Genomic DNA, 72,089 nt, shown 5'->3' with positions numbered 1-72,089 from the left:
ATTGCTGCGGGGACTTGCTTCCATTCAGCCACAAGAGCATTGGTGAGGTTGGGCGATTAGGCCTCCTGGCTCGCAGTCGGGGTTCCAATTCATCCCAAATGCCATTGAATGCTGTAGCATTAAGATTTCCCTTCACTGGAACTAAGGGGCCTGAACCATTAAAAAAACATCACTCCAGAGTACATGTTTCCTCTGCTCCAGAGTCCAATGGCGGTGAGTTTTACACCAGTCCAGCCGACACTTGGCATTGCGCATGGTGATCTTAGGCTTGTGTGCGGCTGCTCGGCCACGGAAACCCATTTCATGAAGCTCCCAACGAACAGTTCTTGTGCTGATGTTGCTTCCAGAAGCAGTTTGGAACTCGGTAGTGAGTGTTGCAACTGAGGACAGACGAACGGTCCCGTTCTGTGAGCTTGTGTGGCCTACCACTTCACCGGCTGAGCCGTTGCTGCTCTTATACATTTCCACTTCACAATAACAGCACTTACAGTTGACCGTGGCAGCTCTAGCAGGGCAGACATTTGACTAACTGACTTGTTGGAAAGGTGACATTCCGTGACGGTGCCACGTTGAAAGTCACTGAGCTCTTCAGTAAAGCCATTCTACTGCCGATGTTTGTCTATGGAGATCTCATGGCTGTGTGCTCGATTTAATACACCTGTCAGCAACAGGTGTGGCTGAAATAGCCAAATCCACTAATTTGATGCGGTGTGCATATACTTTTGTGTATATAGTCTGTTTCCCATGCCAATAAAGCATAAAGCCCCTTTGAATTGAATAGAGGGGAGGGGCAGGGGGAGGGGGAGGGGCAGGGGCAGGGGGAGAGGCAGGGGGAGGGGCAGGGGGAGGGGCAGAGGGAGGGGCAGGGGGAGGGGCAGAGGGAGGGGCAGGGGGAGAGGCAGGGGGAGGGGCAGAGGAAGGGGCAGGGGGAGGGGCAGGGGGAGAGGGAGGGGGAGGGGCAGGGGGAGGGGCAGAGGGATAGTAAGGAGTCCAGCGGGTAGAATCAAATAATAAAAAGAAAAAATAGGAAGAAGAAGAGAACTGAGGATTGGGGGAGGAGGGAGGAGGGAGGAGGGAGGAGGGAGGAGGGAGGAGGGAGGAGGGAGGAGGGAGGAGGGAGGAGGGAGGAGGGAGGAGGGAGGAGAAGAACACTGCTTAGAGAGAGTGGGAGGGATGTGAAGGGGAGGGGAGGGGGGAGGATAAGAACACTGCTCAGAGAGAGTGGGAGGGATGTGAAGGGGAGGGGAGGAGGGAGGATAAGAACACTGCTCAGAGAGAGTGGGAGGGATGTGAAGGGGAGGGGAGGAGGGAGGATAAGAACACTGCTCAGAGAGAGTGGGAGGGATGTGAAGGGGAGGGGAGGGGAGGATGGAGGAGAAGAACACTGCTCAGAGAGAGTGGGAGGGATGTGAAGGGGAGGGGAGGAGGGAGGATAAGAACACTGCTCAGAGAGAGTGGGAGGGATGTGAAGGGGAGGGGAGGGGAGGGGAGGATGGAGGAGAAGAACACTGCTCAGAGAGAGTGGGAGGGATGTGAAGGGGAGGGGAGGAGGGAGGATAAGAACACTGCTCAGAGAGAGTGGGACGGATGGGAAGGGGAGGGGAGGGGAGGATGGAGGAGAAGAAAACTGCTCAGAGAGAGTGGGAGGGATGTGAAGGGGAGGGGAGGGGAGGATGGAGGAGAAGAACACTGCTCAGAGAGAGTGGGAGGGATGTGAAGGGGAGGGGAGGAGGGAGGATAAGAACAATGCTCAGAGAGAGTGGGAGGGATGTGAAGGGGAGGGGAGGAGGGAGGATAAGAACACTGCTCAGAGAGAGTGGGAGGGATGTGAAGGGGAGGGGAGGGGAGGATGGAGGAGAAGAACACTGCTCAGAGAGAGTGGGAGGGATGGGAAGGGGAGGGGAGGGGAGGGGAGGATGGAGGAGAAGAACACTGCTCAGAGAGAGTGGGAGGGATGGGAAGGGGAGGGGAGGAGAAGAACACTGCTCAGAGAGAGTGGGAGGGAGGGAAGGGGAGGGGGAGGGAGGGAGGAGAAGAACACTGCTCAGAGAGAGTGGGAGGGAGGGAAGGGGAGGGGAGGGGAGGAGAAGAACACTGCTCAGAAAGAGTGGGTTGGATGGAAAGGGAAGAGAGAGAGAGAGAGTGAGAGAGAGAGAGAGAGAGAGAGAGAGGCTCTGCTCACACCAACCACACGATCAACAACATTGGACACTGTATGGAACACAAAGCCTTCACTATCTTCCTGGAATAGCCCAGGCCTGAGGTCATCTGCCTTTGACCTAAAGAGCAGGAATCTGGACTTCACCAATAAATTGGAAATACAGACATAGTCATCCTACAAGAAACATGGTATAGGGGAGATGGACCCACTGGTTGCCCTCTAGGTTACAGAGAGCTGGTAATCCCATCCACCAAACTACCAGGTGTGAAACAGGGAAGGGACTCAGGGGGTATGCTAATTTGGTATAGAGCAGACCTAACTCACCCCATTAAATTAATCAGAACAAGAACATTTTACATTTGGCTTGAAATTCAAAAGGAAAGGATCTCAGAGAAAAATGTCCTCCTGTGTGCTACCTATATCCCCCCACTAGAATCCCCATACTTTAATGAAGACAGCTTCTCCATCCTGGAGGGGGAAATCAATCATTTCCAAGCGACCTAAATGTAGCGACCTAAATACCAGAACCGGACAATTTGTATTTGTATTTATTATGGATCCCCATTAGTTCCTGTCAAGGCAGCAGCTACTCTTCCTGGGGTTTATTATGGATCCCCATTAGTTCCTGTCAAGGCAGCAGCTACTCTTCCTGGGGTTTATTATGGATCCCCATTAGTTCCTGTCAAGGCAGCAGCTACTCTTCCTGGGGTTTATTATGGATCCCCATTAGTTCCTGTCAAGGCAGCAGCTACTCTTCCTGGGGTTTATTATGGATCCCCATTAGTTCCTGCCAAGGCAGCAGCTACTCTTCCTGGGGTTTATTATGGATCCCCATTAGTTCCTGCCAAGGCAGCAGCTACTCTTCCTGGGGTTTATTATGGATCCCCATTAGTTCCTGTCAAGGCAGCAGCTACTCTTCCTGGGGTTTATTATGGATCCCCATTAGTTCCTGCCAAGGCAGCAGCTACTCTTCCTGGGGTTTATTATGGATCCCCATTAGTTCCTGTCAAGGCAGCAGCTGCTCTTCCTGGGGTTTATTATGGATCCCCATTAGTTCCTGTCAAGGCAACAGCTACTCTTCCTGGAGTTTATTATGGATCCCCATTAGTTCCTGCCAAGGCAGCAGCTGCTCTTCCTGGGGTCCAGCAAAATTAAGGCAAAAAACATTACAAGAACCTGACACCCTTAGCACATGGGGACTAACAGCACCCAGGGGGACTAACAGCACCCAGGGGGACTAACAGCACCCAGGGGGACTAACAGCACCCAGGGGGACTAACAGCACCCATGGGGACTAACAGCACCCAGGGGACTAACAGCACCCAGGGGGACTAACAGCACCCAGGGGGATTAACAGCACCCAGGGGGATTAACAGCACACATGGGGACTAACAGCACCCAGGGGGATTAACAGCACCCAGGGGGACTAACAGCACACATGGGGACTAACAGCACCCAGGGGGATTAACAGCACCCAGGGGGACTAACAGCACACAGGGGGATTAACAGCACACAGGGGGATTAACAGCACACAGGGGGACTAACAGCACACAGGGGGACTAACAGCACACAGGGGGGACTAACAGCACACAGGGGGACTAACAGCACCCAGGGGGACTAACAGCACCCAGGGGGACTAACAGCATACAGGGGGGATTAACAGCACCCAGGGGGACTAACAGCACACAGGGGGACACCTACCTGGAGGTGACAGCATTCCCTCCCCAATATTTCCAAGCGACCTAAATGTAGCGACCTAAATACCAGAACCGGACAATTTGTATTTGTATTTATTATGGATCCCCATTAGTTCCTGTCAAGGCAGCAGCTGCTCTTCCTGGGGTTTATTATGGATCCCCATTAGTTCCTGTCAAGGCAGCAGCTACTCTTCCTGGGGTTTATTATGGATCCCCATTAGTTCCTGCCAAGGCAGCAGCTACTCTTCCTGGGGTTTATTATGGATCCCCATTAGTTCCTGTCAAGGCAGCAGCTGCTCTTCCTGGGGTTTATTATGGATCCCCATTAGTTCCTGTCAAGGCAACAGCTACTCTTCCTGGAGTTTATTATGGATCCCCATTAGTTCCTGCCAAGGCAGCAGCTGCTCTTCCTGGGGTCCAGCAAAATTAAGGCAAAAAACATTACAAGAACCTGACACCCTTAGCACATGGGGACTAACAGCACCCAGGGGGACTAACAGCACCCAGGGGGACTAACAGCACCCAGGGGGACTAACAGCACCCAGGGGGACTAACAGCACCCATGGGGACTAACAGCACCCAGGGGGACTAACAGCACCCAGGGGGACTAACAGCACCCAGGGGGATTAACAGCACCCAGGGGGATTAACAGCACACATGGGGACTAACAGCACCCAGGGGGATTAACAGCACCCAGGGGGACTAACAGCACACATGGGGACTAACAGCACCCAGGGGGATTAACAGCACCCAGGGCGACTAACAGCACACAGGGGGATTAACAGCACACAGGGGGATTAACAGCACACAGGGGGACTAACAGCACACAGGGGGACTAACAGCACACAGGGGGACTAACAGCACACAGGGGGACTAACAGCACCCAGGGGGACTAACAGCACCCAGGGGGACTAACAGCATACAGGGGTGATTAACAGCACCCAGGGGGACTAACAGCACACAGGGGGACACCTACCTGGAGGTGACAGCATTCCCTCCCCAATATTTCCAAGCGACCTAAATGTAGCGACCTAAATACCAGAACCGGACAATTTGTATTTGTATTTATTATGGATCCCCATTAGTTCCTGTCAAGGCAGCAGCTACTCTTCCTGGGGTTTATTATGGATCCCCATTAGTTCCTGTCAAGGCAGCAGCTACTCTTCCTGGGGTTTATTATGGATCCCCATTAGTTCCTGTCAAGGCAGCAGCTACTCTTCCTGGGGTTTATTATGGATCCCCATTAGTTCCTGCCAAGGCAGCAGCTACTCTTCCTGGGGTTTATTATGGATCCCCATTAGTTCCTGCCAAGGCAGCAGCTACTCTTCCTGGGGTTTATTATGGATCCCCATTAGTTCCTGTCAAGGCAGCAGCTGCTCTTCCTGGGGTTTATTATGGATCCCCATTAGTTCCTGTCAAGGCAGCAGCTACTCTTCCTGGGGTTTATTATGGATCCCCATTAGTTCCTGCCAAGGCAGCAGCTACTCTTCCTGGGGTTTATTATGGATCCCCATTAGTTCCTGTCAAGGCAGCAGCTACTCTTCCTGGGGTTTATTATGGATCCCCATTAGTTCCTGCCAAGGCAGCAGCTACTCTTCCTGGGGTTTATTATGGATCCCCATTAGTTCCTGCCAAGGCAGCAGCTACTCTTCCTGGGGTTTATTATGGATCCCCATTAGTTCCTGTCAAGGCAGCAGCTACTCTTCCTGGGGTTTATTATGGATCCCCATTAGTTCCTGCCAAGGCAGCAGCTACTCTTCCTGGGGTTTATTATGGATCCCCATTAGTTCCTGCCAAGGCAGCAGCTACTCTTCCTGGGGTTTATTATGGATCCCCATTAGTTCCTGTCAAGGCAGCAGCTGCTCTTCCTGGGGTTTATTATGGATCCCCATTAGTTCCTGTCAAGGCAGCAGCTACTCTTCCTGGGGTTTATTATGGATTCCCATTAGTTCCTGCCAAGGCAGCAGCTACTCTTCCTGGGGTTTATTATGGATCCCCATTAGTTCCTGTCAAGGCAGCAGCTGCTCTTCCTGGGGTTTATTATGGATCCCCATTAGTTCCTGTCAAGGCAACAGCTACTCTTCCTGGAGTTTATTATGGATCCCCATTAGTTCCTGCCAAGGCAGCAGCTGCTCTTCCTGGGGTCCAGCAAAATTAAGGCAAAAAACATTACAAGAACCTGACACCCTTAGCACATGGGGACTAACAGCACCCAGGGGGACTAACAGCACCCAGGGGGACTAACAGCACCCAGGGGGACTAACAGCACCCAGGGAGACTAACAGCACCCAGGGGGACTAACAGCACCCAGGGGGACTAACAGCACCCAGGGGGATTAACAGCACCCAGGGGGATTAACAGCACACATGGGGACTAACAGCACCCAGGGGGATTAACAGCACCCAGGGGGACTAACAGCACACATGGGGACTAACAGCACCCAGGGGGATTAACAGCACCCAGGGGGACTAACAGCACACAGGGGGATTAACAGCACACAGGGGGATTAACAGCACACAGGGGGACTAACAGCACACAGGGGGACTAACAGCACACAGGGGGGACTAACAGCACACAGGGGGACTAACAGCACCCAGGGGGACTAACAGCACCCAGGGGGACTAACAGCATACAGGGGGGATTAACAGCACCCAGGGGGACTAACAGCACACAGGGGGACACCTACCTGGAGGTGACAGCATTCCCTCCCCAATATGCCCCCCTAGGCACAACTATGACAACGTAACCAACAAAAACGGGTCACAACTCCTGCAGCTCTGTCGCACACCAGGTATGTACATCGTCAATGGTAGGCTTCGAGGGGATTCCTATTGTAGGTAGACCTATAGCTCATCTCTTGGCAGTAGTACTGTAGACTACTTTACCACTGACCTCTACCCAGTCTCTCAGAGCGTTCACAGTCAGCCCACTGACAACCCTATCAGATTACAGAAGAATTACTCAATCACGAGGCATCAAAGCCAAAGAATAATATTAAGAAATATTAAGAGTAATATTAAGAAATGCTATAGATGGAGGTAATGTAGTGTGGAAACCTACCAAAAAACAATGAAATACTGTTTAGACAACTTCCTGGACAAAACGTTCCACTGTAATAGCGAAGGTGTAAACTTGGCAGTAGAAAATCTCAACAGTAAATTTGACGTCTGAACTTCCCTATCAAATCTAAAAATGTCAAACAGAAAACCTAAGAAAATGAATAACAATGACAAATGGTTTGATGAAGAATGCAAAAACCTAAGAAAGAAATTGTTGAAACCTATACAGCCAAAAACACAGAGACCCAAAAAACCTGAGCCTTTACTATGAGCCTTTACCCAGAAAACCTGAGCTTTTACTATGAGCCTTTACCCAGAAAACCTGAGCTTTTACTATGAGCCTTTACCCAGAAAACCTGAGCTTTTACTATGAGCCTTTACCCAGAAAACCTGAGCTTTTACTATGAGCCTTTACCCAGAAAACCTGAGCTTTTACTATGAGCCTTTACCCAGAAAACCTGAGCTTTTACTATGAGCCTTTACCCAGAAAACCTGAGCTTTTACTATGAGCCTTTACCCAGAAAACCTGAGCTTTTACTATGAGCCTTTACCCAGAAAACCTGAGCCTTTACTATGGTGAATCGCTAAAATACAGAAATACACCACAGAAAAGAAGGAACAGCATGTCAGATATCAGCTCAGTGTAATTGAAGAATCCATAGACTCTGACCACTTCTAGGAAAATTGGGAAACACTAAACAAACAACACGAATCGAGTTATCGATTCAAAACCGACATGGGTGGATAAACCACTTCTCCAAACTGTTTGTCTACAACAAAGGACAAAGGACAAACGGCAAAAGCATATATACATGATCAAATATTAGAATCAACTGTTAAAGACTACCTGAACCCACTGGATTCTCCAATTACATTGAATGAACTACAGGACAAAATAAAAACCCTCCAACCCAAAAAGGCCTGTGGTGTTGATGGTATCCTCAATGAAATGATCAAATATACAGACCATAAATTCCAATTGGCTATACTAAAACTCTTTAACATCATCCTTAGCTCTGGCATCTTCCCCAATATTTGATCACCACAATCCACAAAAGTGGAGACAAATTTGACCCCAATAACTACCGTGGGATATGCGTCAACAGCAACCTTGTTAATGATAATGCAGAGGATCTTTCCAACAGACTCGTACATTTCTTCAGTGAAAACAACATACTGAGCAAATGTCAAATGGGCTTTTTACCAAATTACCATACAACAGACCATGTATTCACCCTGCACACCCTAATTGACAAACAAACAAACCAAAAAAAGGCAAAGTCTTCTCATGCTTTATTGATTTCAAAAAAGCCTTTGATTTAATTTGGCATGAGGGTCTGCTATACAAACTGATGGAAAGTAGTGTTGGGGGAAATACATACAACATTATAAAATCCATGTACACAAACAACAAGTGTGCAGTTAAAATTGGCAAAAAAATACACACATTTCTTTCCACAAGGCCGTGGGGTGGGACAGGGATGCAGCTTAAGCCCCACCCTCTTCAACATATATATCAACGAATTGGGGAGGGCACTAGAACAGTCTGCAGCACCTGGCCTCACCCTACTAGAATCTGAAGTCAAATGTGTACTGTTTGCTGATGTGCAAATGTAACCAGTGTGAAATGGCTAGCTAGTTATAGCGGGGTGCGCACTAATAGCATTTCAATCGGTGATGTCACTTGCTCTGAGACCTTGAAGTAGTTGTTTCCCTTGCTCTGAGATGGGTAACGGTGCTTTCCCTTGCTCTGAGATGGGTAACGGTGCAGATGGGTAACGGTGCTTTCCCTTGCTCTGAGATGGGTAACGGTGCTTTCCCTTGCTCTGAGATGGGTAACGGTGCTTTCCCTTGCTCTGAGATGGGTAACGGTGCTTTCCCTTGCTCTGAGATGGGTAACGGTGCTTTCCCTTGCTCTGAGATGGGTAACGATGGGTAACGGTGCTTCGAGGGTGACTGTTTTTGATGTGTGCAGAGAGTACCTGGTTCAAGCCCAGGTACAGCAGGGACGGAAGCAACGCTGTAACATTGATGCTGTTGACCCGGATCACTGGTTGCTGTGGAAAAGGAGGAGGTTTAAAGGGGGGGTGAGTGTAACCAGTGTGAAATAGCTAGCTAGTTAGCGGGGTGCGTGCTAAAAGTGTTTCAATCGGTGACGTCACTCGCTCTGAGACCTTGAAGTAGTTGTTTCCCTTGCTCCGCAAGGGCCGTGGCTTTTGTGGAGAGATAGGCAGCGATGCTTCGAGGGTGTCAGTAGTTGATGTGTGCAGAGTGTCCTTGGTTCGAGCCCAGGTAGGGGCGAGGAGAGGGACGGAAGCAATACTGTCACACAAAGAGTGTGCAAAGAGTGTACAAAGCTGTCATCAACACAGGGTGGCTACTTTGAAGAATATAAATTATAAAATCTATTTTGATTTGTTTAACACTTTTTTTGGTTACTGCATGACTCCATATGTGTTATTTCATAGTTTTGATGTCTTCACTATTATTCTACGATGTAGAAAATAGTAAAAAATAAAGTAAAACCCTGGAATGAGTAGTAGTGTCCAAACTTTTGACTGGTACCGTATATTGGAAGAATTTGAAATATTTTCAAATAATTTTTTATATAAATAGCCTACTTTTTAAAAGTATTTTCAAATACCTTGGTTAAATGCATCGGAGTGTATTTGAGTCCGTTTATTTGAGTATTTTCATATACATGCCAATGCAAGTGTATTTCCATTAACATTCCAATATTAAACTACTTCAAATGTAGCTGAATATTTCCGTCCAAATGTACAGTATCTGAAAGTAATTGTGATATTTGAAATAGTATTTTAACCCAGGTCTGGTGTGTGTGTGTGTGTGTGTGTGTGTGTGTGTGTGTGTGTGTGTGTGTGTGTGCGTGTGCGTGTGGTGTGTGTGTGTGCGCGCGTGCGTGCGTGTGTGTGTGGTGTGTGTGTGTGTGTGTGTGTGTGTGTGTGTGTGTGTGTGTGTGTGTGTGTGTGTGTGTGTGTGTGTGTGTGTGTGTGTGTGCGTGCGTGCATGTGTGTGTGTGGTGTGTGTGTGTGTGTGTGTGTGTGTGTGTGGTGTGTGCGTGCGGTCACCAGCGACAGAGTGAAGCATTGACCTGGATTCAGGACGAAGCGCCCTGACACTGTGTTATGCTGTGTAACATTGTGTATTGTTGTGCAATAAGGCTGTGTAATGTTGTGTAACTTTGTGTAATGTTGCCAGCCCCCTCACCGTGTCTCTCTCTGTTTCTCACTCACACACACACACACACACACACACACACACACACACACACACACACACACACACACACACACACACACACACACACACACACACACACACGTCTCTCCAACGGTCTGTGTGTCTTGTGAAATATTTTCTTTAGCCAATGATGAGGCCACTAGTTGTGTCAGGGACAGACAAACAGACAGACTCCCACACACACACACACACAGTGGAGGGGGAGAGGGGAGGGGTGAAAAAGGGGAGTTGGGAGGGGTGGGGTGAGCAGGTGGGAGATGGGAGGGGTGAGGGAGTGAGAGGGGAGGGACATGAGGAATAGGGGGAGGGGAGGAACATGAGGAATATGGGGATGGTGTGTATGTGTGATGTAACACTGGGGTCAGTTCCATTTCAATTCAGGAAAATCCAATAATTTAATTTAAGAATTTCAATGAATTCCTTAAACTAACTTAATTTAAAAATGGAATTGACCCAGAAAGAGAGAGAAAGAGAGAGAGAAAGAAAGAAAGATGATCAAAATCCAGAAAAGATACATTCAATTCTATACCCACCTAAAAGGAAGCGATTCCCAAACATTCCATAACAAAGCCATCACCTACAGAGAGATGAACCTGGAGAAGAGTCCCCTAAGCAAGCTGGTCCTGAGGCTCTGTTCACAAACACAAACAGACCCCACTGAGCCCCAGGACAGCAACACAATTACACCCAACCAAACCATGAGAAAACAACAAGATAATTACTTGACACATTGGAAAGAAGTAACAAAAAGACAGAGCAAACTAGAATGATATTTGGCCCTAAACAGAGAGTACACAGTGGCAGAATACCTGACCACTGTGACTGACCCAAACTTAAGGAAAGCTTTGACTATGTACAGACACCGCCATAGGCAGACCTGGCTCTCAAGAGAAGACAGGCTATGTGCACACTGCCCACAAAATGAGGTGGAAACTAAGCTGCACTTCCTAACCTCCTGCCAAATGTATGACCATATTAGAGATACATATTTCCCTCAGATTATACAGATCCACAAAGAATTCGAAAACAAAACCCACTTTTGATAAACTCCCATATCTACTGGGTGAAATTCCACAGTGTGACATCACAGCAGCAAGATTTGTGACCTGCAACTAGTGAAAAATAAACACCATTGTAAATACAACCTATATTTATGCTTATTTATTTCCCCTTTTGTACTTTAACTATTTGCACATCATTACAACACTGGATATAGAAAATATGACATTCGAAATGGAACACCTGTTCATTTTTATTGTTTATTTCACTTTTGTTTATTATCTACTCCACTTGCTTTGGCCATGTGTTAACATATGTTTCCCATGCCAATAAAGCCCCTTGAATTGAATTGAAAGAGAGAGAGAGAGAGGGAGAGAGGAGGTGATAGGTATTGTTCCCTCATCATCTATGGGTCAGTTATACAGTATAAATGTTCAGTAGGATTGTATCTGAATACATTAAAATATCTTATAAGGTCTCATTTGGACTCACTTTCCAAGTGTCTTTAAACATTAAAATACAATTTATAATACCATTCACATTCTCGCACTGTTACAAACAGGCATAATACACTATTATATTGACCAGATAAATACTCGAACAATATTGAAAATAAGATTCCTTCGTCTACCATAGTCCTGCACAACCGTCCAATGTATTCTATTTAAATGGTTCTAAAGAATGTATATATTGAAAGGTTTCTGGTTTGCTCAGATAAATTATTCAATTTCTTTATTGTTTTGAATTGAAATGTTATTTTGCCTATTTCTCTTTTCCGTCTGGATAACACACAGATGGTGGACAATCTATTCCTAGTGTTGACTGAATGTCTGTCTCTTACCAACTGAATACTGTTCTGTCTAGATAACACATAGATGGTGGACAATATATTCCTAGTGTTGACTGAATGTCTGTCTCTTACCAACTGAATACTGTTGTGATTAGATAACACATAGATGGTGGACAATATATTCCTAGTATTTACTGCATGTCTGTCTCTTACCAACTGAATACTGTTCTGTCTAGATAACACATAGATGGTGGACAATATATTCCTAGTGTTGACTGCATGTCTGTCTCTTACCAACTGAATACTGTTCTGTCTAGATAACACATAGATGGTGGACAATATATTCCTAGTGTTGACTGCATGTCTGTCTCTTACCAACTGAATACTGTTGTGATTAGATAACACATAGATGGTGGACAATCTATTCCTAGTATTTACTGCATGTCTGTCTCTTACCAACTGAATACTGTTGTGAATGGAGTTTGGCATGTTAAGCATGTTGTTTTCAATGATCTTGTTGATTGATGACCATCCAAGAGCATTGAGCATGACTGCAACAGAAGAACCATATCTCCACCGTAAAACAATCCTTGCTGCATTGTTCCTCACAGAGCAGTAGTTCACCCGACTCCCCATTAATACCTGGGATGTTTGCTTAAGAATCTTTCCCTGTAAATATTTAGGTAAATATGTGAAAGTAAAATTTTGAGCACATGTAGTAATTATTTCAACTGAATACAAAAAGGACATGTTCAGGCTTACTCACACCTGCTCAGAAAACACACACACACACAGTAAATTAATCCACATGTACTAATAACAAGCCTTATCTTACAGGAGTGTATTTACTGTGTAGGTTCATACATGCAGAGACAAGATGGCACCGACAAGATGGCACCGATAGATATGGCAGCTCTGCTTCTAGCAACTTTGCAGTATTTTTTTTGTGTGTGTGTGTGTGTGTGTGTGTGTGTGTGTGTGTGTGTGTGTGTGTTATTTCTTACATTATTATCCCAGAAGGTTTTTGATGTTAATTAAATACATCCGGAAATCACTTTTGGACATCAGAGTGTCGGAAACTTACAAGCATTACGACCAGGAATACCAATTTCCCAAATTGGATCCTTTGTTCATACCCCCCAGAGCAATTTAACTTATTCCAGAGGCTGCGCCAAAATATCCCAGGCGGAGAAGAGGTATTCGGAGTGGATTCCTAGTCGACTCAGGAGGCGTGCATACCATCCACAGCTTCTGAGTATATTACTAGCTAATGTTCAGTCTCTGGATAATAAAGTAGACGAGCTCAGAGCGAGGATCTCCTTCCAAATGAAATGAAATCAAATTGATTTATAAAGCCCTTCTTACATCAGCTGATGTCACAAAGTGCTGTACAGAAACTCCAAACCCCAAACAGCAAGCAATGCAGGTGTAGAAGCACGATGGCTAGGAAAAACTCCCTAGAAATGCCAGAACCTAGGAAGAAACCTAGAGAGGAACCAGGCTATGAGGGGTGGCCAGTCCACTCCTGCTGTCTCTAGAGAGTTGAAAACAGCAGGTCTGGGACAGGTAGCATGTCCGGTGAACAGATCAGGGTTCCATAGCCGCAGGCAGAACAGTTGAAACTGGAGCAGCACGGACAGGTGGACTGGGGACAGCAAGGAGTCATCAGGCCAGGTAGTCCTGAGGCATGGTCCTAGGGCTCAGGTCCTTCCAGAGAGACATCAGGGATTGTAACATATTCTGTTTCACGGAAACATAGCTCTCTCGGGATATAGTGTCCCGTCCATACAGCCAGCTGGGTTCTCAGTACATCACGTAGACAGGTATAAAGAACTCTGGGAAGAAGAAAGGCGGGGATATATGTATCATGATTAACTACTCATGGTGTGATTGTGATAATGTACAGAAACTCAAGTCCTTTTTTTCACCCGACCTAGAATACCTCACAATCAAATGCAGACAGTGTATATCCCCCTCAAGCCGATACCACGACAGCCCTCAAAGAACTACACTGGACTGTATGCAAACTGGAAACCACATACCCTGATGTCGCATTTATTGTAGCTGGGGATTTTAACAAAGCAAATTTGAGAACAACGCTACCGAAGTTCTACCAACACATTGACTGTAATACCCAAACCAGAAACCGTGGATAGATGGCAGCATTCGTGCAAAACTGAAAGTGCGAACCATCTCATTTAACCATCATTTAACCTCTGCATTTCTACCTCAATTACCCCGTACCCCTGCATTTCTACCTCAATTACCCCGTACCCCTGCATTTCTACCTCAATTACCCCGTACCCCTGCATTTCTACCTCAATTACCCCGTACCCCTGCATATCAACCTCAATTAACTCGTACCCTGCATATCTACCTCAATTACCCCCGTACCCCTGCATATCTACCTCAATTACCTCGTGCCCCTGCATATCTACCTCAATTACCTCGTACCCCTGCATATCGACTCAGTACTCATATCCCATGTATATAGTTATATATACACACACACACACACACGTAGTTATATATACACACACACGCACATATAGTTATACTCATTATATATTTATTATTACAAGTTTGACTTTTCTATTACTTCTCTATTTTCTTTCTCTCTGCGTTGTTGAGAAGCATTTCCCTGCTAGTCCACACCTGTTGTTTACGATACATGTGACAAATTAATTGTAATTGATGATTTGAAATCAAATAACCAATCTGAAGGTTCTTGTTGAAATAGAATAGATCAAAGATCAATTATGCAAAGGATCAAACATGACACTTGATTCTGAATGACTTGAACATTATCGGGCAGCTCCTAAACTTAAAGAAAATGATTTGTATACTTCCCGGAGGAACAGCTCTCACCACATCTTGTGGCATTTTTTATTGCTTACTTACACAACAGAAACAGTTGTTTTTGCTGACACAGTATTACCCAACCCCCCCAACAAACGACTGGTCAGCAGCAGCCTCTGGAGCACTGCAGCACTACGTGACTTAGGAGATATTGATTCTCACTCCTGCTAGATTTTCTCTTCAGATCTTTGATTATAACGGGCAACCCTTCAGTTCAACCCTTTTAGATGTACATTATTTTGGATACCCTGTCCCACTTTGAATTGGATGTGGGACAGAAGTGCTTTTCAAAGGATCCACTCTAGTGTCAGGTTATACTCAGAAAGATCATGAGGACACGCCCTTAGAATCAGTGTTTGGACTGTTAGCACAGTTTACATTCTCACACACACACACACACACACACACACACACACACACACACACACACACACACACACACCACACACACACACACACACACACACACACACACACACACACACACACACACACACACACAGCAGAGTGCTTTAGTGAGTGAGTAACTTCAGAGGTCGTGACTCCTGGTTTTCTGGTCCAAATTCTACTGAATGCAGCCCATTAGCTTAACTGTCTGCCGTGCCTACAGGAAGTTCACACCCTTATACTTTTTCAACACGTTGTTGTGTTACAGACTGCATTTAAAATGGATTACATTTAGATTTTATGTCCCTGATCTATACACAATTACCCCACAATATCAAAGTGGAATTTTGTTTGTAGAATTTATTTTTATTAATAAAAAATGAAAAGCTTAAATGTCTTAAGTCAATAAGTATTCTAGGCCTCCAATCAGAGACAACGATAAACAGCTGCCTCTGATTGAGAACCAATCTAGGCAACCATAGACATAAACACCTAGACTAGAAAACCCCTAAACATACAAAAACCCTAGGTCACATACACATGTTTACCAGATGTTATTGTGGGTGTAGCGAACTGCAAAACAAAACAAAACAGAACTTTTACAGATGGATCCCCTTCCACTACCCGTGGTGGTGGAATAGACTGTACCTAGAGGAGGCTGCAGCAGCACCCTGGAAAGATGTTTGCCCCTTCCACTACCCGTGGTGGTGGAATAGACTGTACCTAGAGGAGGCTGCAGCAGCACCCTGGAAAGATGTTTGCCCCTTCCACTACCCGTGGTGGTGGAATAGACTGTACCTAGAGGAGGCTGCAGCAGCACCCTGGAAAGATGTTTGCCCCTTCCACTACCCGTGGTGGTGGAATAGACTGTACCTAGAGGAGGCTGCAGCAGCACCCTGGAAAGATGTTTGTGGTGCACTCACTCATAACCCTTCCTACTGTTGTAATAAATGAATGGATGGTCTTCAAGCTTGATAAAGTAACACATACATTACTCTCCTCAATGTAACCTATACATTCATTCTTTGTAACAATTATATCTTCCATTGCTTTAAACTAGCAGCTAGCTCATATCCATCCTTGTGTTTTTCCTTATCTTTTTCCTCGAAGCAATTAGTGAATTACCCAGTCTATATTAAAGATCATAATTAATTGATTAGTTTGAATCAATTGTGTTGAGGCTTGGCTGGAGAAAAACATGGCCTAAGACCCAGTTTATGCTAGCTGCATCGTTTGTTTACTTAGCATTTATACAAGGCAGAAACATTGTTATCTTGCTGAATTTTTTTTATAGAATGACAGTTTCAGTGAGAAGCATAGCAACATCAAGGCGACTTTTGTAACAATTGATCCCGTTTTCCCAAAAACCAAGCCCACCCATTAGCCTCTGAGTCTACCTTTTACATTTGACATGTTAGTCACTTAGCAGACGCTCTTATCCAGAGCGACTTAGGTAGTGAGCGCAGACATTTTAATATAACGTTTAATTTTCAGTATCCTAATGTTATTTTTGTTTTGTGTTTTCTGATTATTTCAGTACATGCACACAACAAGGTCTTCCACTGAGCCACCATCTCAAAAAGGAAATGGATCTGAAGTGGGTTTGATTTAGTTTTTAGTTTGAATTATTTCACTTTTGTTAACTCTCTTTTAAAATTCCAATGTTGAAAGTGTGTGTCTCTAACCCGTCTCTCCCTGCAGGTGTGTGTCTCCAACCCGTCTCTCCCTACAGGTGTGTGTCTCTAACCCGTCTCTCCCTACAGGTGTGTGTCTCTAACCCGTCTCTCCCTACAGGTGTGTGTCTCTAACCCGTCTCTCCCTACAGGTGTGTGTCTCTAACCCGTCTCTCCCTACGGGTGTGTGTCTCTAACCCGTCTCTCCCTACGGGTGTGTGTCTCTAACCCGTCTCTCCCTACGGGTGTGTGTCTCTAACCCGTCTCTCCCTACGGGTGTGTGTCTCTAACCCGTCTCTCCCTACGGGTGTGTGTCTCTAACCCGTCTCTCCCTACGGGTGTGTGTCTCTAACCCGTCTCTCCCTACGGGTGTGTGTCTCTAACCCGTCTCTCCCTACGGGTGTGTGTCTCTAACCCGTCTCTCCCTACGGGTGTGTGTCTCTAACCCGTCTCTCCCTACGGGTGTGTGTCTCTAACCCGTCTCTCCCTACGGGTGTGTGTCTCTAACCTGTCTCTCCCTACGGGTGTGTGTCTCTAACCCGTCTCTCCCTACGGGTGTGTGTCTCTAACCCGTCTCTCCCTACGGGTGTGTGTCTCTAACCCGTCTCTCCCTACGGGTGTGTGTCTCTAACCCGTCTCTCCCTACGGGTGTGTGTCTCTAACCCGTCTCTCCCTACGGGTGCGGGGTGTGTGTGGTTTTTTCCGTGGCGAAGCGGTGTTCCTGGCGTTGGGAAAGTCTCGCCCTGAGCTCCGGAGCGTAAAGGAGGAGCTGTTCCCAAAACATTCCCGTTACTGCGACGATGCGCTCCGGGCCTGGGAGAGGAAGTTACGTCCTTCACCTGATGGAGCTGCCAAGGCCGACAGCGGATACAGCGAGGGGACGGACACACCGACAAACAGCGATACACTTACACAAGGACGCAACCTGGACAGACACACACATCGCAAAGCAGACACACACAGGCTTAAACACCCAAACACACTGACACACCCCAATACACACCCAAACACACTGACACACCCCAATACACACCCAAACAGGCACTCCACACACAACAACCCAACCAGACTGTCCATACACCCTACTCACACACACCTTGACACGGATGCACACACACATACACACCCTAACACACATTCTAAACGAAACTCCACACACCCCTCTCACCCCCCCCAATCATCTTCAGAGGGTCAGAGTGAAAAGCGGAACTAGAGAGAGACTATCCTCACCGATAGGTCCACTTACCCAGGAAGAGGAGATAGACACACCCCCTCCCCCACGCAGCAGGAACTGTAAGCTCTCTGATCGACCCAATCAGAGAGCAGGGAGGGCTCCACTTCCTCCCGTAACCAGGAAGCAAACAGGAAACAGACTAAATGACCAGAAAGTAGAGAAAATGCACATCGGTCCTGCCCGATGCCACACTGGATCAATCTGTAGGATTGAGGAGGAGTCCCTCAGCCAATCAGAACATTGCTCCTCAGATTCTAAACAGGAAAAGGCGGGGACTAAACAGGAAATGATTTTTGACCTTCCGTCTGACAATAGTGATGTCACTCTGTCGGATATTGAGCGTTACTATGACATCGGCCGCACGGTCGGAGACGGAAACTTTGCTGTTGTGCGCGAGTGTCGTCGGCGCAACAACGGGGAAGCCTTCGCCATAAAGATTGTGGAGCGCTCAAAGCTGATTGGTCGAGAGCACATGATGCAGAACGAGCTGAGCATTCTGGGTAGCTTGTCACATCCCCGCGTGGTGCGCCTCTTCACACACCACCACACACACACACATTCCTATCTTGTCATGGAGATGATTACCGGGGGCGACCTGTTCGAGGCGATTGCAGAGCGTGGGAAGTTTCCGGAAGAGGAGGCGGGGCAGATGGTGTGTGATGTCAGTGAAGCTCTGAGATACATTCACAGCAAGACCATAGTACACAGAGACCTGAAACCTGAAAACCTACTGGTGAGGCAGTGTGTGTGTGTGTGTGTGTGTGTGTGTGTGTGTGTGTGTGTGTGTGTGTGTGTGTGTGTGTGTGTGTGTGTGTGTGTGAATAGGTAAATCAATAGTTGGAGTACAGTAGTGATGGTATCTCTCTCTGTCTTCCAGGTGGAGTACAGTAGTGATGGTATCTCTCTCTGTCTTCCAGGTGGAGTACAGTAGTGATGGTATCTCTTTCTGTCTTCCAGGTGGAGTACAGTAGTGATGGTATCTCTCTCTGTCTTCCAGGTGGAGTACAGTAATGATGGTATCTCTCTCTCTGTCTTCCAGGTGGAGTACAGTAGTGATGATATCTCTCTCTATCTTCCAGGTGGAGTACAGTAGTGATGATATCTCTCTCTGTCTTCCAGGTGGAGTACAGTAGTGATGGTATCTCTTTCTGTCTTCCAGGTGGAGTACAGTAATGATGGTATCTCTCTCTGTCTTCCAGGTGGAGTACAGTAATGATGGTATCTCTCTCTGTCTTCCAGGTGGAGTACAGTAATGATGGTATCTCTCTCTGTCTTCCAGGTGGAGTACAGTAGTGATGGTATCTCTCTCTCTGTCTTCCAGGTGGAGTACAGTAGTGATGGTATCTCTCTCTGTCTTCCAGGTGGAGTACATTAGTGATGGTATCTCTCTCTCTGTCTTCCAGGTGGAGTACAGTAGTGATGGTATCTCTCTGTCTTCCAGGTGGAGTACAGTAGTGATGGTATCTCTCTCTGTCTTCCAGGTGGAGTACAGTAGTGATGGTATCTCTCTCTGTCTTCCAGGTGGAGTACAGTAGTGATGGTATCTCTCTCTCTTCCAGGTGGAGTACAGTAGTGATGGTATCTCTCTCTCTTCCAGGTGGAGTACAGTAGTGATGGTATCTCTCTCTGTCTTCCAGGTGGAGTACAGTAGTGATGGTATCTCTCTCTGTCTTCCAGGTGGAGTACAGTAGTGATGGTATCTCTCTCTGTCTTCCAGGTGGAGTACAGTAGTGATGGTATCTCTCTCTGTCTTCCAAGTGGAGTACAGTAGTGATGGTATCTCTCTCTGTCTTCCATGTGGAGTACAGTAGTGATGGTATCTCTCTCTGTCTTCCAGGTAGAGTACAGTAGTGTCGTGTCTTTGCTATGCCGGATTAAGTGATATGACATGCTATTCTATAAAATAATTTATATCTAATTAATATTACCTGATTGAGCTAATCATGTAAATGTAATTAACTAGAAAATCGGGGCACCACAAAATAATGTTTATAGAGCTGTTATCTTCCGAATAAACTCTTAAAGACCTAGTAATCTTTTACATCAATAGCAGTCAATTCTTAATCATCACCTTATTCAGTCTCATCTGAAGTCGGGGGGAATTCTTGGTTATCTTCACAAACCCTGGCTAACAAGTTGAATCAGCAATATAACATTTGGTTTAATTATTTATTTACTAAATACCTAAACAATCTCACAGAATTACACATACACAGAATGGGTCATACATTGATTACTAATTATGTCATAAAAGAAAAGGTCCCTAGCGGACTGAACAGATATGACGGCTGGTTACACAAAGAAAGGGGGTTGGGTTTTGAATGAAAGAGCGGGAAGACTGAGGAACAAAGGAATAAGGGTCTCTGATCAGACCTTGTGAAGCTATGCTATTGTAAATACAGACTCTTATGCATTCTAAATAACCGCCCATTTGGAAAAGAAAAATGCAAGAAATATTTACACTGAGCGGTGCTTCAATAGGTTGGTCGTAGACGGAGGGCCGTGTTGCCCAACAGAGATCTCCCTTGTCCTTTGAAGAATATGTCTTGTGGTAGAACAGATACGTTGTCGTACCGTCGTGTGTTTGGTAGAAGAGATACTTTGTCCGTCCTTTCCTAGCCCACGTTTACAGCTGCTGCTGCTCACTCAACGGCTAGGAGGTATCACTTCATTAGTGAATAAGAGTTCAAAGTTCATACCAAGTTGCCATACTTTAAGCTCACGCTGAAGTTGGCTTAGTTCTGTAGTTTGATATTAGCCCTTTTAACGTATGGACCGTCGTCCTCACGTCCTCGGGAACACAAATGTTACATTTTCGTAAAGGGCTTATATAGTGGTGGAGAGAAGGGTGTGTTTCAATGTCTGTTCACTTGGGCGGGGGCCACTGAATTGAGCCTAGTTTACTTATGAAAACCAATTCTCTCATTTAGAAGCTAAAATTACATTTCTCCTTTTCACAAATAGTTTCATAATTAAACATTTAAACTGCACAACAATTCCATGTGAATCTGATAACTATAATGTGTAGACTTTCCAAGATACAGTTTGTCATCCTATCATCAGTAATAATGTCTCAGATGACAACTGATCTGACTTCATATTCTTTAAGTACCAACGCATATTTTCAACTGGTTGGATTACCGAAATATGGTTCTGGTCCCCACCCCTTTGATGTCACCAGACTCTCTATGTTAACAAAGGAGTTTCCAAGAGTCTCTCTGTAGACTAGAGAGAGAGAGGAAAGGGGAAAAGGTATTTATGGGGGTCATAAACCTCACCAACAGGCCAACGTCATGACAGTAGTGATGGTACCTCTCTCTCTCTCTCTCTCTCTCTTCCAGGTGGAGTACAGTAGTGATGGTATCTCTCTCTCTCTCTCCCAGGTGGAGTACAGTAGTGATGGTACCTCTCTCTCTCTCTCTCTTCCAGGTGGAGTACAGTAGTGATGGTATCTCTATCTCTCGCTCTCTCTCTCTCTCTCTTCCAGGTGGAGTACAGTAGTGATGGTATCTCTCTCTCTCTCTCCCAGGTGGAGTACAGTAGTGATGGTATCTCTCTCTCTCTCTCTCTCTCTCTCTCTCTCTCTCTCTCTCTCTCTCTGTCAGAGTACAGTGATGATGGTATGTCTCTCTCTCTCTCTCTCTGGTAGAGTACAGTGGTGATGGTATGTCTCTCTCTCTCTCTCTCTCTCTCTCTCTCTCTCTGGCAGAGTACAGTGGTGATGGTATGTTTCTCTCTCTCTCTCTCTCTCTCTCTCTGGTAGAGTACAGTGGTGATGGTATGTCTTTCTCTCTCTCTCTCTCTTCAAGGTGGAGTACAGTAATGATAGGGTCAGTAGGTTGAAGCTGGGTGATTTTGGTCTAGCCATGGTTGTAACAGAACCCATCTTCACTGTGTGTGGAACACCCACCTATGTCGCCCCGGAGATCCTCTCAGAGACAGGTGACTACATCTGTCCCTTTATACTTTATCTATCACTTTATTTCTCTCTCTTATCAATTACTTACCTCTGTCTATCACTCTATCACTTTATTTCTTTTTCTATCAATTACTTACCTCTATCACAATCTTTGTCTCTGTTCACCTCTCTCTTTCTCATCATCCCTCTACCTCTCTCTCTGCAGGGTATGGTCTGCCGGTAGACCTGTGGGCGTTGGGGGTGATAGTCCACATCCTGCTCTGTGGGTTCCCTCCGTTCCGGAGAAGGGACGGAGACCAAGAGGAGCTGTTCCAGATGATCAGAGAGGGACACCTCACATTCCTGGCCCCTTACTGGGATCACATATCTGACGGTGAGTCACACACATATGTATAGACATAAGCACGCACTTACACACACGTACAGTACCAGTCAAAAGTTTGGACATGCCTACTCATTCAAGGGTTTTTCTTTATTTTTTAAACTATTTTCTACATTGTAGAATAATAACGAAGAGATAAACTATGAAATAACACATAGGGACTGATGTAGAAACCAACAAAGTGTTCAACAAATCTAAATATATTTTATATTTGAGATTCTTTAAAGTAGCCACCCTTTGCCATGATGACAGCTTTGCACACTCTTGGCATTCTCTCAACCAGCTTCATGAGGTAGTCACCTGGAATGCATTTCAATTAACACGTGTTAACAGTTAATTTGTGGAATTTCTTTCCTTCTTAATACGTTTGAGACAATCAGTTGTGTTGTGACAAGGTAGGGGTGGTATACACAAGAGCCCTATTTGGTAAAATACCAAGTCCATATTATGGCAAGAACAGCTCAAATAAGCAAAGAGAAACGACAGTCCATCATTAATTTAAGACATGAAGGTCAGTCAATACGGAAAATGTCAACAACTTTTAAAGTTTCTTCAAGTGCAGTCGCAAAAACTATCAAGCACTATGATGAAGCTGGCTCTCATGAGGACAGCCTCAGGAAAGGTCCTCATGCTGCACTCTAAAGTTTATTAGAGTTACCAGCCTCAGAAATTGCAGCCCAAATAAATGCTTCACAGAGTTCAAGTAACAGACACATCTCAACATCAACTGTCCAGAGGAGACTATGTGAATCAAGCCTTCATGGTCGAATTGCATCAATAAGAAGAAGAGACTTGCTCGGGCCAAGAAACACGAGCAGTGGACATTAGACCGGTGGAAATCTGTCCTTTGGTCTGATGAGTCCAAGTTTGAGATTTTTGGTTCCAACCGCTGTGTCTTTGTGAGACGCAGAGTAGGTGAATGGATGATCTCAGCATGTGTGGTTCCCACCATGAAGCATGGAGGAGGAGGTGTGATGGTGTGGGGGTGCTTTGCTGGTGACACTGTCTGTTATTTATTTAGAATTCAATGCACACTTAACCAACATGGCTACCACAGCATTCTGCAGTGATACGCCATCCCATCTGGTTTGCTCTTATTGCGACTATCATTTGTTTTTCAACAGGACAATGACCCAACACACCTCCCGGCTTTGTAAGGGCTATTTGATCAAGAAGGAGAGTGATGGAGTACTGCATCAGATGACCTGGCCTCCACAATCACCCAACCTCAACCCAATTGAGATGGTTTGGGATGAGTTAGACCGCAGAGTGAAGGAAAAGCAGCCAACAAGTGCTCAGCATATGTGGGAACTCCTGCAAGAGAGAATGCCAAGAATGTGCAAAGCTGTCATCAAGGCAAAGGGTGGCTACTTTGAAGAATCTAAAATCTAAAATATATTTTGATTTGTTCAACACTTTTATGGTTACTTTATTTCATAGTTTTGACCTCTTCGTTATTATTCTACAATGTAGAAAATAGTACAAATAAAGAAAAACCCTTGAATGAGTAGGTGTGTCCACACTTTTGACTGGTACTGTATATACACACATACACACTTAAGCTTGTAGACACATTTAGACACACATGCTCACACATATTTGACCCTCTCTGACCGTGTATGTGTGTCTGTGTCTGTGTGTGTGTGTCTGTGCGTATATGTGTGTGTAGCAGCACAAGGCCTGGTGAAAGCCTTGCTACAGGTGAATCCAACAGAGAGACTGACAGCAGTGCAGACTCTGAAGCATCCCTGGATTCAGACCACTACAGACCAGAACAGACCAGTACCGACCAGCACAGAGTCCATCCACTACAGACCAGTACCGACCAGCACAGAGTCCATCCCCTACAGACCAGTACCGACCAGCACAGAGCATCAAAATCATCAACCCAACTTAACTCATCGAAAGCCCCAAGCAACCAGTCGTCTGCTCCAACAAAAGCACATCCAATCCCGCCAGCCCACCACCCATCCAGACCACCACCCATCCAGCCCACCACCCATCCAGCCAGACCACCACCCAGCCAGACCACCATCCATCCAGCCCACCACCCATCCATCCAGCCCACCACCCATCCAGCCAGCCCACCACCCATCCAGCCAGCCCACCACCCATCCATCCAGCCCACCACCCATCCATCCAGCCCACCACCCACCCATCCAGCCAACACCCATCCAGCCAGCCCACCACCCATCCAGCCCACCACCCATCCAGCCAGCCCACCACCCATCCAGCCAGCCACCACCCATCCATCCAGCCCACCACCCATCCATCCATCCAGCCCACCACCCATCCAGCCCACCACCCATCCATCCAGCCAACACCCATCCAGCCCACCACCCACCCATCCAGCCAGCCCACCACCCATCCAGCCCACCACCCATCCAGCCAGACCACCACCCATCCAGCCAGACCACCACCCATCTCAACCACCCCACCCATCTCAACCACCCCACCCATCCAGCCCACCACCCATCCAGCCCACCACCCTATCTATAAACCAGGATACTAGTTAGTATCTCTATATATCTATAAACCAGGATACTAGTTAGTATCTCTATATATCTATAAACCAGGATACTAGTTAGTATTTCTATATATCTATAAACCAGGATACTAGTTAGTATCTCTATATATCTATAAACCAGGATACTAGTTAGTATCTCTATATATCTATAAACCAGGATACTAGTTAGTATCGCTATATATCTATAAATCAGGATACTAGTTAGTATCTCTATCTATAAACCAGGATACTAGTTAGTATCTCTCTATCTATAAACCAGGATACTAGTTTGTATCTCTCTCTCTATCTCACCAGTACTCCCGCTCCAGAGTCATGTGTTTCTCATAAACAGGCCCAGGCAGCTCTGATTGGCTGGGGAAGATAACATCATACTGGAGGATCATGGTCTTGACGAGGTCATTCACCTGTGGTTGCCTAGCAACAACATCACCAGAATCTGACCCTCTCAGAAGGCTCGGCCCGAAACACACCGCCAGGTTATAGGGCTGCATCATGTTCTCATCACTGTACTGGGACCCACTACACACACACACACACCGCCAAGTTATGCAGCTGTGTAAGGGAGTTGGTTCAGTGAAGGTTCAGGGTATGAATGTGCAAACTGAAACGTACTGGTTGAGAAAAGCAAAGAGGTAACGTATGACGATGAGGAGCAGCCGAGGGAAGGAAGAGACAATTGACCTTATCTGAGCTGCTTTCTCTGCCAATCCCTCGTTCTCAGAGAGCGAGAGACAGAGAGAGGAAGAGACAGAGAAAGAGAGAGAGACAGAGACAGAGAGAGAGAAAGAGACAGAAAGAAAGAGACAGAGAGAAAGAAATAGAGACAGAGCGAGAAAGAGAGACAGAGAGAGAGAAAGAAAGAGAGACAGAGAGAGAGAGAGAGACAGACAGACAGACAGACAGACAGACAGACAGACAGACAGACAGACAGACAGACAGACAGACAGACAGACAGAGAAAGAGTCAAATGAAAGTCATGGCAGCATGACAGTAGAATAGCAGTAGAGTAGTAGTGGAGTCTATAATACCTGTGTCCTAGACATTCTCCTCCTTCTTCTACACTCAGCCAAGTCGAGGAGGGAATAAAAGAAAGAAAGAGAGAGAGGGAAGAGGAAAGGGAGATATTGAAGAGAAGATTCTAAAAGTGAAAGCGGGATAAAAAGCACACACACAGGAGGAGAGAGACTACTGTTTAATATCACACAGGAGGAGAGAGACTACTGTTAAATATCACACAGGAGGAGAGAGACTACTGTTAAATATCACACAGGAGGAGAGAGAGAGAGAGACTACTGTTAAATATCACACAGGAGGAGAGAGACTACTGTTTAATATCACACAGGAGGAGAGAGACTACTGTTAAATATCACACAGGAGGAGAGAGACTACTGTTTAATATCACACAGGAGGAGAGAGACTACTGTTTAATATCACACAGGAGGAGGGAGACTACTGTTTAATATCACACAGGAGGAGAGAGACTACTGTTAAATATCACACAGGAGGAGAGAGACTACTGTTTAATATCACACAGGAGGAGAGAGACTACTGTTTAATATCACACAGGAGGAGAGAGACTACTGTTTAATATCACACAGGAGGAGAGAGACTACTGTTTAATATCACACAGGAGGAGAGAGACTACTGTTAAATATCACACAGGAGGAGAGAGACTACTGTTAAATATCACACAGGAGGAGAGAGAGAGAGACTACTATTAAATATCACACAGGAGGAGAGAGACTACTGTTAAATATCACACAGGAGGAGAGAGACTACTGTTTAATATCACACAGGAGGAGAGAGACTACTGTTAAATATCACACAGGAGGAGGGAGACTACTGTTTAATATCACACAGGAGGAGAGAGACTACTGTTTAATATCACACAGGAGGAGAGAGACTACTGTTTAATATCACACAGGAGGAGAGAGACTACTGTTTAATATCACACAGGAGGAGAGAGACTACTGTTAAATATCACACAGGAGGAGAGAGACTACTGTTTAATATCACACAGGAGGAGGGAGACTACTGTTTAATATCACACATGGGGAGGAGAGAGACTACTGTTTAATATCACACAGGAGGAGGGAGACTACTGTTTAATATCACACAGGAGGAGAGAGACTACTGTTTAATATCACACAGGAGGAGAGAGACTACTGTTAAATATCACACAGGAGGAGGGAGACTACTGTTTAATATCACACAGGAGGAGAGAGACTACTGTTTAATATCACACAGGAGGAGAGAGACTACTGTTTAATATCACACAGGAGGAGAGAGACTACTGTTAAATATCACACAGGAGGAGAGAGACTACTGTTTAATATCACACAGGAGGAGGGAGACTACTGTTTAATATCACACAGGAGGAGAGAGACTACTGTTTAATATCACACAGGAGGAGAGAGACTACTGTTAAATATCACACATGGGGAGGAGAGAGACTACTGTTTAATATCACACAGGAGGAGGGAGACTACTGTTTAATATCACACAGGAGGAGAGAGACTACTGTTTAATATCACACAGGAGGAGAGAGACTACTGTTAAATATCACACAGGAGGAGAGAGACTACTGTTTAATATCACACAGGAGGAGGGAGACTACTGTTTAATATCACACAGGAGGAGGGAGACTACTGTTTAATATCACACAGGAGGAGAGAGACTACTGTTTAATATCACACAGGAGGAGGGAGACTACTGTTTAATATCACACAGGAGGAGGGAGACTACTGTTTAATATCACACAGGAGGAGAGAGACTACTGTTTAATATCACACAGGAGGAGGGAGACTACTGTTTAATATCACACAGGAGGAGGGAGACTACTGTTTAATATCACACAGGAGGAGAGAGACTACTGTTTAATATCACACAGGAGGAGGGAGACTACTGTTTAATATCACACAGGAGGAGGGAGACTACTGTTAAATATCACACAGGAGGAGAGAGACTACTGTTTAATATCACACAGGAGGAGAGAGACTACTGTTTAATATCACACAGGAGGAGGGAGACTACTGTTTAATATCACACAGGAGGAGGGAGACTACTGTTTAATATCACACAGGAGGAGGGAGACTACTGTTAAATATCACACAGGAGGAGAGAGACTTGTTACGGCTTTCTAGTTGTGATGAAGGAGAGTCGGACCAAACTGCAGCGTGTCGATTGCGATCCATGTTTATTTAAACAAACGTAAACACGACTAAACGAAAACCGAAAACAGCCTGCAAACTAACAGAGAGTACACATAGGACAATCACCCACGACAAACTCAAAGAATATGGCTGCCTAAATATGGTTCCCAATCAGAGACAACGATAAACACCTGCCTCTAATTGAGAACCACTCCAGACAGCCATAGACTTTGCTAGATAACCCACTACGCTACAATCCCAATACTAACACCAAAACCCCAAGACAAAACACACCCCAATACAAAAACCCCATGCCACACCCTGGCCTGACCAAATACATAAAGATAAACACAAAATACTTTGACCAGGGCGTGACAGAACCCCCCCCCTAAGGTGCGGACTCCCGAACGCACCTCAAAACAATAGGGAGGGTCCGGGTGGGCGTCTGTCCATGGTGGCGGCTCCGGCGCGGGACGAGGACCCCACTCAGTCAACGTCTTAATCCCCTCTCCCTTCGTCCCTGGATAGTCCACCCTCGCCGCCGACCATGGCCTAGCAGTTCTCACCCAGAAACCCACTGGACTGAGGGGAAGCTCGGGAGTGAGAGAAAGCTCAGGAGTGAGAGAAAGCTCAGGAGTGAGAGAAAGGTCAGGAGTGAGAGAAAGCTCAGGAGTGAGAGAAAGCTCAGGAGTGAGAGGAAGCTCAGGAGTGAGAGGAAGCTCAGGAGTGAGAGGAAGCTCAGGCAGGTAGGTAGATCTACCAGATCCTGGCTGGTTGGCAGATCCTGGCCGACTGGCAGAGTCTGGCAGATCTGGAAGAGTCTGGTTGACTGGCAGATCTGGAAGAGTCTGGTTGACTGGCAGATCTGGAAGAGTCTGGCTGACTGGCGGCGCTGGGCAGACTGGCGGCGCTGGGCAGACTGGCGACGCTGGGCAGACTGGCGACGCTGGGCAGACTGGCGGTGCTGGGCAGACTGGCGGCGCTGGGCAGACTGGCGACGCTGGGCAGACTGGGGGCACTGGCGGCGCTGGGCAGACTGGCGGCGCTGGGCAGACTGGCGGCACTAGCTGCTCCATATAGGCTGACAGCTCTGGCGGCTCCGTGCTGACTGGCAGCTCCTTGCAGACTGGCAGCTCCTTACAGACTGACAGCTCCTTGCAGACTGACAGCTCCTTGCAGACTGACAGCTCCTTGCAGACTGGCAGCTCCTTGCAGACTGGCAGCTCCTTGCAGACTGACAGCTCCGTGCAGACTGACAGCTCCGTGCAGACTGATATCTCGGGCTGCTTCATGCAGACTGACATCTCTGGCTGGTCCATGCAGACTGACAGCTCTGGCTGATCCATGCAGACTGACAGCTCTGGCTGCTCCATGCAGACTGACAGCTCTGGCTGCTCCATGCAGACTGACACCTCTGGCTGCTCCATGCAGACTGACAGCTCTGGCTGCTCCATGCAGACTGACAACTCTGGCTGCTCCATGCAGACTGACAGCTCTGGCTGCGCTGAACAGGCGGGAGACTCCAGCAGCGCTGTAGAGGAGAAAGGCTCTGGCTGCGCTGAACAGGCGGGAGACTCCAGCAGCGCTGTAGAGGAGAAAGGCTCTGGCAGCGCTGGAGAGGAGGGAGAATCCAGCAGCGCTGTAGAGGAGAAAGGCTCTGGCAGCGCTGAAGAGGAGGGAGCCACCGTAAGGATTGGCCGGAGAGACAGCCTGGTGCGGGGAGCTGCCACCGGAGGACTGGTGCGTGGAGGTGGTGACGGATAGACCGGGCTGTGCAGGCGCACTGGAGCTCTTGAGCACCGAGCCCGTCCAACCTTACCTGGTTGAATGCTCTCGGTCGCCCTGCCAGTGCGGCGAGGTGGAATAGCCCGCACTGGGCTATGTAGGCGAACCGGAGACACCGAGCGCAAGGCTGGTGCCATGTAAGCCGGCCCAAGGAGACGCACTGGAGACCAGATGCGTAGAGCCGGCTTCATGGCATTTGGCTCGACGCTCAATCTAGCCCGGCCGATACGCGGAGCTGGAATATACCGCACCGGGCTGTGCACCCGCACTGGGGACGCCGTGCACTCCACAGCATAACACGGTGCCTGCCCGGTCTCTCTAGCCCCCCGGTAAGCACAGGGAGTTTGCGCAGGTCTCCTACCTGGCATAGCCATACTCCCTGTGAGCCCCCCCCAAAAAACATTTGGGGGGCTGACTCTCAGGCTTCCATCCGCGTCGCCGTGCTGCCTCCTCATACCAGCGCCTCGCCGCTTTTTCCACCTGCAGTTCCTCCTTGGGGCGACGATATTCTCCAGGCTGAGCCCAGGGTCCTTTACTGTCCAGTTCTTCCTCCCATGTCCATTTATCCAGGTGGTGCAGCCTCTCCCACTGCAGCTGCTGCTGCTCCTGCTGCTGCTGCCTCTGTTGCCTCTGTTGTGGCTCCTGCCTGTTAACACGCTGCTTGGTCCGTTGGTGGTAGGTGATTCTGTTACGGCTTTCTAGTTGTGATGAAGGAGAGTCGGACCAAACTGCAGCGTGTCGATTGCGATCCATGTTTATTTAAACAAACGTAAACACGACTAAACACGAACACTACAAAACAATAAACGAAAACCGAAAACAGCCTATACTTGTGCAAACTAACAGAGAGTACACATAGGACAGATAGGACAATCACCCACGACAAACTCGAAGAATATGGCTGCCTAAATATGGTTCCCAATCAGAGACAACGATAAACCCTGCCTCTAATTGAGAACCACTCCAGACAGCCATAGACTTTGCTAGATAACCCACTACGCTACAATCCCAATACTAACACCAAAACCCCAAGACAAAACACACCCCAATACAAAAACCCCATGCCACACCCTGGCCTGACCAAATACATAAAGATAAACACTAAATACTTTGACGAGGGCGTGACAAGACTACTGTTTAATATCACACAGGAGGAGAGAGAGAGAGAGACTACTGTTAAATATCACACAGGAGGAGAGAGTCTACTGTTTAATATCACACAGGAGGAGAGAGAGAGAGACTACTGTTAAATATCACACAGGAGGAGAGAGACTACTGTTAAATATCACACAGGAGGAGAGAGAGACTACTGTTAAATATCACACAGGAGGAGAGAGACTACTGTTAAATATCACACAGGAGGACAGAGACTACTGTTAAATATCACACAGGAGGAGAGAGAGAGACTACTGTTAAATATCACACAGGAGGAGAGAGAGAGACTACTGTTAAATATCGCACAAGAGGAGAGAGAGACTACTGTTTAATATCACACAGGAGGATAGAGAGAGAGACTACTGTTAAATATCACACAGGAGGAGAGAGACTACTGTTAAATATCACACAGGAGGAGAGAGAGAGACTACTGTTAAATATCGCACAAGAGGAGAGAGAGACTACTGTTTAATATCACACAGGAGGAGAGAGACTACTGTTTAATATCACACAGGAGGAGGAGAGAGACTACTGTTAAATATCACACAGGAGGAGAGAGACTACTGTTAAATATCACACAGGGGGAGAGAGAGAGAGACTACTGTTAAATATCACACAGGAGGAGAGAGAGAGACTACTGTTAAATATCACACAGGAGGAGAGAGAGACTACTGTTAAATATCACACAGCACGAGGAGAGAGACTACTGTTTAATATCACATAGGAGGAGAGAGACTACTGTTTAATATCACATAGGAGGAGAGAGACTACTGTTAAATATCACACAGGAGGAGAGAGAGAGACTACTGTTAAATATCACACAGGGGAGGAGAGAGAGAGACTACTGTTAAATATCACACAGGAGGACGAGAGAGAGACTACTGTTAAATATCACACAGGAGGAGAGAGACTACTGTTAAATATCACACAGGAGGAGAGAGAGACTACTGTTAAATATCACACAGGAGGAGAGAGAGACTACTGTTAAATATCACACAGGAGGAGAGAATCTGACAATTAATCTTAATGGTTGTACAGTCGTCTCAAATAAAACTGTGAAGGACCTCGGCGTTACTCTGGACCCTGATCTCTCTTTTGAAGAACATATCAAGACCATTTCGAGACCATTTCGAGGACAGCTTTTTTCCATCTACGTAACATTGCAAAAATCAGAAACTTTCTGTCCAAAAATGATGCAGAAAAATTAATCCATGCTTTTGTCACTTCTAGGTTAGACTACTGCAATGCTCTATTTTCCGGCTACCCGGATAAAGCACTAAATAAACTTCAGTTAGTGCTAAATACGGCTGCTAGAATCCTGACTAGAACCAAAAAATTTGATCATATTACTCCAGTGCTAGCCTCTCTACACTGGCTTCCTGTCAAAGCAAGGGCTGATTTCAAGGTTTTACTGCTAACCTACAAAGCATTACATGGGCTTGCTCCTACCTATCTCTCTGATTTGGTCCTGCCGTACATACCTATACGTACGCTACGGTCACAAGACGCAGGCCTCCTAATTGTCCCTAGAATTTCTAAGCAAACAGCTGGAGGCAGGGCTTTCTCCTATAGAGCTCCATTTTTATGGAACGGTCTGCCTACCCATGTCAGAGACGCAAACTCGGTCTCAACCTTTAAGTCTTTACTGAAGACTCATCTCTTCAGTGGGTCATATGATTGAGTGTAGTCTGGCCCAGGAGTGGGAAGGTGAACGGAAAGGCTCTGGAGCAACGAACCGCCCTTGCTGTCTCTGCCTGGCCGGTTCCCCTCTTTCCACTGGGATTCTCTGCCTCTAACCCTATTACAGGGGCTGAGTCACTGGCTTGCTGGGGCTCTCTCATGCTGTCCCTGGAGGGGGTGCGTCACCTGAGTGGGTTGATTCACTGTTGTGGTCATCCTGTCTGGGTTGGCGCCCCCCCCCCCCCCTTGGGTTGTGCCGTGGCGGAGATCTTTGTGGGCTATACTCAGCCTTGTCTCAGGATGGTAAGTTGGTGGTTGAAGATATCCCTCTAGTGGTGTGGGGGCTGTGCTTTGGCAAAGTGGGTGGGGTTATATCCTTCCTGTTTGGCCCTGTCCGGGGGTGTCCTCGGATGGGGCCACAGTGTCTCCTGACCCCTCCTGTCTCAGCCTCCAGTATTTATGCTGCAGTAGTTTATGTGTCGGGGGGCTGGGGTCAGTTTGTTATATCTGGAGTACTTCTCCTGTCCTATTCGGTGTCCTGTGTGAATCTAAGTGTGCGTTCTCTAATTCTCTCCTTCTCTCTTTCTTTCTCTCTCTCGGAGGACCTGAGCCCTAGGACCATGCCCCAGGACTACCTGACATGATGACTCCTTGCTGTCCCCAGTCCACCTGGCCATGCTGCTGTTCCAGTTTCAACTGACCTGAGCCCTAGGACCATGCCCCAGGACTACCTGACATGATGACTCCTTGCTGTCCCCAGTCTACCTGGCCATGCTGCTGCTCCAGTTTCAACTTCCACCTGACTGTGCTGCTGCTCTAGTTTCAACTGTTCTGCCTTATTATTATTCGACCATGCTGGTCATTTATGAACATTGAACATCTTGACCATGTTCTGTTATAATCTCCACCCGGCACAGCCAGAAGAGGACTGGCCACCCCACATAGCCTGGTTCCTCTCTAGGTTTCTTCCTAGGTATTGGCCTTTCTAGGGAGTTTTTCCTAGCCACCGTGCTTCTCCACCTGCATTGCTTGCTGTTTGGGGTTTTAGGCTGGGTTTCTGTACAGCACTTTGAGATATCAGCTGATGTACGAAGGGCTATATAAATAAATTTGATTTGATTTGAGAGAGACTACTGTTAAATATCACACAGGGGAGGAGGAGAGAGAGAGAGACTACTGTTAAATATCACACAGGAGGAGAGAGACAACTGTTAAATATCACACAGGGGAGGAGAGAGAGAGACACTACTGTTAAATATCACACAGGAGGAGAGAGAGACTACTGTTAAATATCACACAGGAGGAGAGAGACTACTGTTAAATATCACACAGGAGGACAGAGACTACTGTTAAATATCACACAGGAGGAGAGAGAGAGACTACTGTTAAATATCACACAGGAGGAGAGAGAGAGACTACTGTTAAATATCGCACAAGAGGAGAGAGAGACTACTGTTTAATATCACACAGGAGGATAGAGAGAGAGACTATTGTTAAATATCACACAGGAGGAGAGAGACTACAGTTAAATATCACACAGGAGGAGAGAGAGAGACTACTGTTAAATATCGCACAAGAGGAGAGAGAGACTACTGTTTAATATCACACAGGAGGAGAGAGACTACTGTTTAATATCACACAGGAGGAGGAGAGAGACTACTGTTAAATATCACACAGGAGGAGAGAGACTACTGTTAAATATCACACAGGGGGAGAGAGAGAGAGACTACTGTTAAATATCACACAGGAGGAGAGAGAGAGACTACTGTTAAATATCACACAGGAGGAGAGAGAGACTACTGTTAAATATCACACAGCACGAGGAGAGAGACTACTGTTTAATATCACATAGGAGGAGAGAGACTACTGTTTAATATCACATAGGAGGAGAGAGACTACTGTTAAATATCACACAGGAGGAGAGAGAGAGACTACTGTTAAATATCACACAGGGGAGGAGAGAGAGAGAGAGATTACTGTTAAATATCACACAGGAGGAGAGAGAGAGAGAGACTACTGTTAAATATCACACAAGAGGACGAGAGAGAGACTACTGTTAAATATCACACAGGAGGAGAGAGACTACTGTTAAATATCACACAGGAGGAGAGAGAGACTACTGTTAAATATCACACAGGAGGAGAGAGAGACTACTGATAAATATCACACAGGAGGAGAGAGACTACTGTTAAATATCACACAGGGGAGGAGAGAGAGAGACACTACTGTTAAATATCACACAGGAGGAGAGAGACTACTGTTAAATATCACACAGGAGGAGAGAGACTACTGTTAAATATCACACAGGGGAGGAGAGAGAGAGAGACTACTGTTAAATATCACACAGGAGGAGAGAGACTACTGTTAAATATCACACAGGGGAGGAGAGAGAGAGAGACTACTGTTAAATATCACACAGGAGGAGAGAGACTACTGTTAAATTGCACACAGGAGGAGAGAGAGAGGAGACTATTGTTAAATATCACACAAGAGGAGGAGAGAGAGAGACTACTGTTAAATATCACACAGGAGGAGAGAGAGAGGACTACTGTTAAATATCACACAGGAGGAGAGAGAGAGACTACTGTTAAATATCACACAGGAGGAGAGAGAGAGACTACTGTTAAATATCGCACAAGAGGAGAGAGAGAGAGACTACTGTTAAATATCACACAGGAGGAGAGAGACTACTGTTAAATATCACACAGGAGGAGAGAGAGAGAGACTACTGTTTAAATATCGCACAAGAGGAGAGAGAGACTACTGTTTAATATCACACAGGAGGAGAGAGACTACTGTTTAATATCACACAGGAGGAGGAGAGAGACTACTGTTAAATATCACACAGGAGGAGAGAGACTACTGTTAAATATCACACAGGGGGAGAGAGAGAGAGACTACTGTTAAATATCACACAGGAGGAGAGAGAGAGACTACTGTTAAATATCACACAGGAGGAGAGAGAGACTACTGTTAAATATCACACAGCACGAGGAGAGAGACTACTGTTTAATATCACATAGGAGGAGAGAGACTACTGTTTAATATCACATAGGAGGAGAGAGACTACTGTTAAATATCACACAGGAGGAGAGAGAGAGACTACTGTTAAATATCACACAGGGGAGGAGAGAGAGAGAGAGATTACTGTTAAATATCACACAGGAGGAGAGAGAGAGAGAGACTACTGTTAAATATCACACAGGAGGACGAGAGAGAGACTACTGTTAAATATCACACAGGAGGACGAGAGAGAGACTACTGTTAAATATCACACAGGAGGAGAGAGACTACTGTTAAATATCACACAGGAGGACAGAGACTACTGTTAAATATCACACAGGAGGAGAGAGAGAGACTACTGTTAAATATCACACAGGAGGAGAGAAAGAGACTACTGTTAAATATCACACAAGAGGAGAGAGAGACTACTGTTTAATATCACACAGGAGGATAGAGAGAGAGACTATTGTTAAATATCACACAGGAGGAGAGAGACTACAGTTAAATATCACACAGGAGGAGAGAGAGAGACTACTGTTTAATATCACACAGGAGGAGAGAGACTACTGTTTAATATCACACAGGAGGAGGAGAGAGACTACTGTTAAATATCACACAGGAGGAGAGAGACTACTGTTAAATATCACACAGGGGGAGAGAGAGAGAGACTACTGTTAAATATCACACAGGAGGAGAGAGAGAGACTACTGTTAATATCACACAGGAGGAGAGAGAGACTACTGTTAAATATCACACAGCACGAGGAGAGAGACTACTGTTTAATATCACATAGGAGGAGAGAGACTACTGTTTAATATCACATAGGAGGAGAGAGACTACTGTTAAATATCACACAGGAGGAGAGAGAGAGACTACTGTTAAATATCACACAGGGGAGGAGAGAGAGAGAGAGAGATTACTGTTAAATATCACACAGGAGGAGAGAGAGAGAGAGACTACTGTTAAATATCACACAGGAGGACGAGAGAGAGACTACTGTTAAATATCACACAGGAGGAGAGAGAGACTACTGTTAAATATCACACAGGAGGAGAGAGAGACTACTGTTAAATATCACACAGGAGGAGAGAGAGACTACTGTTAAATATCACACAGGAGGAGAGAGACTACTGTTAAATATCACACAGGGGAGGAGAGAGAGAGAGACTACTGTAAATATCACACAGGAGGAGAGAGACCAACTGTTAATATCACACAGGGGAGGAGAGAGAGAGACACTACTGTTAAATATCACACAGGAGGAGAGAGAGACTACTGTTAAATATCACACAGGAGGAGAGAGACTACTGTTAAATATCACACAGGAGGACAGAGACTACTGTTAAATATCACACAGGAGGAGAGAGAGAGACTACTGTTAATATCACACAGGAGGAGAGAGAGAGAGACTACTGTTAAATATCGCACAAGAGGAGAGAGAGACTACTGTTTAATATCACACAGGAGGATAGAGAGAGAGACTATTGTTAAATATCACACAGGAGGAGAGAGACTACAGTTAAATATCACACAGGAGGAGAGGAGAGAGACTACTGTTAATATCGCACAAGAGGAGAGAGAGACTACTGTTTAATATCACACAGGAGGAGAGAGACTACTGTTTAATATCACACAGGAGGAGGAGAGAGACTACTGTTAAATATCACACAGGGGAGGAGAGGAGAGAGAGAGAGATTACTGTTAAATATCACACAGGAGGAGAGAGAGAGAGAGGACTACTGTTAAATATCACACAGGAGGACGAGAGAGAGACTACTGTTAAATATCACACAGGAGGAGAGAGACTACTGTTAAATATCACACCAGGAGGAGAGAGAGACTACTGTAAATATCACACAGGAGGAGAGAGAGACTACTGTTAAATATCACACAGGAGGAGAGAGACTACTGTTAAATATCACACAGGGGAGGAGAGAGAGAGAGACTACTGTTAAATATCACACAGGAGGAGAGAGACAACTGTTAAATATCACACAGGGGAGGAGAGAGAGAGACACTACTGTTAAATATCACACAGGAGGAGAGAGACTACTGTTAAATATCACACAGGAGGAGAGAGACTACTGTTAAATATCACACAGGGGAGGAGAGAGAGAGAGAGAGACTACTGTTAAATATCACACAGGAGGAGAGAGACTACTGTTAAATATCACACAGGGGAGGAGGAGAGAGAGAGAGACTACTGTTAAATATCACACAGGAGGAGAGAGACTACTGTTAAATTGCACACAGGAGGAGAGAGAGAGAGAGACTATTGTTAATATCACACAAGAGGAGGAGAGAGAGAGACTACTGTTAAATATCACACAGGAGGAGAGAGAGAGAGACTACTGTTAAATATCACACAGGAGGAGAGAGAGAGACTACTGTTAAATATCACACAGGAGGAGAGAGAGAGACTACTGTTAAATATCGCACAAGAGGAGAGAGAGAGAGACTACTGTTAAATATCACACAGGAGGAGAGAGACTACTGTTAAATATCACACAGGAGGAGAGAGAGAGACTACTGTTAAATATCGCACAAGAGGAGAGAGAAGAACTACTGTTTAATATCACACAGAGGAGGGAGAGAGACTACTGTTTAATATCACACAGGAGGAGGAGAGAGACTACTGTTAAATATCCACAGGAGGAGAGAGACTACTGTTAAATATCACACAGGGGGGAGAGAGAGAGAGACTACTGTTAATAATCACACAGGAGGAGAGAGAGAGACTACTGTTAAATATCACACAGGAGGAGAGAGAGACTACTGTTAAATATCACACAGCACGAGGAGAGAGGACTACTGTTTAATATCACATAGGAGGAGAGAGACTACTGTTTAATATCACATAGGAGGAGAGAGACTACTGTTAAATATCACCACAGGCAGGAGAGAGAGAGAGACTACTGTTAAATATCACACAGGGGAGGAGAAGAGAGAGAGAGAGATTACTGTTAAATATCACACAGGAGGAGAGAGAGAGAGAGACTAATGTTAAATATCACACAGGGAGGGACGAGAGAGAGACTACTGTTAAATATCACACAGGAGGACGAGAGAGAGACTACTGTTAAATATCACACAGGAGGAGAGAGACTACTGTTAAATATCACACAGGAGGAGAGAGAGACTACTGTTAAATATCACACAGGAGGAGAGAGAGACTACTGTTAAATATCACACAGGAGGAGAGAGACTATTGTTAAATATCACACAGGGGAGGAGAGAGAGAGAGACTACTGTTAAATATCACACAGGAGGAGAGAGACAACTGTTAAATATCACACAGGGAGGAGAGAGAGAGACACTACTGTTAAATATCACACAGGAGGAGAGAGACTACTGTTAAATATCACACAGGAGGAGAGAGACTACTGTTAAATATCACACAGGGGAGGAGAGAGAGAGAGACTACTGTTAAATATCACACAGGAGGAGAGAGACTACTGTTAAATATCACACAGGGGAGGAGGAGAGAGAGAGAGACTACTGTTAAATATCACACAGGAGGAGAGAGACTACTGTTAAATTGCACACAGGAGGAGAGAGAGAGAGACTATTGTTAAATATCACACAAGAGGAGGAGAGAGAGAGACTACTGTTAAATATCACACAGGAGGAGAGAGAGAGACTACTGTTAAATATCACACAGGAGGAGAGAGAGAGACTACTGTTAAATATCACACAGGAGGAGAGAGAGAGACTACTGTTAAATATCGCACAAGAGGAGAGAGAGAGAGACTACTGTTAAATATCACACAGGAGGAGAGAGACTACTGTTAAATATCACACAGGAGGAGAGAGAGAGACTACTGTTAAATATCGCACAAGAGGAGAGAGAGACTACTGTTTAATATCACACAGGAGGAGAGAGACTACTGTTTAATATCACACAGGAGGAGGAGAGAGACTACTGTTAAATATCACACAGGAGGAGAGAGACTACTGTTAAATATCACACAGGGGGAGAGAGAGAGAGACTACTGTTAAATATCACACAGGAGGAGAGAGAGAGACTACTGTTAAATATCACACAGGAGGAGAGAGAGACTACTGTTAAATATCACACAGCACGAGGAGAGAGACTACTGTTTAATATCACATAGGAGGAGAGAGACTACTGTTTAATATCACATAGGAGGAGAGAGACTACTGTTAAATATCACACAGAAGGAGAGAGAGAGACTACTGTTAAATATCACACAGGGGAGGAGAGAGAGAGAGAGAGATTACTGTTAAATATCACACAGGAGGAGAGAGAGAGAGAGAGACTACTGTTAAATATCACACAGGAGGACGAGAGAGAGACTACTGTTAAATATCACACAGGAGGAGAGAGACTACTGTTAAATATCACACAGGAGGAGAGAGAGACTACTGTTAAATATCACACAGGAGGAGAGAGAGACTACTGTTAAATATCACACAGGAGGAGAGAGACTACTGTTAAATATCACACAGGGGAGGAGAGAGAGAGAGACTACTGTTAAATATCACACAGGAGGAGAGAGACAACTGTTAAATATCACACAGGGGAGGAGGAGAGAGAGACACTACTGTTAAATATCACACAGGAGGAGAGAGACTACTGTTAAATATCACACAGGAGGAGAGAGACTACTGTTAAATATCACACAGGGGAGGAGAGAGAGAGAGACTACTGTTAAATATCACACAGGAGGAGAGAGACTACTGTTAAATATCACACAGGGGAGGAGAGAGAGAGAGACTACTGTTAAATATCACACAGGAGGAGAGAGACTACTGTTAAATTGCACACAGGAGGAGAGAGAGAGAGAGACTATTGTTAAATATCACACAAGAGGAGGAGAGAGAGAGACTACTGTTAAATATCACACAGGAGGAGAGAGAGAGAGACTACTGTTAAATATCACACAGGGGGAGAGAGAGACTACTGTTAAATATCACACAGGAGGACGAGAGAGAGACTACTGTTAAATATCACACAAGGGGAGAGAGAGACTACTGTTAAATATCACACAGGAGGACGAGAGAGAGACTACTGTTAAATATCACACAGGAAGAGAGAGACTACTGTTAAATATCACACATGACGAGGAGAGAGACTACTGTTTAATATCACACAGGAGGAGAGAGACTACTGTTTAATATCACAGGAGGAGAGAGGACTACTGTTTAATATCACACAGGGGAGGAGAGAGACTACTGTTAAATATCACACAGGAGGAGGAGAGAGAGAGGACTACTGTTAAATATCACACAGGAGGGGAGAGAGAGACTACTATTAAATATCACACAGGAGGAGGAGAGAGAGAGACTACTGTTAAATATCACACAGGAGGAGAGAGACTACTGTTAAATATCACACAGGAGGAGAGAGAGACTACTGTTAAATATCACACAGGAGGAGAGAGAGAGAGAGACTACTGTTAAATATCACACAGGAGGAGAGAGACTACTGTTAAATATCACTCAGGAGGAGAGAGAGACTACTGTTAAATATCACACAGGAGGAGAGAGAGACTACTGTTAAATATCACACAGGAGGAGAGAGAGACTACTGTTAAATATCACACAGGAGGAGAGAGAGACTACTGTTAAATATCACACAGGAGGAGAGAGAGAGAGACTACTGTTAAATATCACACAGGAGGAGAGAGAGACTACTGTTAAATATCACACAGGAGGAGAGAGAGACTACTGTGAGGTGTCACGTTCTGACCTTTATTTCCTGTGTTCTGTATTTAGTTAGTATGGTCAGGGCGTGAGTTGTGTGGGTAGTCTATGTTTGATTTTCTATGATTTGGGGTTTTCTATGTTTCGGCCTAGTATGGTTCTCAATCAGAGGCAGGTGTCATTAGTTGTCTCTGATTGAGAATCATACTTAGGTAGCCTGGGTGTCACTGTGTGTTTGTGGGTGATTGTTCCTGTCTTTGTGTTTTGCACCAGATAGGGCTGTTGAGGGTTTCACACGTTTCTTGTTTTGTTGTATCGGGTTGTTCATGAGTAAATTTACATATTAAAAGAACCATGGACACTTACCACGCCGCATATTGGTCCTCTGATCCGTTTCGCCTCTCCTCTTCAGAAGAAGAGGAGGAAATCCCTTACAGGAGGAGAGAGACTACTGTTAAATATCACACAGGAGGAGAGAGAGAGACTACTGTTAAATATCACACAGGAGAGGAGAGAGAGAGAGACTACTGTTAAATATCACACAGGGGAGGAGAGAGAGAGAGACTACTGTTAAATATCACACAGGAGGAGAGAGACTACTGTTAAATATCACACAGGAGGAGAGAGAGAGAGACTACTGTTAAATATCACACAGGAGGAGAGAGAGAGAGACTACTGTTAAATATCACACAGGAGGAGAGAGACTACTGTTAAATATCACACAGGACGAGAGAGAGACTACTGTTAAATATCACACAGGAGGAGAGAGGCTACTGTTAAATATCACACAGGAGGAGAGAGACTACTGTTAAATATCACACAGGAGGAGAGAGAGACTACTGTTAAATATCACCCAGGGGAGGAGAGAGACTACTGTTAAATATCACACAGGAGGAGAGAGAGACTACTGTTAAATATCACACAGGAGGAGAGAGACTACTGTTAAATATCACACAGGAGGAGAGAGAGAGAGACTACTGAGACTACACCAACCAAGAATTTACAAAATGGGACAAACACCAAATTGAGATTCTGCATGCAGAATTCTGTATATCCTCCATGTACAAAGTAAAACACCAAATAATGCATGCAGAGCAGAATTAGGTCGATACCCGCTAATTATCAAAATCCAGAAAAGAGCCGTTAAATTCTACAACCACCTAAAAGGAAGCGATTCCCAAACCTTCCATATCAATGCCATCACCTACAGAGAGATGAACCTGGAGAAGAGTCCCTTAAGCAAGCTGGTCCTGGGGCTCTGTCCACAAACACAAACAGACCCCACAGAGTCCCAGGACAGCAACACAATTACACCCAACCAAATCATGAGAAAACGAAAAGATAATTACTTGACACATTTGAAAGAAATTACAAAAAAAATGAGCAAACTAGAATGCCATTTGACCCTAAACAGAAAGTACACAGTGGCAGAATACCTGACCACTGTGACTGACTCAAATTTAAGGAAAGATTTGACTATGTACAGACTCAGTGAGCATAGCCTTGCTATTGAGAAAGGCCGCCGTAGGCAGACATGGCTCTCAAGAGAAGACAGGCTATGTGCTCACTGCCCACAAAATGAGGTGTAAACTGAGCTGCACTTCCTAGCCTCCTGCCAAATGTATGACCATATTAGAGACACATATTTCCCTCAGATTACACAGATCCACAAAGAATTTGAAAACAAACCCAATTTTGATAAACTCCCATATCTACTGGGTGAAATACCACAGTGTGACATCACAGCAGCAAGATGTGTGACCTGTTGTCACAAGAAAAGGGCAACCAGTGAAGAACAAACACCATTGTAAATACAACCAATATTTATGTTTATTTATTTTCCCTTTTGTACTTTAAGTATTTGCACATCATTACAACACTGGATATATTCATAATATAACATTTGAAATGTCTTTATTCTTTTGGAACTTCTGGGAGTAAGTTTGCTTTGGCCATGTAAACATATGTTTCCCATGCCAATAAATCCCCTTGAAATTTAATTGAGAGAGAGAGAGAGAACAAAAATAGATTCATGACATTCTCACTGTTAGTTTTTGTTTTGGACCAGGGAGATACAGTAGCTGAATGTTCCAGCCACACGCTGCATATCTCTCCAACACATATTAGCATTATGAAATATTAGTGTGTGTGTGTCTGTGTGTGTGTGTGTGTGTGTGTTTATTACCTGTATGAAACCCAGCATATCATAGGTGAAGAGGGTGTGGCTTTACATGGAACAGGGTCTTGACCTCTGCACACGCACTGACCTAGCACACTGCATTCTGGGAGATATACAGCATCACTCAATAGTCATACACTTACGCACACACACGCAAACATACACACATCCTGGTTTCAACAATAAAAATGTAGTGTTGCTTGGATTTAGATCTGTGGCTGTGTTGACGAATATACTCTCTCTTTCTCTTCTCGTTCTCTCTCTTATTTTCTCTCTCCTCTCTCTCTCAATTCAATTCAATTCAAGGGGGTTTATTGGCATGGGAAACATGTGTTAACATTGCCAAAGCCATTGAGGTAGATAATATACAAAAGTGAAATAAACAATCAAAATTAACAGTAAACATTACACATACAGATGTTTCAAAACAATAAAGATGTTAAAAATGTCATATTATGTATATATACAGTGTTGTAACAATGTACAAATGGTTAAAGTACACAAGGGAAAATAAATAAGCATAAATAAGGGTTGTATTTACAATGGTCTCGCTCTCTCTCTCTCTCTCTCTCTCTCTCTCTCTCTCTCTCTCTCTCTCTCTCTCTCTCGCTCTCTCTCTCTCTCTCTCTCTCTCTCTGAGCAGAAACATGGATGTTTACCTGGAGGGGTCGCTATCAACGGCCTCAGCTGGAAAACAGACGGATAGATGAAGAGACCGCGGGGGTGAGGGGGGCAGGGAGAGAGAGATAGCAAAAGAGGGATAATGGGAGAGGGAGAAGGAGGAAGGAGGAAGGAGAGGGCGAAAAAGAGAGTTAGGGATAGGCTAAGATTAGTTGTGTAGTATATTACAGTAGTAGTATAGTAGTATAGTAGTAGTACAGGAGAAGTAGTTGTACAGTAGCAGGAAAGTAGTAGTATAGTAGTGGTAGTAATATAGTAGCAGTAAAGTAGTAGTATAGTAGTGGTAGTAATATAGTAGTAGTACATTAGTAGTATAGTAGTAGCACAGTAGTAGTATAGCAGTAGTACAGTAGAAGTACAGCAGTAGTATAGTAGTAGTATAGTAGCGGTAGTAATATAGTAGTAGTACAATAGTAGTATAGTAGTAGTACAGCGGTAGTATAGTAGTTGTAAAGTAGTGGTAGTAATATAGTAGTAGTGGAGCGGTAGTATAGCAGTAGTACAATAGTATTATAGTAGTAGTAGTACAGTAGTAGTACAGTGGTGGTAGTAATATAGTAGTAGTACATTAGTAGTACAGTAGTAGCATAGTAGTAGTATAGTAGTGGTAGTAATATAGTAGTAGTACAGTAGTAGTACAGCGGTAGCATAGTAGTAGTACATTAGTAGTACAGTAGTAGTATAGTAGTAGTATAGTAGCGGTAGTAATATAGTAGTAGTACAGTAGTAGTACAGTAGTAGTATAGTAGTAGTATAGTAGTAGTACAGTAGTAGTATAGTAGTAGTATAGTGGTGGTAGTACTATAGTAGTAGTACAGTAGTAGTACAGTAGTAGTATAGTAGTGGTAGTAATATAGTAGTAGTACAGTAGTAGTACAGTAGTAGTATAGTAGTAGTACAGTAGTAGTATAGTAGTAGTATAGTGGTGGTAGTACTATAGTAGTAGTACAGTAGTAGTACAGTAGTAGTACAGTAGTAGTATAGTAGTTGTATAGTAGTGGTAGTAATATAGTAGTAGTGCAGCGTTAGTATATTAGTGGTAGCAATAGTAGTAATATAGCAATAGTAGTAATATGGTAGCAATAGTAGTAATATAGTAGTAGTACAGTAGTAGTATAGTAGTAGTACAGTAGTAGTATAGTAGTAGTATAGTGGTGGTAGTACTATAGTAGTAGTACAGTAGTAGTACAGTAGTAGTATAGTAGTAGTACAGTAGTAGTACAGTAGTAGTATAGTAGTGGTAGTAATATAGTAGTAGTACAGTAGTAGTACAGTAGTAGTATAGTAGTAGTACAGTAGTAGTATAGTGGCAGTATAGTAGTGGTAGTAATATAGTAGTAGTACAGTAGTAGTACAGTAGTAGTGTAGTAGTAGTATAGTAGTAGTACAGTAGTAGTATAGTAGTAGTATAGTAGTGGTAGTAATATAGTAGTAGTGCAGCGTTAGTATATTAGTGGTAGCAATATAGTAGTAGTACAGTAGTAATATAGTAGTACTATAGTAATAGCACCATAGTAGCATAGTAGTACTATAGTAATAGTACCGTAGTAGTATAGTAGTGGTAGTAATATAGTAGTAGTACAGCGATAGTATAGCAGTAGTACAGCAGTGGTAGTAATATAGTAGAAGTATAGTTGTGTAGTAGTACTATAGTGGTAGTACCGTAGTAGTATAGTAGTAGTATAGTAGTAGTATAGTAGTACTATAGTAGTAGTGCCGTAGTAGTGCCGTAGAAGTATGGTAGTACTATAGTAGTAGTATAGTAGTACTATAGTAATAGCGCAGTAGTAGTATAGTTGGCATGTGGTATAGTAGCAGTACCTTTCTGTATGGCCTCCTGCAGAAGGTCATGTTTAGCCTGTAGTTTGGAGATCAGGGAGCTTCCAGTCAGATACTCCTTCACTTTCTAACAAACCACAGAAACACAGATACACTCTTTTACCTTTACACAGCTATAGTACCTTTACACAGCTATAGTACCTTTACACGGCTATAGTACCTTTACACGGCTATAGTACCTTTACACGGCTATAGTACCTTTACGCAGCTATAGTACCTTTACACAGCTATAGTACATTTACGCAGCTATAGTACCTTTACACAGTTATAGTACCTTTACACAGCTATAGTACCTTTACACAGCTATAGTACCTTTACACAGCTATAGTACCTTTACACAGCTATAGTACCTTTACACGGCTATAGTACCTTTACGCAGCTATAGTACCTTTACACAGTTATAGTACCTTTACGCAGCTATAGTACCTTTACACAGCTATAGTACCTTTACACGGCTATAGTACCTTTACACAGCTATAGTACCTTTACACAGCTATAGTACCTTTCACACACACCCACAGTAAGACATAATGCTGGTAATACCAGTTTCATCTTGTTACTATCGTCCTCGTCTGTAGTGACTAAGGTATGTTCGTACCGTCTGCATTTCAGTGGTGACCTTCAGTAGCTCGTCTTGCATCTCAACTCCGACCTCCTTACTCTGATCAGAGACGAATCAGTCATCAGAGATGAATCAGTCAAAAGGAATCAGTCATCAGAGATGAATCAGTCATCAGAGATGAATCAGTCATCAGAGATGAATCAGTCAGAGACTAGTTTAGAGACGAATCAGTCAAGACGAATCAGTCATCAGAGACGAATCAGTCATCAGCGACGAATCAGTAAAGAAGAATCAGTCATCAGAGACTAATCAGTCATCAGAGACTAATCAGTCATCAGAGACAAATCAGTTAGAGACTAATCAGTCATCAGAGACGAATCAGTCATCAGAGACGAATCAGTCATCAGCGACGAATCAGTCAAGAAGAATCAGTCATCAGAGACAAATCAGTCATCAGAGACGAATCAGTCAAGAAGAATCAGTCATCAGAGACAAATCAGTCAGAGACGAATCAGTCATCAGAGACGAATCAGTCATGAGAGACGAATCAGTCATCAGAGACAAATCAGTCAAGAAGAATCAGTCATCAGAGACAAATCAGTCAGAGACAAATCAGTCATCAGAGACAGATCAGTGATCAGAGACGAATCAGTCATCAGAGACGAATCAGTCATCAGAGACAAATCAGTCATCAGAGATAAATCAGTCATCAGAGACAAATCAGTCATCAGAGACGTATCAGTCATCAGAGACGAATCAGTCATCAGAGACGAATCAGTCATCAGAGACTAATCAGTCATCAGAGACGAATCAGTCATCAGAGACTAATCAGTCATCAGAGACTAATCAGTCATCAGAGACTAATCAGTCATCAGAGACGAATCAGTCATCAGAGACTAATCAGTCATCAGAGACTAATCAGTCATCAGAGACTAATCAGTCATCAGAGACGAATCAGTCATCAGAGACTAATCAGTCATCAGAGACGAATCAGTCATCAGAGACAAATCAGTCATCAGAGACTAATCAGTCATCAGAGACTAATCAGTCATCAGAGACTCTCTGCACGTGTCTGAGTCAACAGAACTGACCAACACTGAGACACCGACTGACCACTCTGCTCCTTCCTACAGAGGGGAGGGGGGAGACAGAGGGGGAGACAGAGAGAGGGGTGAGACAGAGAGCGAGGAGAGGGAGGGAGAGAGAGACAGAGAGAGGGGTGAGACAGAGAGAGGGGTGAGACAGAGAGAGGGAGAGACAGAGAGAGGGGTGAGACAGAGAGAGGGGTGAGACAGAGAGAGGGGTGAGACAGAGAGAGGGAGAGACAGAGTGCGAGGAGAGGGAGGGAGAGACAGAGAGAGGGGTGAGACAGAGAGAGGGGTGAGACAGAGAGAGGGAGACAGAGAGACAGAGAGAGACAGAGAGAGGGGTGAGACAGAGAGAGGGAGAGACAGAGTGGAGAGTTAACGAACATGATATTAACATTGAATGTTCTGTACTAACATAACATCAATAAATGGAATCTACCGGTCAGATCAAACAATAACATAGAATAAACAGGAAGAATGCAATGTTTTCACACACACACCTCTTGGCCTTCAGGGTGAACCTCTGTGAGTTTGTCGAGGGCGCGGGCGTACTCTGCCTCGATGTCGCCATGACGACGGAAGAACTCAGACAGGTCAGACAGCTGTTGACCTTTGACTTCCACCTGACCTTCCAGAACCTGCATCTGGTCACACAGCTGCACCCGCAGGTCTACGCATGTGCGCGCACACACACACACACACACACACACACACACACACATATGAACACACATGTGAACACGTAGCGGACGTGACTCATGGTCTCGTGATGAGGTAGCCCTGTGGGAGACCAGGGTTCAAATCCCACTTGTGAAAACGGCGCCCAACTGTGGGACGATGTCTCATGGAGGAAGGAAGTGGGGTGAATATAGCGGACCGGAGTCGGGCTCATGGCCTCGTGATAAGATAACAATGCCTGCTATTTCAAAACCAGTATCACCCAAAAGGGAATTACCTCTTGGTCTAATGGTGAGACTATGGTTTCTCTTTTGGGAGACCAGGGTTCAGATCCCACCAGTGACACATTAACATACGTATTTGAACACACATCAGACATCAGGAGGCAGTATATGTATGAATCCCTGTCACGCAGACAGACACGTATAGTTGCATGATCTCACCTTTGACCTGGGAGTCATACTCGTACAGACTCCCTCTCTGCATCCTCAGCTTTCCATGTGATGTCATCATGTCTGACATCTAACCTCTAACACTGTCTATGGATCCATCCATTTCTAAGCGAGAAAGACAGACAGACAGCGAGATCAGAGTAGATAAGGGTTATGACGTACTGTATGGTTAGGACATGCTAACCCACCAACCGTTAAACTGGCTGGCACATGCTAACCCAACGACAGTTAAACTAGCTAACACATGCTAACCCACTGACAGTTAAACTAGCTAACACATGCTAACCCAACGACAGTTAAACTAGCTAACACATGCTAACCCACCGACAGTTAAACTAGCTAACACATGCTAACCCACTGACAGTTAAACTGGCCAGCACATGCTAACCCACCGACCGTTAAACTGGCTAGCACATGCTAACCCAACAACAGTTAAACTAGCTAACACATGCTAACCCACCGACAGTTAAACTAGCTAACACATGCTAACCCACCGACAGTTAAACTAGCTAACACATGCTAACCCACCGACAGTTAAACTGGCCAGCACATGCTAACCCACCGACAGTTAAACTGGCCAGCACATGCTAACCCACCGAGAGTTAAACTGGCCAGCACATGCTAACCCACCGACAGTTAAACTGGCTAGCACATGCTAACCCACCGACAGTTAAACTGGCCAGCACATGCCAACCCACCGACAGTCTCTAAGAAGATGCTCAGAAACAGCTGCTCCAATAGAAATCCCAGAGTATGCTATTAAGCATTGTGACACACACACACACTACGAAGCAGTGTCATGGCGGTGTTGGAGAGCTGGGCTCATGCGCAGACACACACCTAAACAAATTCATAGGCACAATTCTTGTACATATCCACATACACAATATTAAGACACACACACAAACACACACACAAACAGACACACACACAAACACACTCACAAACACACACACACAAACACACACAAAAACAGACACACACACAAACACACTCACAAACACACACTCACAAACACACACACAAACACACACACACACAGACACATACATACAAACACACTCTGACAATGCTGCACTATCATTAGAAAATTAATAATCTATCATATTCCACCCATCATACATGGCACCATCAGCAAACACAGTGTCACTGCAGTCACACACACACACACACACACACACACACACACACACACACACACACACACACACACACACACACACACACATATGTATGCACATGTGCACAAACAACGTAATACACAGATTGTTCATTCACACACACCTCTGTCGTTGCTATAAATAACACAACCCATGACAGCCATACCTCACGGGTTAGTCCAATATTCCTTTATCGCTGTTCATCTCCCTATCCTCTCCTCTCTTCTCCTCCTTCCTCTCTCCTCTCTATCGCAGAGACCAGTGCAGATCACACAGCTCAGTTCTCTCCTCTTCCTCCTCCCTCCTCCCTTTTCAGGCACAAGACAGCTCAAAACAGCCCTCCCTCCCTCTCTTTTCCTCCCTCTTTCAAACACAGCTTCTCTTTATCACTCTTTTTCTTCCCCTCTCTCACATGAACATCCCTCCTCTCTGTCTCTCTATCTCTCCCTCTCTCAGATAAACAGCCCTCCTCTCTGTCTCTCTATCTCTCCCTCTCTCAGATAAACATCCCTCCTCTCTGTCTCTCTATCTCTCCCTCTCTCAGATAAACATCCCTCCTCTCTGTCTGTCTATCTCTCCCTCTCTCACATAAACACCCCTCCTCTCTGTCTCTCTATCTCTCCCTCTCTCAGATAAACAGCCCTCCTCGCTGTCTCTCTATCTCTCCCTCTCTCAGATAAACAGCCCTCCTCTCTGTCTCTCTATCTCTCCCTCTCTCAGATAAACAGCCCTCCTCTCTGTCTCTCTATCTCTCCCTCTTTCAAATGAACATCCCTCCTCTCTGTCTCTCGATCTCTCCCTCTCTCAGATAAACATCCCTCCTCTCTGTCTCTATATCTCCCCCTCTCTCAGATAAACATCCCTCCTCTCTGTCTCTCTATCTCTCCCTCTCTCAAATGAACATCCCTCCTCTCTGTCTCTCTATCTCTCCCTCTCTCACATAAACACCCCTCCTCTCTGTCACTCTATCTCTCCCTCTCTCACATAAAAACCCCTCCTCTCTGTCTCTCTATCTCTCCCTCTCTCACATAAAAACGCCTCCTCTCTGTCTCTCTATCTCTCCCTCTCTCACATAAAAACCCCTCCTCTCTGTCTCTCTATCTCTCCCTCTCTCAAATGAACATCCCTCCTCTCTATCTCTCTCTCTCAAATGAACATCCCTCCTCTCTGTCTCTCTATCACTCCCTCTCACATGAACATCCCTCCTCTCTGTCTCTCTATCTCTCCCGCTCTCAGATAAACATCCCTCCTCTCTGTCTCTCTATCTCCCCCTCTCTCAGATAAACATCCCTCCTCTCTGTCTCTCTATCTCCCCCTCTCTCAAATGAACATCCCTCCTCTGTATCTCTATCTCTACCTCAGATAAACAGCCCTCCTCTCTGTCTCTCTATCTCTCTATCGTTCCCTCTCTCACATAAAAACCCTCCTCTCTATCTCTCCCCCTCTCACATAAACATCCCTCCTCTGTCTCCCTCTCTCACATAAACAGCCCTCCTCTCTGTCTCCCTCTCTCTCCCTCTCTCAGATAAACAGCCCTCCTCTCTGTCTCTCTATCTCTCCCTCTCTCAGATAAACAGCCCTCCTCTCTGTCTCTCTATCTCTCCCTCTCTCAGATAAACATCCCTCCTCTCTGTCTCTCTATCTCTCCCTCTCTCAGATAAACAGCCCTCCTCTCTGTCTCTCTATCTCTCCCTCTCACATGAACATCCCTCCTCTCTGTCTCTCTATCTCTCCCTCTCTCAGATAAACATCCCTCCTCTCTGTCTCTCTATCTCTCCCTCTCTCACATAAACACCCCTCCTCTCTGTCTCTCTATCTCTCCCTCTCTCAGATAAACAGCCCTCCTCGCTGTCTCTCTATCTCTCCCTCTCTCAGATAAACAGCCCTCCTCTCTGTCTCTCTATCTCTCCCTCTCTCAGATAAACAGCCCTCCTCTCTGTCTCTCTATCTCTCCCTCTTTCAAATGAACATCCCTCCTCTCTGTCTCTCTATCTCTCCCTCTCTCAGATAAACATCCCTCCTCTCTGTCTCTCTATCTCCCCCTCTCTCAGATAAACATCCCTCCTCTCTGTCTCTCTATCTCTCCCTCTCTCAAATGAACATCCCTCCTCTGTATCTCTATCTCTACCTCTCAGATAAACAGCCCTCCTCTCTGTCTCTCTATCTCTCTATCGTTCCCTCTCTCACATAAAAACCCTCCTCTCTATCTCTCCCCCTCTCACATAAACATCCCTCCTCTGTCTCCCTCTCTCACATAAACAGCCCTCCTCTCTGTCTCCCTCTCTCTCCCTCTCTCAGATAAACAGCCCTCCTCTCTGTCTCTCTATCTCTCCCTCTCTCAGATAAACAGCCCTCCTCTCTGTCTCTCTATCTCTCCCTCTCTCAGATAAACATCCCTCCTCTCTGTCTCTCTATCTCTCCCTCTCTCAGATAAACAGCCCTCCTCTCTGTCTCTCTATCTCTCCCTCTCACATGAACATCCCTCCTCTCTGTCTCTCTATCTCTCCCTCTCTCAGATAAACAGCCCTCCTCTCTGTCTCCCTCTCTCTCCCCCTCTCACATAAACAGCCCTCCTCTCTGTCTCCCTCTCTCTCCCTCTCTCACATAAACAGCCCTCCTCTCTGTCTCTCTAGCTCTTCCTCTCTCAAATGAACAGCCCTCCTCTCTGTCTCTCTATCTCTCCCTCTCACATGAACATCCCTCCTCTCTGTCTCTCTATCTCTCCCTCTCTCAAATGAACATCCCTCCTCTCTGTCTCTCTATCTCTCCCTCTCTCACATAAAAACGCCTCCTCTCTCTCTCTCTATCTCTCCCTCTCTCACATAAAAACCCCTCCTCTCTGTCTCTCTCTCTCTCCCTCTCTCAAATGAACATCCCTCCTCTCTATCTCTCTCTCTCAAATGAACATCCCTCCTCTCTGTCTCTCTATCACTCCCTCTCACATGAACATCCCTCCTCTCTGTCTCTCTATCTCTCCCTCTTTCAAATGAACATCCCTCCTCTCTGTCTCTCTATCTCTCCCTCTCTCAGATAAACATCCCTCCTCTCTGTCTCTCTATCTCCCCCTCTCTCAGATAAACATCCCTCCTCTCTGTCTCTCTATCTCCCCCTCTCTCAAATGAACATCCCTCCTCTGTATCTCTATCTCTACCTCTCAGATAAACAGCCCTCCTCTCTGTCTCTCTATCTCTCTATCGTTCCCTCTCTCACATAAAAACCCTCCTCTCTATCTCTCCCCCTCTCACATAAACATCCCTCCTCTGTCTCCCTCTCTCACATAAACAGCCCTCCTCTCTGTCTCCCTCTCTCTCCCTCTCTCAGATAAACAGCCCTCCTCTCTGTCTCCCTCTCTCTCCCCCTCTCACATAAACAGCCCTCCTCTCTGTCTCCCTCTCTCTCCCTCTCTCACATAAACAGCCATCCTCTCTGTCTACCTCTCTCCCTCTCTCAGATAAACAGCCCTCCTCTCTGTCTCCCTCTCTCACATAAACAGCCCTCCTCTCTGTCTCCCTCTCTCTCCCTCTCTCACATAAACAGCCCTCCTCTCTGTCTACCTCTCTCTCCCTCTCTCAGATAAACAGCCCTCCTCTCTGTCTCTCTATCTCTCCCTCTCACATGAACATCCCTCCTCTCTATCTCTCTATCTCTCACATGAACATCCCTCCTCTCTGTCTCTCTATCTCTCCCTCTCTCAAATGAACATCCCTCGTCTCTGTCTCTCTATCTCTCCCTCTCTCAAATAAACATCCCTCCTCTCTGTCTCTCTATCTCTCCCTCTCTCAAATGAACAGCCCTCCTCTCTATCTCTCCCTCTCTCAAATGAACAGCCCTCCTCTCTGTCTCTCTATCTCTCCCTCTCACATGAACATCCCCCCTCTCTGTCTCTCTATCTCTCCCTCCCTCACATAAACACCCCTCCTCTCTGTCTCTCTATCACTCCCTCTCACAAATGAACATCCCTCCTCTCTGTCTCTCTATCTCTCCCTCTCTCACATAAACACCCCTCCTCTCTGTCACTCTATCTCTCCCTCTCTCACATAAAACCCCCTCCTCTCTGTCTCTCTATCTCCCCCCTCTCTCAGATAAACAGCCCTCCTCTCTGTCTCCCTCTCTCTCCCCCTCTCACATAAACAGCCCTCCTCTCTGTCTCCCTCTATCTCCCTCTCTCACATAAACAGCCCTCCTCTCTGTCTCTCTAGCTCTTCCTCTCTCAAATGAACAGCCCTCCTCTCTGTCTCTCTATCTCTCCCTCTCACATGAACATCCCTCCTCTCTGTCTCTCTATCTCTCCATCTCTCAAATGAACATCCCTCCTCTCTGTCTCTCTATCTCTCCCTCTCTCACATAAACACCCCTCCTCTCTGTCACTCTATCTCTCCCTCTCTCACATAAAAACCCCTCCTCTCTGTCTCTCTATCTCTCCCTCTCTCACATAAAAACGCCTCCTCTCTGTCTCTCTATCTCTCCCTCTCTCACATAAAAACCCCTCCTCTCTGTCTCTCTATCTCTCCCTCTCTCAAATGAACATCCCTCCTCTCTATCTCTCTCTCTCAAATGAACATCCCTCCTCTCTGTCTCTCTATCACTCCCTCTCACATGAACATCCCTCCTCTCTGTCTCTCTATCTCTCCCTCTTTCAAATGAACATCCCTCCTCTCTGTCTCTCTATCTCTCCCTCTCTCAGATAAACATCCCTCCTCTCTGTCTCTCTATCTCCCCCTCTCTCAGATAAACATCCCTCCTCTCTGTCTCTCTATCTCCCCCTCTCTCAAATGAACATCCCTCCTCTGTATCTCTATCTCTACCTCTCAGATAAACAGCCCTCCTCTCTGTCTCTCTATCTCTCTATCGTTCCCTCTCTCACATAAAAACCCTCCTCTCTATCTCTCCCCCTCTCACATAAACATCCCTCCTCTGTCTCCCTCTCTCACATAAACAGCCCTCCTCTCTGTCTCCCTCTCTCTCCCTCTCTCAGATAAACAGCCCTCCTCTCTGTCTCCCTCTCTCTCCCCCTCTCACATAAACAGCCCTCCTCTCTGTCTCCCTCTCTCTCCCTCTCTCACATAAACAGCCCTCCTCTCTGTCTCTCTATCTCTCCCTCTCTCAGATAAACAGCCCTCCTCTCTGTCTCCCTCTCTCTCCCTCTCTCACATAAACAGCCATCCTCTCTGTCTACCTCTCTCCCTCTCTCAGATAAACAGCCCTCCTCTCTGTCTCCCTCTCTCACATAAACAGCCCTCCTCTCTGTCTCCCTCTCTCTCCCTCTCTCACATAAACAGCCCTCCTCTCTGTCTACCTCTCTCTCCCTCTCTCAGATAAACAGCCCTCCTCTCTGTCTCTCTATCTCTCCCTCTCACATGAACATCCCTCCTCTCTGTCTCTCTATCTCTCCCTCTCTCAAATGAACAGCCCTCCTCTCTATCTCTCCCTCTCTCAAATGAACAGCCCTCCTCTCTGTCTCTCTATCTCTCCCTCTCACATGAACATCCCCCCTCTCTGTCTCTCTATCTCTCCCTCTCTCAAATGAACATCCCTCCTCTCTGTCTCTCTATCTCTCCCTCTCTCACATAAACACCCCTCCTCTCTGTCTCTCTATCTCTCCCTCTCTCAAATGAACAGCCCTCCTCTCTGTCTCTCTATCTCTCCCTCTCACATGAACATCCCTCCTCTCTGTCTCTCTATCTCTCCCTCTCTCAAATGAACAGCTCTCCTCTCTGTCTCTCTATCTCTCCCTCTCACATGAACATCCCTCCTCTCTGTCTCTCTATCTCTCCCTCTCTCAAATGAACATCCCTCCTCTCTGTCTCTCTATCTCTCTCTCTCTCACATAAACACCCCTCCTCTCTGTCTCTCTATCTCTTCCTCTCTCAAATGAACAGCCCTCCTCTCTGTCTCTCTATCTCTCCCTCTCCCTCTCACATGAACATCCCTCCTCTCTGTCTCTCTATCTCTCCCTCTCTCAAATGAACATCCCTCCTCTCTGTCTCTCTATCTCTCCCTCTCTCACATAAACACCCCTCCTCTCTGTCACTCTATCTCTCCCTCTCTCACATAAAAACCCCTCCTCTCTGTCTCTCTATCTCTCCCTCTCTCACATAAAAACCCCTCCTCTCTGTCTCTCTATCTCTCCCTCTCTCAAATTAACATCCCTCCTCTCTATCTCTCCCTCTTTCAAATGAACATCCCTCCTCTCTGTCTCTCTATCTCTCCCTCTCTCAGATAAACAGCCCTCCTCTCTGTCTACCTCTCTCTCTCTCTCTCTCTCTCTCTCTCCCTCTCTCTCAGATAAACAGCCCTCCTCTCTGTCTCCCTCTCTCTCTCAGATAAACAGCCCTCCTCTCTGTCTACCTCTCTCTCTCTCTCTCTCTCTCTCTCTCAGATAAACAGCCTTCCTCTCTGTCTCCCTCTCTCTCTCTCAGATAAACAGCCCTCCTCTCTGTCTACCTCTCTTTCTCTCTCTCTCTCTCTCTCAGATAAACAGCCTTCCTCTCTGTCTCCCTCTCTCTCTCTCTCTCAGATAAACAGCCTTCCTCTCTGTCTCCCTCTCTCTCTCTCTCTCAGATAAACAGCCTTCCTCTCTGTCTCCCTCTCTCTCTCTCTCAGATAAACAGCCTTCCTCTCTGTCTCCCTCTCTCTCTCTCTCAGATAAACAGCCCTCCTCTCTGTCTCCCTATCAAATTCAAATTCAAGCTCTTTTATTGGCATGAAAAACATTGTGTCACTATTGCCAAAGCATACATTGTAATAAAAATAATCAAGAATAATAATATAAAATTGTAGTAAATAATAATGCAAACAAATATTTAAAAAATGTTTAAAAAATGACAATCAACAGTCAATAGTATAAATAGAATAAACACATAAAATAATAAATACAGAAAATAAAACTATAACAAACATTTAAACATACAACTAACTCCCTAAACTGTCATCTTCACCATTACATCAGTACTACATAACATACAACTAACTCCCTAAACTGTCATCTTCACCATTACATCAGTACTACATAACATACAACTAACTCCCTAAACTGTCATCTTCACCATTACATCAGTACTACATAACATACAACTAACTCCCTAAACTGTCATCTTCACCATTACATCAGTACTACATAACATACAACTAACTCCCTAAACTGTCATCTTCACCATTACATCAGTACTACATAACATACAACTAACTCCCTAAACTGTCATCTTCACCATTACATCAGTACTACATAACATACAACTAACTCCCTAAACTGTCATCTTCACCATTACATCAGTACTACATAACATACAACTAACTCCCTAAACTGTCATCTTCACCATTACATCAGTACTACATAACATACAACTAACTCCCTAAACTGTCATCTTCACCATTACATCAGTACAACATAACATACAACTAACTCCCTAAACTGTCATCTTCACCATTACATCAGTACTACATAACATACAACTAACTCCCTAAACTGTCATCTTCACCATTACATCAGTACTACATAACATACAACTAACTCCCTAAACTGTCATCTTCACCATTACATCAGTACTACATAACATACAACTAACTCCCTAAACTGTCATCTTCACCATTACATCAGTACTACATAACATACAACTAACTCCCTAAACTGTCATCTTCACCATTACATCAGTACTACATAACATACAACTAACTCCCTAAACTGTCATCTTCACCATTACATCAGTACTACATAACATACAACTAACTCCCTAAACTGTCATCTTCACCATTACATCAGTACTACATAACATACAACTAACTCCCTAAACTGTCATCTTCACCATTACATCAGTACTACATAACATACAACTAACTCCCTAAACTGTCATCTTCACCATTACATCAGTACTACATAACATACAACTAACTCCCTAAACTGTCATCTTCACCATTACATCAGTACTACATAACATACAACTAACTCCCTAAACTGTCATCTTCACCATTACATCAGTACTACATAACATACAACTAACTCCCTAAACTGTCATCTTCACCATTACATCAGTACTACATAACATACAACTAACTCCCTAAACTGTCATCTTCACCATTACATCAGTACTACATAACATACAACTAACTCCCTAAACTGTCATCTTCACCATTACATCAGTACTACATAACATACAACTAACTCCCTAAACTGTCATCTTCACCATTACATCAGTACTACATAACATACAACTAACTCCCTAAACTGTCATCTTCACCATTACATCAGTACTACACCTACCATCACCATCATTACTACTACTACTACTACTACCATCACCATCATTACTACTACTACTACTACCATCATCATTACTACTACTACAACTACCATCATCATTACTACTACTACTACTACCATCATAATTACTACTACTACTACTACTACCATCATCATTACTACTACTACTACCATCACCATCATTACTACAACTACCATCACCATCATTACTACTACTACTACTACCATCATCATTACTACTACTACAACTACCATCATCATTACTACTACTACTACCATCATCATTACTACTACTACTACTACCATCATCATTACTACTACTACTACTACCATCATCATTACTACTACTACTACTACCATTATCATTACTACTACTACCATCATCATTACTACTATTACTACAATTTTTCTCTCCATGTCCCTGGATTTCGACTGCTCTCTGGACATTCATGCCCGGATCTCACAGCTAGCTAGCTGCTATCCGTGTGACTATCGGCCTTCGTCGATTCCGGAGCAAACATCAATTGTTCCGGAGCTAGCAAGCTCCGTCAATCACTCCTGAGTTCCATCAATCGCACCTGGGCTGCAGTCGCCTATCCGGACCCGGTTTGCTGCCTTCGCGGAGCCCCACCGGGCCTTCACAACTGGACTGCCGACGTTATCTACCCGAAGGAGTTATTCGGCTGGCTCCTCCGTCGCGACGTTACCTGAACGCCCATCTGCGGCCTGCTAACCGTTAGCTGTCTTACCGGCTGCTATCTGAATAGACAATCGGACAATTTTTTAAATATTTTTTTTATTATTTTTATTATTATTATTATGTTTTCTTCTTGGGCCTCTATAACTATATCTATTGTTTTTATTTTTGTTGTTGTTGTGTGATTTGGATTAATCCCCTCTACCACACGGAACCCCACTAATCTACTGACGGAGCGCAGGAGGTGGCTAACAACAGACCTCCATCCTATGCTAGCTTGCTACCGATGCCCTGGCTAGCTGTCTAAATCACCAACCAACCTCTCCACTCACCGGACCCTTTTGATCACTCGACTAAGCATGCCTCTCCTTAATGTCAATATGTCTTGTCCATTTCTGTTCTGGTTAGTGTTTATTGGCTTATTTCACTGTAGAGCCTCTAGTCCTGCTCACTATACCTTATCCAACCTATTAGTTCCACCACCCACACATGCAATGACATCTCCTGGTTTCAACGATGTTTCTAGAGACAATATCTCTCTCTTCATCACTCAATACCTAGGTTTACCTCCACTGTATTCACATCCTACCATACATTTGTCTGTACATTATACCTTGATGCTATTTTATCGCCCCCAGAAACCTCCTTTTACTCTATGTTCCAGACGTTCTAGACGACCAATTCTCATAGCTTTTAGCCGTACCCTTATTCTACTCCTCCTATGTTCCTCTGGCGATGTAGAGGTGAATCCAGGCCCTGCAGTGCCTAGCTCCACTCCTATTCCCCAGGCGCTCTCTTTTGACGACTTCTGTAACCGTAATAGCCTTGGTTTCATGCATGTTAACATTAGAAGCCTCCTCCCTAAGTTTGTTCTATTCACTGCTTTAGCACACTCTGCCAACCCGGATGTTCTAGCTGTGTCTGAATCCTGGCTTAGGAAGACCACCAAAAACTCAGACATTTTAATTCCAAACTACAACATTTTCAGACAAGATAGAACTGCCAAAGGGGGCGGTGTTGCAATCTACTGCAAAGATAGCCTGCAGAGTTCTGTCCTACTATCCAGGTCTGTACCCAAACAATTTGAACTTCTACTTTTAAAAATCCACCTCTCTAAAAACAAGTCTCTCACCGTTGCCGCCTGCTATAGACCACCCTCTGCCCCCAGCTGTGCTCTGGACACCATATGTGAACTGATTGCCCCCCATCTATCTTCAGAGTTCGTGCTGCTAGGCGACCTAAACTGGAACATGCTTAACACCCCAGCCATCCTACAATCTAAACTTGATGCCCTCAATCTCACACAAATAATCAATGAACCTACCAGGTACCTCCCCAAAACCTTAAACACGGGCACCCTCATAGATATCATCCTAACCAACTTCCCCTCTAAATACACCTCTGCTGTCTTCAACCAAGATCTCAGCGATCACTGCCTCATTGCCTGCATCCGTAATGGGTCAGCGGTCAAACGACCTCCACTCATCACTGTAAAACGCTCCCTGAAACACTTCTGCGAGCAGGCCTTTCTAATCGACCTGGCCGGGGTATCCTGGAAGGATATTGATCTCATCCCGTCAGTAGAGGATGCCTGGATATTTTTTTTAAATGCCTTCCTAACCATCTTAAATAAACATGCCCCATTTAAGAAATTTAGAACCAGGAACAGATATAGCCCTTGGTTCTCCCCAGACCTGACTGCCCTTAACCAACACAAAAACATCCTATGGCGTTCTGCATTAGCATCGAACAGCCGCCATCGATAAGAATATCTTAACCGCCATCGATAAGAAACATTACTGTGCAGCCGTATTCATTGATCTGGCCAAGGCTTTCGACTCTGTCAATCACCATATCCTCATCGGCAGACTCGACAGCCTTGGTTTCTCAAATGATTGCCTCGCCTGGTTCACCAACTACTTCTCTGATAGAGTTCAGTGTGTCAAATCGGAGGGTCTGCTGTCCGGACCTCTGGCAGTCTCTATGGGGGTGCCACAGGGTTCAATTCTTGGACCGACTCTCTTCTCTGTATACATCAATGAGGTCGCTCTTGCTGCTGGTGAGTCCCTGATCCACCTCTACGCAGACGACACCATTCTGTATACTTCCGGCCCTTCTTTGGACACTGTGTTAACAACCCTCCAGGCAAGCTTCAATGCCATACAACTCTCCTTCCGTGGCCTCCAATTGCTCTTAAATACAAGTAAAACTAAATGCATGCTCTTCAACCTGCACCTACCCGCCTGTCCAACATCACTACTCTGGACGGCTCTGACTTAGAATACGTGGACAACTACAAATACTTAGGTGTCTGGTTAGACTGTAAACTCTCCTTCCAGACCCATATCAAACATCTCCAATCCAAAGTTAAATCTAGAATTGGCTTCCTATTTCGCAACAAAGCATCCTTCACTCATGCTGCCAAACATACCCTTGTAAAACTGACCATCCTACCAATCCTCGACTTTGGCGATGTCATTTACAAAATAGCCTCCAATACCCTACTCAACAAATTGGATGCAGTCTATCACAGTGCAATCCGTTTTATCACCAAAGCCCCATATACTACCCACCATTGCGACCTGTACGCTCTCGTTGGCTGGCCCTCGCTTCATACTCGTCGCCAAACCCACTGTCTCCATGTCATCTACAAGACCCTGCTAGGTAAAGTCCCCCCTTATCTCAGCTCGCTGGTCACCATAGCATCTCCCACCTGTAGCACACGCTCCAGCAGGTATATCTCTCTAGTCACCCCCAAAACCAATTCTTTCTTTGGCCGCCTCTCCTTCCAGTTCTCTGCTGCCAATGACTGGAACGAACTACAAAAATCTCTGAAACTGGAAACACTTATCTCCCTCACTAGCTTTAAGCACCAACTGTCAGAGCAGCTCACAGATTACTGCACCTGTACATAGCCCACCTATAATTTAGCCCAAACAACTACCTCTTTCCCAACTGTATTTAATTTTAATTTATTTATTTATTTTGCTCCTTTGCACCCCATTATTTTTTATTTCTACTTTGCACATTCTTCCATTGCAAAACTACCATTCCAGTATTTTACTTGCTATATTGTATTTACTTTGCCATCATGGCCTTTTTTGCCTTTACCTCCCTTCTCACCTCATTTGCTCACATTGTATATAGACTTGTTTATACTGCATTATTGACTGTATGTTTGTTTTTACTCCATGTGTAACTCTGTGTCGTTTTATCTGTCGAACTGCTATGCTTTATCTTGGCCAGGTCGCAATTGTAAATGAGAACTTGTTCTCAACTTGCCTACCTGGTTAAATAAAGGTAAAATAAACAAATTAAAATTAAAATTACTACTACTACAACTACCATCACCATCATTACTACTACAACAACTACCATCATCCTTACTACTACTACAACTACCATCACCATCATTACTACTACTACTACTACTACTACTACTACCATCATCCTTACTACTACTACTACTACCATCATCATTACTACTACTACAACTACCACCATCATTACTACAACTACTACCATCATCATTACTACTACAGCTACCATCATCATTACTACTACAGCTACCATCATCATTACTACTACAACTACAACTACCACCATCATTACTACTACTACCATCATCATTACTACTACTACTACCATCATCATTACTACTACTACTACTACCACCATCATTACTACTACTACCACCATCATTACCACTACTACTACCACCATCATTACCACTACTACTACCACCATCATTGCTACTACTACTACTACCTTCATCATTACTACTACTCCCATCATCATTACCACTACTACTACCACCATCATTGCTACTACTACTACTACCTTCATCATTACTACTACTACCATCATCATTACTACTACAGCTACTATCATCATTACTACTACTACTACCATCATCATTACTACTACTACCACCACCATCGTTAAACAACCATCATCACCTCTACTACCATTACTCTTTTGGAATAATAATCACAACAATAATAAGAATAATAGTAATAACAATAATACTAATAATGAGTAAGTTAATGTTTACTATGCAGATGTTATTATTCAGTGTCCCTCGGGCTATTGTAAGCAAATAAATATTTAGCTCCCGCACTCCCTCTCTCTCTCTCCCTCCCCCCTCTCTCCCCCTCCTCCCTTCCTCTCTCTCCCTTCCTCCCTCTCTCCCTCCCCCTCTCTTCCTCCCTCCCCCTCTCTCTCCCTCCCCCTCCATCCCTCTCTCGCTCTTTCCCTCTCTCTCCCTCTCCCTCCCCCTCCCTCCTTCTCTCTCTCTCCCTCCCCCTATCTCTCTCCCTTCCTCCCTCTCTCCCCCCTCCCTCTCTCCCTCTCTCCCTCCCTCCCCTCTCTCTCCCTCTCCCTCCCTCTCTCTATCCCTCCCCCTCCATCCCTCTCTCTCTCTTTCCCTCTCTCTCCCTCTCCCCCTCCCTGTGTGACCAACAGATGCATATCTGTATTCCCAGTTTATGTGAGATCCATAGTAAAATCATTGAAATTGTTGTATGTTGCTTTTATATTTTTTGTTCAGTGTAGATGTGATATGCTTTTAATTTAAGTTGAGAACAATAGCATTTGTAGGGTATTTGCACCACCTGGTGCACATGGAGGGAGCTTGCAGCTGTAGTGGTATCTGAGGAACGACAACTGCTAGGTCAGGGGCACTCTAGTACTATTTGAGAAAGTCCGGTCACACAAATTTCCCAAAAGGTCTGGATGGAATTTATCAGCGTAGTAACAAAATCCCCATGCGACCCTAAACTGTTCACACCCCTCTTGTTGGCAGAGAGAAAATGTTGCAGTTTCTACACATTTTGCCATGGGGCTGAGATAAAAAATTAAAAAACGATTTAAGGCATATTTTCTGCAATGCTAGGCATTCTGCCATGTCTCATGTGTGTTTATATGATACAAGCGGTCGAAGGGGGGGGGGGGGGGGGGGGGGGGGGGCATATTGACCACGTTCTGGGTCCGGGTCCGGTCCGCAGGCCGCCAGTTGAGTATGACGGTACTAACTAGGCCAATGTGGGCAATGTAGTCATGTGATGTCTTGATGATAAACAGTCAATGAAGCCACAACCGAATCCCGAAGACGTTTTTTGGATATGCAGTCTTGGTGATTCAACTGTGGCTAAGTTAATGAAGTTAAGTTAGTTAGGTTAAGTTGTTAAGTAGGTTTTTGAAGTAAGTGAAGTTGATTTTGGCGTGGTTCATTGTGAGAGGTAGGGGATGATGATGGGTGTCACCAGTGACAGTGTGACTTGTGGATTCACTTCCGGTCTCCTCCTGAGTGTAAAGGGGAAAGGGACCTGTTTTTAGTGCACATACGCTGGGTACGAGTACTGAGTCAATATGAAGGGGCACATACGCTGGGTACGAGTACTGAGTCAATATGCAGGGGCACATACGCTGGGTACGAGTACTGAGTCAATATGCAGGGGCACATTGGTTGGGTACGAGTACTGAGTCAATATGCAGGGGCACATACGCTGGGTACGAGTACTGAGTCTGTCACGTTCTGACCTTTATTTCCTTTGTCTTGTATTTATTTAGTATGGTCAGGGCGTGAGTTGGGTGGGCAGTCTATGTTTGTTTTTCTATGATTTGGGTATTTCTATGTTTCGGCCTAGTATGGTTCTCAATCAGAGGCAGGTGTCATTAGTTGTCTCTGATTGAGAATCATACTTAGGTAGCCTGGGTTGCACTGTTTGTTTGTGGGTGATTGTCTATGTTGTAACTTCACGGTCGTCATTTGTTTATTGTTTTGTATACAGTGTCAGTACTTGCTTTATTAAAGATTTACCATGGACACTTACGACGCCGCATTTTGGTCCGATCCTTCTCGCCTCTCCTCTTCAGATGAAGAGGAGGGCGCCCGTGACAGAATCACCCACCAACCAAGGACCAAGCGGCGTGGTAAACAGCAGCGACGACAGCAGCAGCAACAGCAAAAACAGCGGCCAGCATCACAGGACTCCTGGACATGGGAGGAGATTCTAGACGGGAAAGGACCCTGGGCACAGGCTGGGGAATATCGCCGCCCCAAAGCAGAGCTGGAGGCAGCGAAAGCTTAGCGGCGGCGATATGAGGAGGCAGCACGGCAGTGCGACAGGTACGAGAGGCAGCCCCAAAAATGTTTTGGGGGGGGGCAGACGAGGTGTGGTAGTAAGCCAGGTAGCAGACCTGAGCTCACTCCTCGTGCTTATTATAAGCAGCGCATTACTGGTCAGGCACCGTGTTATGCGGTTAAGCGCACGGTGTCGCCAGTGCGTGCCCATAGCCCGGTGCGCTATAGGGCAGCCCCCCGAAAGTGCCGTGAGAGTGTGGGCATCGAGCCAGGGCGTATGGTGCCTGCTCAGCGGGTCTGGTCGCCGGTACGCAGTTTTGGTCCAGGTTATCCTGCGCCGGCGTGCTGTGTCTCCGGGGCGCTGGGAGGGTGCAGTGCGTCCTCTGCCTGCGCTCCGCTCGTGCCGGGCGAATGTGGGAGTGGAGCCTAAGGGAGAGGTGCATGTAGTAAGCACTAGATCTCCCGTGCTTACCCACAGCCCGGTTCAACCTGTGCCTGCACTCTGGAGGGTCCGGGCTAGAGTAGTTGTCCAGCCTGGGGAAGTGGTGCCAAGGTTGCGCACCAGAGCTCCAGTGCTCCCCCACAGCCCGGTCCTTCAGGTGCCTCCTAACACCAAGCCTCCTGAGGGTCTCCCCAGCCTGGTGGCTCCTGTGGCAGCCCCACGCACCAGGCTGTCTCTCTGTCTCCTCCCTGCAGGTGGTCCCGCCTGTCCGGCGCCGCTGTCGGAGCCTCCCGCCTGTCCGGCGCTGCTGCCGGAGCCTCCCGCCTGTCAGGCGCCGCTGCCGGAGCCTCCCGCCTGTCCGGAGCCTCCCGCCTGTCCGGCGCCGCTGCCGGAGTCTCCCGCCTGTCCGGCGCCTCCCGCCTGTCCGGCGCCGCTGCCGGAGCCTCCCGCCTGTCCGGAGCCTCCCGCCTGTCCGGCGCTGCTGCCGGAGTCTCCCGCCTGTCCGGCGCTGCTGCCGGAGTCTCCCGCCTGTCCGGCGCTGCTGCCGGAGTCTCCCGCCTGTCCGGCGCTGCTGCCGGAGTCTCCCGCCATTCCGGCGCCGCTGTCGGAGCCTCCCGCCTGTCCGGCGCCGCTGCCGGAGTCTCCCGCCTGTCCGGCGCCTCCCGCCTGTCCGGCGCCGCTGCCGGAGCCTCCCGCCTGTCCGGAGCCTCCCGCCTGTCCGGCGCTGCTGCCGGAGTCTCCCGCCTGTCCGGCGCTGCTGCCGGAGTCTCCCGCCTGTCCGGCGCTGCTGCCGGAGTCTCCCGCCTGTCCGGCGCTGCTGCCGGAGTCTCCCGCCTGTCCGGCGCTGCTGCCGGAGTCTCCCGCCGTTCCGGCGCCGCTGTCGGAGCTTCCCGCCTGTCCGGCGCTGCTGCCGGAGTCTCCCGCCTGTCCGGCGCTGCTGCCGGAGTCTCCCGCCTGTCCGGCGCTGCTGCCGGAGTCTCCCGCCTGTCCGGCGCTGCTGCCGGAGTCTCCCGCCTGTCCGGCGCTGCTGCCGGAGTCTCCCGCCTGTCCGGCGCTGCTGCCGGAGTCTCCCGCCATTCCGGCGCCGCTGTCGGAGCCTCCCGCCTGTCCGGCGCCGCTGCCGGAGTCTCCCGCCTGTCCGGCGCCGCTGCCGGAGCCTCCCGCCTGTCCGGAGCCTCCCGCCTGTCCGGCGCTGCTGCCGGAGTCTCCCGCCTGTCCGGCGCTGCTGCCGGAGTCTCCCGCCTGTCCGGCGCTGCTGCCGGAGTCTCCCGCCTGTCCGGCGCTGCTGCCGGAGTCTCCCGCCTGTCCGGCGCTGCTGCCGGAGTCTCCCGCCGTTCCGGCGCCGCTGTCGGAGCTTCCCGCCTGTCCGGCGCCGCTGCCGGAGTCTCCCGCCTGTCCGGCGCTGCTGCCGGAGTCTCCCGCCTGTCCGGCGCTGCTGCCGGAGTCTCCCGCCTGTCCGGCGCTGCTGCCGGAGTCTCCCGCCTGTCCGGCGCTGCTGCCGGAGTCTCCCGCCATTCCGGCGCCGCTGTCGGAGCCTCCCGCCTGTCCGGCGCCGCTGCCGGAGTCTCCCGCCTGTCCGGCGCCTCCCGCCTGTCCGGCGCCGCTGCCGGAGCCTCCCGCCTGTCCGGAGCCTCCCGCCTGTCCGGCGCTGCTGCCGGAGTCTCCCGCCTGTCCGGCGCTGCTGCCGGAGTCTCCCGCCTGTCCGGCGCTGCTGCCGGAGTCTCCCGCCTGTCCGGCGCTGCTGCCGGAGTCTCCCGCCTGTCCGGCGCTGCTGCCGGAGTCTCCCGCCGTTCCGGCGCCGCTGTCGGAGCTTCCCGCCTGTCCGGCGCTGCTGCCGGAGTCTCCCGCCTGTCCGGCGCTGCTGCCGGAGTCTCCCGCCTGTCCGGCGCTGCTGCCGGAGTCTCCCGCCTGTCCGGCGCTGCTGCCGGAGTCTCCCGCCTGTCCGGCGCTGCTGCCGGAGTCTCCCGCCTGTCCGGCGCTGCTGCCGGAGTCTCCCGCCATTCCGGCGCCGCTGTCGGAGCCTCCCGCCTGTCCGGCGCCGCTGCCGGAGTCTCCCGCCTGTCCGGCGCCGCTGCCGGAGCCTCCCGCCTGTCCGGAGCCTCCCGCCTGTCCGGCGCTGCTGCCGGAGTCTCCCGCCTGTCCGGCGCTGCTGCCGGAGTCTCCCGCCTGTCCGGCGCTGCTGCCGGAGTCTCCCGCCTGTCCGGCGCTGCTGCCGGAGTCTCCCGCCTGTCCGGCGCTGCTGCCGGAGTCTCCCGCCGTTCCGGCGCCGCTGTCGGAGCTTCCCGCCTGTCCGGCGCCGCTGCCGGAGTCTCCCGCCTGTCCGGCGCTGCTGCCGGAGTCTCCCGCCTGTCCGGCGCTGCTGCCGGAGTCTCCCGCCTGTCCGGCGCTGCTGCCGGAGTCTGAGGCGCCAGAGCCCCTCAGCCCAGAGGCGCCAGAGCTTCCGCCCCTCTGTCCAGAGCTTCCGCCCCTCTGTCCAGAGCTTCCGCCCCTCTGTCCAGTGGGGTCATTGAGAGGGGTGGTCATGGTTAGAAAGCCACGGAGGAGGAAAATAAGGCGGACAAAGACAATGGTTAAGTGGGGTCCGCGTCCCGCGCCAGAGCCGCCACCGCGGACAGACGCCCACCCAGACCCTCCCCTATAGGTCAAGGTTTTGCGGCCGGAGTCCGCACCTTTGGGGGGGGGTACTGTGACGTTCTGACCTTTATTTCCTTTGTCTTGTATTTATTTAGTATGGTCAGGGCGTGAGTTGGGTGGGTGGGCAGTCTATGTTTGTTTTTCTATGATTTGGGTATTTCTATGTTTCGGCCTAGTATGGTTCTCAATCAGAGGCAGGTGTCATTAGTTGTCTCTGATTGAGAATCATACTTAGGTAGCCTGGGTTGCACTGTTTGTTTGTGGGTGATTGTCTATGTTGTAGCTTCACGGTCGTCATTTGTTTGTTTTGTATACAGCGTCAGTACTTGCTTTATTAAAGATTTACCATGGACACTTACGACGCCGCATTTTGGTCCGATCCTTCTCGCCTCTCCTCTTCAGATGAAGAGGAGGGCGCCCATGACAGAATCACCCACCAACCAAGGACCAAGCGGCGTGGTAAACAGCAGCGACGACAGCAGCAGCAACAGCAAAAACAGCGGCCAGCATCACAGGACTCCTGGACATGGGAGGAGATTCTAGACGGGAAAGGACCCTGGGCACAGGCTGGGGAATATCGCCGCCCCAAAGCAGAGCTGGAGGCAGCGAAAGCTGAGCGGCGGCGATATGAGGAGGCAGCACGGCAGTGCGACAGGTACGAGAGGCAGCCCCAAAAATGTTTTGGGGGGGGGCAGACGAGGTGTGGTAGTAAGCCAGGTAGCAGACCTGAGCTCACTCCTCGTGCTTATTATAAGCAGCGCATTACTGGTCAGGCACCGTGTTATGCGGTTAAGCGCACGGTGTCGCCAGTGCGTGCCCATAGCCCGGTGCGCTATAGGGCAGCCCCCCGAAAGTGCCGTGAGAGTGTGGGCATCGAGCCAGAGTCGAGTACTGAGTCGATATGCGGGGGTACGAGTACTGAGTCAATATGCAGGGGTACGAGGTAATTGAGGTAGATATGCACTTATAACTAACTATTTAGCAGTCTTCTGGCTTGGGGGTAGAAGCTGTTCACTGTCTTGTTGATTCCAGACTTGGTTCATCGGTTGCTGTGTGGTGGCAGAGAGAAACGTCTGACTTGGGTGGCTGGAGTCTTTAACAATTTTTAGGCCTTCCTCTGACGCCGCCTGGTATAGAGGTCCTGGGTGGCAGGGAGCTTGGCCCCAGTGACGTACGTTAAGGTAGTGACAGCTGTGTGTGTGTGTGTGTGTGTGTGTGTGTGTGTGTGTGTGTGTGTGTAGGAGATGTTGGTCTCTGGTCATGTCATTTAGCCATATAAGGCTTGTCCCTTTGGCCAATCCCAGGCTGCGACCCCACCCTGTCCAATCAGATAGCTGACACCAGGCCTCCTCATTACCCCCTTCTAACACCACCTTTTGACTGTTTATCTTCTGTGTCAGACACAAGATAAACAGTTGTTGCAATGTTTTGTGTGACCAAAAAGTGTAATAATAATTATCAACAAGATCACAACACCTGGGTTCTGCTGCTATCACCCAATGTGTTAGTCTATTACATCATTTGACAAATGATGGATATATATAGGCCTATTGTTGCTACATTTAGTTGGCTATCAATGGTGCAGGGGCAACCAGGGTTTCAGGTAGCATGATGTGTCAGATTATGTCTAGCCGTGTCTAGGCAGGTGATGCCCTTCAGGTGAGGTGCTCCATTTTGTCGCATATCGGGTTCTGGTCACCTTTCAAGTCCAAAATTCTACCCGGTCCCCCACACGCACCCTGCAGACCGCAACCGCGCATGCGCACCCACTGTTTAAATACCCCCCCAAGTCATCTGCTACAAAAAAATAACAAAAAAAAACCATTCCACTGTTAGCCAAGCTGCGACGCAGCTCAAGGACTGTCAAGGGAGGCCATAACAGCAGCTGGCAAAAATATTGACAGTTTATCAAGCAACGAAACTCGGGATTTGCTGTTGTTGTGACCATAGCTGAGTAACACCGGTTAGGATTGGAAGGTGCAGCCGAGCTAGGGTGTAGTGAAGTCGGGGAGAGGAGGAGGAGGGGAGGGTCCGGACAGGAGAAAAACAAAGATGTCTGTGTAGTTCAACTAGGCAAATCCTAGCGACCTGTCTGAACATCTCTCAGATTTTTTTCTCCAAAACTGACACGTCCCGGAGGTCCAGTGGATAGCGAGCTGGCAACAGGGGGGAGAGAAAAAAACCCGTTTACCGACCAGCCGAACCGGGCCGTTATGAACGGCCGCTCATGCGCTGTCACGGCAAATAACTGCGACTTGACAACACAAAAACATCTCTGACGGGTTGTTTTGTTCTAGCTAGACGAGGGCGAGGACCGGACTGTTTTTGTGAGCTTGTTAGCTATAGCATGTAGCTAGCTGAATATATTCGTTAAAACTGCCAGTCAACAGCGCTACAGTTCTATACGAAAACGACCATCAAAAAAAAATATATATTTTGGAAAATTACTAAAACGTCCGTTTGTTAAATTCAACGCGTATTGCGCAACATTGCTTACTAACTAGCTAACTAGCTAACTCACTAGCTAACGTCCATTCCAGCTGTCCTGGCTTTCTCTTGCCGAGCCTGGGGTCGCTAAATCTGCCAGCTAGCTAACAGGTCGCTAGATTACGCCTGACAAACACCACCACCATGTCCTCGATGGAAGAGCGTGGTGAGGTGGGCGTCGCGGCGGCTCCAGGCTCCTCAGGCGGCCTGGGGGTTGGTGCGGTGGGGGCAGCTCTGGACACAGTGGTCGGTGGGCCGTCAATGCAAGAGGAGGTGGGCTTCCGAAGAGGAGAGGGACTCGGGCCCGATTCGGACCCGGACGAGCCGCCGCCCAAGAAGCGGATGAGATTGCCGGAGGGAGAGTCGGGAAAGCTGGAAGAGAGGCTGTATTCAGTGCTGTGCTGCACGGTGTGTTTAGATCTGCCCAAAGCCTCCGTTTATCAGGTAAATGCTGTCAAACACCTGTCCTGGCCTACCAACTCTGTCCCACCTGTCAATATTAGCCAGCGAGCTAACTAACTTCGTATTAAATAGACCCAAATAACATGTATTTTTAGCTTCACAGGTTAGGAATGTCAGGCATGAAGTAGGGGTTGAGGAAAATCTGTAAGCCTACTGATCAGCACCTGTCGTGGGCTGTAACGTTAGCTAGATGGGTGAAGAGAGGATGTTGGGCCCAGGGACGCAGGCTAGCCGCTAGCTCAGTAGATACCGTGTTCAGAAGGGTTAGCCAGTGCTCAGCGCTGTACAGAGAAATGATGACCTATAAATAATACCGGTAGACAGTGCTCAGCGCCGCAGAAGAGATTATCTTTTCAAAATGGCACCTGAGCCATTTCTATTCAGGTTTGCCAACAAGACATGAACACCTGCAGATGTTTGTTCTGCACATTGATTATCCCAGGCTAACCCCCCTAGGAAATAGGAAAGCCCCAAGATGTCACCTTACAGAGTGAACTGCTCTCCTCTCTTACCCAGTTTACTGTGTTGTGATACTGAGTAGCATGCCCTCAAATAACCACGAGATGCTCTCCCCACCCCAAAGCAAATGAGCATATTAACACTGATTTCTAAAGACTCATGTCAACAGTATGGACACACCAAAGACACCTACATTAACCCTTTCCTCTCTGCTCTACAGTGCACCAACGGTCACCTGATGTGTGCTGGTTGTTTCATCCACCTGCTGGCTGACTCTCGTCTGAAAGAGGAGCAGGCCACGTGTCCTAACTGCAGGTCTGTACACGCACACACAGTTTACAGATGCACTTGAATTGAGTAATTGATATATGTAAAATCTTTATAAATTGTTGCATGGTGTGTTTTTAGATATATTTTTTATTTTTTTGTTCAGTATATAATTGGTTGATTGAGTGTGCCCCATCTTTCTCTCCCCCCCCCCCCCCCCCCCAGGTGTGAGATCACCAAGTCTCTGTGTTGTAGGAACCTGGCTGTAGA

The 72,089-nt window shown here is 46.7% G+C and overlaps 3 protein-coding genes across 4 annotated transcripts in view; 2 read left to right on the top strand and 1 right to left on the bottom strand.

Annotated features, from left to right (window-relative positions):
• Positions 1-18,283: 18,283 nt before the first annotated feature.
• On the top strand, positions 18,284-24,920 carry LOC109883788 (serine/threonine-protein kinase DCLK1-like). The gene is made up of 4 exons (XM_031789274.1): positions 18,284-18,853; positions 21,930-22,062; positions 22,245-22,412; positions 24,091-24,920. Exons 1-4 carry the CDS (start codon positions 18,284-18,286, stop codon positions 24,918-24,920), a joined length of 1,701 nt encoding a protein of 566 aa, XP_031645134.1.
• A 315-nt stretch (positions 24,921-25,235) lies between these two features.
• Positions 25,236-50,414, bottom strand: LOC116353487 (SLIT-ROBO Rho GTPase-activating protein 3-like). Its single transcript, XM_031789273.1, has 8 exons — positions 50,196-50,414; positions 48,861-48,974; positions 48,240-48,409; positions 47,743-47,778; positions 46,688-46,750; positions 46,072-46,156; positions 44,229-44,256; positions 25,236-25,467 (listed from the first exon to the last, which is right to left on the bottom strand). The coding sequence occupies exons 2-8, from the start codon at positions 48,937-48,939 to the stop codon at positions 25,236-25,238; spliced, it is 693 nt and encodes a 230-aa protein (XP_031645133.1). The 5' UTR covers positions 48,940-48,974; positions 50,196-50,414.
• Positions 50,415-69,949: 19,535 nt separating this feature from the next.
• The window catches only part of LOC109879609 (cysteine and histidine-rich protein 1), a 14,514-nt gene continuing 12,374 nt past the window's right edge, over positions 69,950-72,089 (top strand). For both annotated transcript variants that reach the window (XM_020471780.2, XM_020471779.2), the window contains exons 1-3: positions 69,950-71,075; positions 71,773-71,867; positions 72,045-72,089. The exon at positions 72,045-72,089 is cut by the window's right edge and continues 99 nt beyond it. In XM_020471780.2, coding sequence (XP_020327369.1) covers positions 70,776-71,075; positions 71,773-71,867; positions 72,045-72,089 — 440 coding nt within the window. In that variant the 5' untranslated portion in view covers positions 69,950-70,775. The remainder of the gene's footprint in view (positions 71,076-71,772; positions 71,868-72,044) is intronic.

Source organism: Oncorhynchus kisutch, linkage group LG14, assembly GCF_002021735.2.
Source record: "Oncorhynchus kisutch isolate 150728-3 linkage group LG14, Okis_V2, whole genome shotgun sequence".
Taxonomy (NCBI): Eukaryota; Metazoa; Chordata; class Actinopteri; order Salmoniformes; family Salmonidae; genus Oncorhynchus; species Oncorhynchus kisutch.
The sequence above is the reverse complement of the archived record's forward strand: the minus strand, read 5'-3'. Positions and strand labels throughout refer to the sequence as shown.

Bases quoted from the DNA above. Each gene is read 5' to 3' on its own strand.
- LOC109883788 (XM_031789274.1), top strand. From the start codon at position 18,284: ATGCACATCGGTCCTGCCCGATGCCACACTGGATCAATCTGTAGGATT. The intron at 18,854-21,929 runs GTGAGGCAGTGT...TCTCTCTTCAAG, and splicing joins TGAAACCTGAAAACCTACTG to GTGGAGTACAGTAATGATAG. The intron at 22,413-24,090 runs GTGAGTCACACA...ATGTGTGTGTAG, and splicing joins CTGGGATCACATATCTGACG to CAGCACAAGGCCTGGTGAAA.
- LOC116353487 (XM_031789273.1), bottom strand. From the start codon at position 48,939: ATGTCAGACATGATGACATCACATGGAAAGCTGAGGATGCAGAGAGGG. The intron at 47,779-48,239 runs GTGTGTGTGTGA...TCCCCTCTGTAG, and splicing joins TTCACCCTGAAGGCCAAGAG to GAAGGAGCAGAGTGGTCAGT. The intron at 25,468-44,228 runs GTAAACATCCAT...GTGTGTGTGTAG, and splicing joins GTTGATAGCGACCCCTCCAG to TGGGTCCCAGTACAGTGATG.